General features: G+C 40.5%; 1 protein-coding gene across 1 annotated transcript; it reads left to right on the forward strand.

The window, feature by feature from the left end:
• Positions 1-32,226: 32,226 nt before the first annotated feature.
• On the forward strand, positions 32,227-37,811 carry LOC138365583 (uncharacterized). Its single transcript, XM_069326061.1, has 4 exons — positions 32,227-32,565; positions 34,965-35,133; positions 36,183-36,701; positions 36,817-37,811. Exons 1-4 carry the CDS (start codon positions 32,227-32,229, stop codon positions 37,809-37,811), a joined length of 2,022 nt encoding a protein of 673 aa, XP_069182162.1.
• The last annotated feature ends 34,278 nt before the right edge of the window (positions 37,812-72,089 follow it).

Genomic DNA, 72,089 nt, shown 5'->3' on the forward strand with positions numbered 1-72,089 from the left:
TTTAACACCAAAAAAATTCCTGGATTACATTATTTACCCCTGAGACATAATCTAATAAGATACTTATTTATAGCTTATAAGTTATACAAGTTAATAAATGATAATATTAATGATTCCCACATTAAATTTAATTATCCGCCCAATCTTAGCAGAAGACAGTTAATTTATTGGAAAATTTACGATATGTCAGGATTAACAGCTGATAATAAATTTATCTGGTATGAAATTTTTTTTACACAATTTCACAATCAGGATATTGTAATTGACGAAGATTTTGGGGTATATTCCCCATTTAAAATTGAAGAGGCAAAAATGATAATATATATTAACACTGTGGTAGATTTATGGTTTTTTCTTTTAGATGGGGTAAGAAATGTTGAACAAAGTTTAAGTGAGTATATTATTAGAAATTGTTTAACTTATGAACAAACATTAGAAGTAAACAAAAAATCAATTACAAATATTGATATGTACATTAAAATCGATGAAGTCGTGAGATATGATGAGAATATAATTGAGCATCTTATTAGTAATTATGAAAAAAATAATAATTGGTCAAAACTAAGAAATATATCACTATCTACAGCGTGGGACATGCATTGTGATTTATTAGAACAATTTACTAGTATTATTAATAAAATTAAAAATCCAATAGAAACAATACCAAGAGATGCCAAATTTTATTCTTATCTTTCCCCTGATTATGTAGTAACTAAAATGGTGGCTTACCTCTCACAAAAAAGGGAAAATATTACTATTTGGAAAAATCAGTACCAAAATTACTCCATTAAAAAGAATGGAATTATAAAAAAGATGAGAAATCGGGGGGTGTTGAAAGATCAAGTTGTAGAAAGGGAGGTAGAAGAAGAAGAAGAAGACAAAGATTACATTTGTACAACATAGCAATGATGAAATAATGATGAAAGATATTTGTAATGGTTATGTCAGTTTGTTCAATCTTCTCCAGATTTTTATTCCGTTACAACTTTCCAATCATAACATCTTGATGACAAAACTAAACATTTAATAATGAATGATGACAAAACTAAACATTTAATAATGAATAATTCATTCAAATAGATAATAACTTTTGAGCCTAGAATTAGAAAAACAAACTAAAAGTTGTAAAGAAGGATGAGCTTTAGTCAAAAACTAATCTGGTATTAGGGAGACAGGGGAAACCTGGCAAGGATAACCTTGGAAAGGACGTTATATAAAGAGACTCCGACAACTTGGCGGTCCACATTCTAGAACTAACTAAGTACAGTCGTCACAACCAAAAAGTGCAGTATAGGATTTGCCCATTAGAGTCATAAGTCAATTATGAACCAACAACTCCATCTTCATCCTGTAGACGATTGCTTGCTGGAATATTCCAGAACTATATCTGGTTGTAGCAACATAGATCCTATTCGCCTACTAAATATTTGGAACAGCCTCAGGGTCGATAACAACCTTCGCCCAATAAATATAACACCGGACACTCTGAACATAATTGACCCAAACCGGTTTCCTATCGACAACCCAACTTTACATGCTCCTGAGACATCCAATCCCCCCCTCCCATTATCTTGTCCACCAATCCAAAGTCCCCCAATTACTCCAGCTGAACTCTGTAACAATCACCTCATCAACTAATGATCTTAACCCACCCTCTAAGAGAACATAGAAAATCGATTAGATCAGCAGAAATAACAAGATCCAAGAGTGACAATGATTCATCTGAAAAATCGTCCAAAAGTGGAGTGGACTCATAGGATGAAAAATCTCCAGATCAAGTAAGTAATTATCAAAAGGTATCAAAGCCGAGGAAGAAAAAAATATTGTTTAAAATAGGTGGTAAAAGAACTGTAAATTATCTGAACATAGCAAAAATCAAAGTGTTGATTTTAAACATCACTGGACAATGTTGATGATTTAGTAGTTGGGGTGTTGATAACCAGTGGTGATGATGGTGATGGTGGCTAAAGTCGAGGGGTGCTTGGGATATATATAGCTGAGCGGAAAGGGTTTAAATATTTGGGAGAGAGAGAGAGAGAGAGAGAGAGAGAGAGGTGACATCATATTTTAAAGGATGTGGTAACGTCAGATGATAACAAAACTTGTCCAGAGTATATAAACAGATGACTGTTACAGCTTAACCAGCACTACACAACAAGCCTTTGACTGACTATAAAGCTTATCCATCTTTACAACTGAAGAGTTGCTCACTTGAAACATAAAGTATGTTTTTTTTTTTTTTTTTTTTTTTTATTTAATTTTGTCATTGTTTATTGTTTGAGTCTTTATTTGGTTCATTTTGAAACATAAGGTATATTTTAAAAACTTTTTGTTTAATTTTTTGTATCACTATTTAATTCTTTAGAAAGGATTGTTTTAATAATTCTAGGCTTTGGTTCTGTATCAGACGTTTTTGTTAATTAATTTTATAAATATTTAGGATAACGATTTAACTGATTTTGTTTTTTCGTAGATGAAAGAAGTCTCTCAACATCGCTGTCGTCGTTCACGTCGATCGAAGAATGATAAATATCTTTTACCCCAGAAAATAAAAAGAGAGGATGCCCAGAGGTATGGACAACTTGGTAACAAAAATTGTGGCCCACATATGAACCCCTATAGATGGATGGTTGGTTTTAATACTGAAGAAAAGAAAGGAAGGATCTTAAGGAGCAAACCATGTTCTTATATATGCACCTTATTTATCACATTCGATCCATTTAATCCACATGAAGATGGACTATTAGACTGGGATATTAACATTGAGATAGAACGTAATTTAAATACATCCTGCCTTGAAATTCAATTTGAAGGCAAGGATTCAGAATGTGATTTTGTGGATCTGAGAGGACATTTTGGACTAACTGATCTCAAGGAGATATTTAAAAGAATAATATATATTCTCCCAGAAGTCGAGCTATCCAAAATATTCAAAATAATCCCATCCTTTAGAGATGAAAAGGTTTTAAAGCATACTGAAAAGATTAAAAGTCTTTTCACAATTGAAAAGTATAGGTGTAGATTTTCAAATTTTTTTAGTGTTCTATTCAAACCTGTAATTGTTACTAAATTGGAATATTTGCTTGGTAAATAACAGTGTATGTAATTTGGTACTAAGTTGGATTTGTGCTGATTGATTGATGAGGTATGGGGGCAAGAGTTGTTTGTCTCCTAATTCATATATCTTATAGGATCTAAGTTGGATTTGTGATGACAGGAAAATATTTATTATTTGTTTGTCGAACTTAATTAAGCTTTGTTTATTAGACAAATCAGGTCTCGCATAGTAGGCAGAGTACTGTGTTCTAGCTAGAATGCAAGGCCCGATTTACCACATCATCAGTGGGATTTTCGTTATTAAACAAACAATTTGTACCCCAATCATTGATTTAACATAAACTATATGATTTACATTTTACATTGAAATATTTTTTTTTTACATACCACCACTACAAAAGCTCTAAAGTCCTCCATATTATTGTAAAAAAAAAGAGAGATAATGTTTACTGAAAAATGAGTAGTAGTATTAAGGGGTAAAGTAAAAGTTGTTCAATTTGTTTATAAATTTATTTATGAAATGGTTATAGAAAGAGCTGCAACTGGTCCAAGTTTCAGCATCACACCCTAAACAGAAAAGGAGAAAAAAAATACACAACGTATTATGCAACGGATTTTCAACATTTTCAAATAATTTCAGGGAACACATGTGTCAACAAAAATATTTCTATAACAATCAGATATTAAATTTAGCACATAATAAAGGATTCTATTGATCAGTTTTATCAAAAGAAGTGTTTAGTGCAATAATATAATTATTCAAAGTTACCCTTCCAAAAATATACAATATTTGATGTTTAATCAACAAATGGACTTTGTACTAAAATGTCTCAATAGGTTTGTAGAAGCACAAACTCTGTAAGGTGTAATTTGCATGTAAATTGATTAATAAATGAAAGCTGAGAAACACCTTGAAGTTGTAAATTACTTACCTGAGTAAAATAAGATCAAAGTTCGGCCACCTGTAGTCGAGTGTGTCATCGACCGATTTCGTTCATAATTGGCACCCTTGCAGATAGGCATCCATTGAGCAAGGTATGCAATATCCTGCACATACATATTACCAGACTTCGACTTGTAGACGGCACTGCCACACCAGCCACAGCAGTAGATGTAGATGGCACTGCCACACCAGATGTAGATGGCACTGTCGTGGCCGTTCCATACACATCGAGGGGTTGAGGATGTGTGAGGAGGGTCGAAGCGGGGTGTGGCTGCTGAGTCATGCCTATCACAGCTGAGGCGGGGAGGCCGACTGTATCTTCACTTGATAATAACCTCCCTTGTGCTACAGCGTCTCTCCTTTCCAGCCAACGACGGCGACCGCGTGTCAAATTGGCTACTCTTGCATTCAGACCTTTCCCGTTTATAGGTCATTGTGCGCTAGACGCTACAAAAGCGAGATTCCAGGAGCAAAAATGGAGCGCGCATCAACACCCTCCACTCTCAACAGGACACAACATGTGACTGGTAGCTGGCTGCCTCTCCCACCCCCGCTAGGAGACGGTTGCCATTGAGTGTATATTTGTTGTCATATATACAGAGTTATTTCCGACGTTATTACGGAAAAATTGACGTTTAGAACGTACGACGCAATACTCTTGGCGCGCCACAGCCGCGGGGCACCGGATTCTGCACAATTACGCATGGAAATGTACCATAAATACTTTAATTTATATCATAACATTCTCGGGTTTGCGCCAAAGTGTTGCCAGAACGTTGTAGTATTTTTATAAATTTTTCAAAAAGATTCGATTTTTCCGAATTTTTGCGATGATAAGCCCCCTTAAGAAGATGAAAATATTACATAATATATAATTAATGAATAATGAATAGTTCATTCCCTTTTTTGAAAGGAGAGGGAGTATTCCAAAGTGTAATTTATTTTATGTTTGCCGTACAAATTAATTAAATGTTTAAATGGTGGTGAAAGAATATTCATTTTTCTGAAACATATTCTTCATAGACCTCTCTCATTCAAACGAAGGAAAGGGAAACTAAAGTCACTGTTTAATTTTACACAACAAAACATTTATCTTCATCATCAGCATGTCCCCCAAAAATGACAAGAGCAAGGTAATAGTAGTATACAAGACAAAGAACGCAATGAGTTTGTGATTTAAATTTTTTACATTGAACGACAATTACATTATTACAATGTGTACTACAATATTGACCTACCTTATGTTAAATGTGGTTAAGAACTTATTACTGTGTATTTGAAGCTATACAAAAATAATAAAAACATCTCGAGCATAAACATTGATATAAAAATTAAATAATAATTTATATTTATAAGAAATAATGTCCGTCTACGATGACATAACCATGGCACAACTAGCTAGATTAAGAAGACCATGGAGAACTTTTATATCTTCGATTAAATACGACGATGAACTAACAAGAATGATATATCTATATTATGCCGATAGACTTGATATTACTCTGGAATTACATTGCAATGTACCACCACCAATGGTACATCGTGTGAATAAAACATACAGTGTATCAATAACGCCCGTAACTCTTTATTCGATAAAATTTTGGATGGGAACGAATAAAAAAGGGTATCCCGTGGCATCACAATTGCAATTTATAATGCGAGTTATGGTAACTGACAGGAAAACGGGAAAATATTATTATTTGTTTGTAGAACTTATCGCTAACCGCGACGAACGGCGTACAATGTTCTGTAAATTCAATTTAAATAAATCTTCTTTGTATGGCCAAAATGAAAGACTCAAATGCCAAACTCATGTAAATGGACATCGATCCTATGCTAAAGATCCGCTTGTATTTCTGACGATGATACAAGCGTCTAACGAAGAAAGAGAAGCTCTGAAAGAGATGATGAGAGCCGAGGGAATAAGAATCCCTTTATCATCATCATCATCATCTTATTCATATAATAAAGTTTGTCAAACTGCAAAAGAGAAGCTTTTGAGATTGAAACGATATTTCAATCGACATTATTACTTTAGGTATATGATGTTCGACAATATACAGTGGGAATTAACCAGAGATGCTATTGCTTTCGAAGCATGGTTATATGGCCAAGAATGGTCTGAATACGCTCATGAAAAGAGAATTCAACACGAAAAATATTGCTTGTTCAACGACAGAGAGTTTCAACTAACAAAGTTGCACATGAAACCCAGTTTTAAGTTTTTTTTTAGAAGGTTCGTGCATATGTATGACTGTGGGAAAATTGGTTACACCATACTTTGGAATAAGGACACTACTACCACATATCGGGTATTTAGCGATTGTGAGGAGGAATACTCTGAAATTTTTTGTGGTACTGATCATTTATTAAATCACGTCGACAGAGTGTATCATGTGAATCAATTTGGTAACTGGTGGCATGATGACGGTGATGGAAGAAACATGGAACCATGTGTGAATTCATATGGTGAACTAATTGCACGCATGCATGTGAAAAATTATGGAAAAATTTATTTCGAAATGATCATAGTAACTTATAGCACCCCATTCGACGTACTATCTGAATGTATTCTTTTTCTAACCCGAGATCTCAAACTCTTTGTGGATATTATTCAAACGGGGAACAAGGATGAAATTTATAGTTTTATCGTTCGGGACGAGGGTTTATCAACATCTCCGCACAAATATGACAATCGTTTACGAGCTATATGTACTCGGGCAGTTGCAAGTTATTTTTTGGATGTTAGAACAACAGAATGGGGTTGGACAGCGGCCACTCTGTGCGAAGAAATGGTTTCCACCCTCCAGATCCCGGATTCCTTTAAATATCAATTTATCGATGATGAACTTAAATGGAGTCTAATGGTTAGTTCCTGGAAGAGAGCCGTGGAAGATTTGACATTAGATGATAATATAGCTGAACGGAGCAAGGCTGCATTTATGGCTAAATCACAAAAACTGGATAAATTGATAGATGAAAAAATAGCCGTCACACTGGAGTACTTGAGTCAGCAGGGATGTCTTGATGAGTTGGATATATATACATTATTTTATGCTTCTTTAGTAAAAGATCCTATTATAAACTTGGATTATGCTTCTTTGGCCATAATATGGGGAACCATTAAAGAACAATAAATGAGGGCGCTGGGGCATCTTCCCGCTCTCACAGTAGGGAAGGAGGGGAGGGGGGGGCCATCTTCCCGCTCTCACAGTAGGGAAGGGGGGGGGGCATCTTCCCGCTCTCTCAGTAGGGAGGTGAAACATGTGTATGGGTGTACTCCTGTCCGTGGTGGTTCCCTATTTACTACTGGGTGAACAGGAGCACCAGGGTGAAAGAAAATGACCATTTGTTTCTGCTTTTTCTTCTGGGGATCAAATACGGGCCCTTAGGACTACCACCCTAGAGCGCTGTCCACTCAGCCGCCAGGCCCTGTGTACTCGCCTAATTTCGCTTGCCATGCGGGGGTTGAGCTCTGACTCTTTGGTCCCGCCTCTCAACTGTCAATCAACTGGTGTACAGATTCCTGAGCCTATTGGGCTCTATCATATCTACATTTGAAACTGTGTATGGAGTCAGCCTCCACCACACCACTACCTAGTGCATTCCATCCGTTAACTACTGACATTGAAAAGTTCTTTCTAACGTCCCTGTGGCTCATGTGGGTACTCAATACCCACCTGTGTTCCCTTGTGTATGTACCACCCATGTTAAATAATTCATCCTTTTCTACCTTATCAATTCCCCGTGTGCGTGTGCGGTAGACACGCTTTGCCCGCAGATAGTATCAGTTAAGCCTTTCCAGGAGTAAACTGGAAAGAGATTGAAAAGCTTGCAAGCCCTTTTACCGGGAGAAGCCAACGTGTTTTGCTTGAGTGTTCGTGTCTTGAGGAAACACGGTCGCATCGCCGCCTGGTTGATTATGCTTGAGGAAGGCAGGTATCAAGCAGGAGAGAAGGAAGGAGGTGGGTAGGTGGGGAGGTGTTAGGGGTGAGGTAATGTGCAGTATCTCCCTCCTAGCCTTCTACTCTCATCCCTCCCAGCCTATGTAGAAAAAAATCACTCAACCAACGTTACCAGGTTTTTGTAACATACACACATTGAGGAGCATTGGCCAACTCAATTCATACATTTTGTATGGTTTAGTGACGCTGACGACCACTGCTATTTAATGAAACTCGTTCACGTGTCTAAAAAAGTGGTGACATATTTATTGGGATTGTGTAAGAGACACAAAGCACTGATATTTTGTATGTGAAAATAATAACAGATTCAATGAAAATACTATTTTACTGAATTGATTATGTTATAAAATATTTGTTTATTATTCTTATAATAAATAAATCTTGAAGTTGGGAGCAAATAATAAAAAAAACATTGATGAATCTTAATAATGTAAAATAATGCCCAACCAATTAATTCACACATCTTTCTTTACATTAGAATGGGAACTTAAGTGACTGACTGGACTCTGGCCGATGGTAGATTTAACCAGTTCAGTTATCATTTTCTGTATTTCAGAGTTACGTACTTCTTCCGTTAGTCGCAAGGCAACATTTTGTAAATGATCCACACTATCTTGAAGCCTCGACAATTTAGTTAGCACCTCAATAACAGTTATATGGGTGGTTAATTCGTATTGGGGATATTTACTCAAATCTATTGAAGGTTTCGGTAATCTACCTTCGGTTTCCAGGTAATCAAGGCCTTTTAAAATACAAGTAACGTGTTCGTCTTTCGTTTTGTATAGATCCTTGTAATCCATCTTTCTTAGATAATTAAATTCTTCTACTTCCAATGGCCACCACTTACCATTATTACATGATATCAACATTTTTTTGGTAGCTAGGAGTTCATCATTTGAATAAAAGGTTACTAAAATATGTTTAAGTTTTGCAGCATCATATTCTTTTCTAAAGAATAAAATATAGTTGATCATTTCGTTTACTGACGACGTCACTTCTTCTCTTTGTGTAGTTTTTATGAGGCTGCCAAATTTTACATTTTGAAATAAACGTTCAGTAGTTGTTTCATCTGCTACTGCTCTTTCCCATGATCTAATCATTAGATTCCGTTGAACTTCATTGATTAATTGGCGTTTTAAAAAATGAGGAATATTAGGGTTGGTGTATATTGCTCTACGTAAGCAGGCCACGGTCCAATATCCTATTCTAGTAATATCCAGAAAGGAATTCACAAATTGATTGACGCACATTGCCTGCAAACTATTTGGGTTGTAGGTGCTTTTACATGGTGGTGGTGGTGGTGATGATGATAAACCTTCGTCTTCTATAATAAAACGACAGATTTCTTCCTTTTCTCCCGTTTGAATGAGATCCATAAAGAGATGGGGATTTCGGGTTATGAAAAGTACGCTGTTTACCTTTTCTACATAAAAGGATCCATAGTCTTTCGCCACTATTCGAGCAATTAATTCGCTCTTCGCAGAATTTAAATGATAAATTCTGTCAAGCTTTCCTATGTTAATACAACATATATCATCGCACCTTTTATCACTATCACTGAAAACCCGAAATGTATCATTTTCAGACCATTTATTACAATATTCGTCTACCCCATAAGGATAAAAACGTCTATAGTTTGGGTCCCTATAAATTATATCTTGACGAGGCTGGTGATGATAATATGCCTTCCCATTATGTAAACAATAGGGTTTATGTCGAATCATCCTGCGATTAACGTATTTAAGCCATTTTTTATTTTTCAACCATGCTTCGTAAGCTCTCACATCTCGGGTTAATTCCCAACTTATATTTTTAAACATCATGTACCTGAAATAATAATGCCGATTCAAATATTGTTTGAGGGACATAAGTTTTTTCAGCGCTGCCTGATCAACTTTGCTACATGACGATGGAATCGATATTCCGTCTGCTATCATCATCTCTCTCAGAGCTTCTCGTTCCTGCTTGGAAGCTTGTATCATCATTAGAAATATGGAAGGATCTTTGGCGTAGGATCTAAGTCCTTTGATAGGCACTATTAAGTAATCCGGATCACGGGGGTACTTGAAATTATGTTCACAGAACATGATGCTTCTTTGGTCAATGTTAGAGAAGAATTCTACAAACATATAAGAACAATAATTTTCAGCCTCCTTAACTACGACTCGCAGTATAAATTGCAATTGGGATGCTGCAGGATATCCTTCTTGAGTAGATCCCATCCATATTTTAATAGCATAAACATTTACAATTTGGGGGTTAAATGGTATTAATTTACTTATAGATGGTTCTAAAGTAATATTTAAACCAACTGAACAATATTTGTCTACATATTTTTTTATTTGGGAACTTGATGTAATCGAAGATGTAAAAGATTTAAAGGGAAACATGGATACCATGGTTTTAAAAGCTTTGTGCAAATGAATATTCCGAATGTTAGTAGGAGTAAATCCCTTTATGTACAATGAGTGTGAAAAAATATTTAAGTACAGATTCAACGAAAACAAAGTTTTCAGCAAATATTATCACAAATTAGGAAAAACAAATTGGCAATTTCACTAACTATCCATCCATTCATTTACCAAAAACGAGAACACTTAAATTTACGTAGGGGGATGGGTCAGCTGGACTTCTCTTTGTGCAGTTTCTTTTAAGCTGCTGCCAATTTATGTAAAAAATTTTAATTAATTAGTCAAATTTAAAAAAAAAAAAAAATCTTTATCTACCATCTTTTTTTGTTTTGTATTGAGGTGGAGGGGTCAATTTTATTTTATCGGTTTGTCTATTTGAGTTTTTTTTTTTTTTTTTTTTTAATAAATCAAGTCTGGGCCAAATTTTGGTTGGGGTAAGATAATACAATACATTGATTTGTGCAAATAATATAATAAAATATATTCAGTATCTCATTCTTTTCCCTTTTTTTTACCCTAATTATTTAATTTAGAGGAAATATCACCACCACCATCACCATCATCATTGAACAGTTTTCGTTAATGAAATATACATTATTAATCGGTTCGAAATCACTAATTAGAAATAAAATTTTTGCAAGAAGTGTATATAAGTAATAAAAATTTAGAATTTCATTTAACTATTCCATTTATTTACCCAAAACGAATACATAATGACGTCGTCAGTAAATGAAATGATCAACTATATTTTATTCTTTAGAAAAGAATATGATGCTGCAAAACTTAAACATATTTTAGTAACCTTTTATTCAAATGATGAACTCCTAGCTACCAAAAAAATGTTGATATCATGTAATAATGGTAAGTGGTGGCCATTGGTAGAATTAGAAGAAAATCGTCCACATAAGATGGATTACAAGGATCTATACAAAACGAAAGACGAACACGTTACTTGTATTTTAAAAGGCCTTGATTACCTGGAAACCGAAGGTAGATTACCGAAACCTTCAATAGATTTGAGTAAATATCCCCAATACGAATTAACCACCCATATAACTGTTATTGAGGTGCTAACTAAATTGTCGAGGCTTCAAGATAGTGTGGATCATTTACAAAATGTTGCCTTGCGACTAACGGAAGAAGTACGTAACTCTGAAATACAGAAAATGATAACTGAACTGGTTAAATCTACCATCGGCCAGAGTCCAGTCAGTCACTTAAGTTCCCATTCTAATGTAAAGAAAGATATGTGAATTAATTGGTTGGGCATTATTTTACATTATTAAGATTCATCAATGTTTTTTTTATTATTTGCTCCCAACTTCAAGATTTATTTATTATAAGAATAATAAACAAATATTTTATAACATAATCAATTCAGTAAAATAGCTTAAAAAACTACAGAATGCTTTCTACTACTGCTCTTTCCCACGATCTAATTATTAGATTCCGTTGAACTTCCTTGATTAATTGGCGTTTAAATAAATGAGGAATATTAGGGTTGGTGTATATTGCTCTACGTAAGCATGCCATGGTCCAATATCCCATTCTATTAATATCCAAAAAGGAATTCACAAATTGATTGACGCATATTGCCTGCAAACTATTTGGCTTGTAGGTGTTTTTACATGGTGGTGGTGGTGATGATGATAAACCTTCGTCTTCTATAATAAAACGACAGATTTCTTCCTTTTCTCCCGTTTGAATGATGTCCATAAAGAGATGGGGATTTCGGGTTATGAAAAATTCAAAATATTTCTTTTCTACATAAAATGATCCATATTCTTTCACCACTATTCGAGCAATTAATTCGCTCTTTGCATAATTTAAATGATAAATTCGGTCAATGTTTCCTAGGTTAATACAACATATATCATTACATTTTTTATCACCATCACTGAAAATCCGAAATTGATTGTTTTTAAACAATTTATCACATTCCCGTACCCAAAAAAATTCAAGTTCATAGTTTGGGTCCCTATAAATTATATCTTGATGAGGGTCGACCAAAAAATAGCTTTTATGTAAACAATAGGGTTTATGTCGAATCATCCTGCGATTAACGTAGTTAAGCCATTTTTTATTTTTAAACCATGCTTCGTAATCTCTCACATCTCGGGTTAATTTCCAACGTATATTTTTAAACATCATGTACCTAAAATAATAATGCCGATTAAAATATTGTTTTATGGACATAAGTTTTTTCACCGCTGCCTGATCAACTTTGCTACATGGCGATGGAATCGATATTCCGTCTGCTATCATCATCTCTCTCAGAGCTTCTCGTTCCTGATTGGTAGCTTCTATCATCATCAGAAATATGGAAGGATCTTTGGCGTAGGACCTATATCCCTTGATAGGCACTGGATCATGGGGGTACTTGAAATTATGTTCACAGAACATGATGTCTCTTTGGTCAATGTTAGAGAATATTTCCACAAACATATAGGAACAATAATTTTCTTCCTCCTCAAGAACGACTCTTAGTATAAATTGAAATTGGGATGCTGCAGGATATCCATCTTGAGTAGAACCCATCCATATTTTAATAGCATAAACATTTACAATTTTGAGGTCATAGCCTATTCTTAATTTAATTATAAATGGTTCTAAAGTATAAGGTATGCCAATTGAACAATATTTATCTACATATTTTTCTATTTGGGATCTTGATGTAATCGAAGATGTAAAAGATTTAAAGGGAAATATGGATACCATGGTTTTAAAAGCTTTGTGCACCTGAATATTCCAAATGTTAGTAGGAATGTGGCTACTAAATTTCTATTGGATGGAAGAGCAGTGAAGCGTGTGTTGGTTGGCCGTCAGTGGATGTAAAATGTGAGAGTAGCCTGCGACTACTTGATATTTATATAATTCAACTGACACTGCTACCATCTACTCCGGGCAACCAGCTGTCTCCTCCAGGCATGATGGGACAGGGGGTTGCGTTGAACCTAGAGAACCTAACCTAACCTATCCTAGGGGAGGGAGCTTATCGCTTCGCGATTAGCTACCATATACAGACTATATAAAAAGTTCGGTTAGGTAAATACTATTAGGTTCAAATGAGAGTGTAGTGGTATACAGGATGTAACTTCTGGTGGTCGAGTCACCAAGGATCCTTATCAGAAAGGATGCTGGCCTGGGATAAGACATTATTTGTTCAATGTGATTTTGAGGCAGGACAAAATGTTCAGACATGAGCATGTTTCAGTTATATATGTTTTAAGGAGTTGAGAACTATTAATCTATATCTCTCTTTCTCTCTATAAACACAAAATTGTTTTAAATAATAGTGTATGCCGGCTAAGTGTTCAAGCACCATATCTCTCCACTTGCTACTGATTTCTAGTACAAACAATTCCTAAGGCCATTATTAATCTGTACATCGTCCCTATTTGACATTTTTATCTAAATATCTTCCTACATTCAATGGACAACATCTTACTTTACAGTGACCATGTGATACACAAACAAACAATCGCCAGTTTGCATTCTTGGCCAAAAAACCAGTATAATTTTTTGCATAATAAGCCAAAATGTTTACACTTAGCCAGAAACAACATAGTCCTTGCTAACTTAGTTAAGTAAGACGAGAGCCCTGTATAGTAGGCCAAGAAGTGAGTTCTGGCTATTAGGTACGACATATATATATATATATATATATATATATATATATATATATATATATATATATATATATATATATATATATATAGTGACGAGAAATGTAGGTGTTAAGGCAGTCTTCTCTATGGCTAGTGGAAATGCCAATCACATTAGAAAAAAAAAGGAGAGAAAAAAAATGTTGACTGCTTGGCGGTTGTCTCCTGTGGTAAAGTGAGAGGGAAAAACACGCAAAACAAATCTTATAAATAATGAATTTTAATTTACTTTAAACAAATAGAAACAAAATAAAGATAATCCCTTGGCTATGTACAGTGCAGATCAAAAACTAGAGACAAAGACAAAACACAATATAAAATAAAAAAATTATTACATTACTCTACAATAAGCAGGACAAAAATTAGTTAACGGTGCTGAGAATAGGGAGCTGGCTGAGACCTCTACTAATATACATGACATATGCTTAGATAGAAATGTCAGCTCTAGAGCACAAGAATATTCTGAGGCCAACTGCTCATGCGAGACAATATATAGGCGATGCAAAGGGCGCTGGCGTCGCTGATTCACTAATGGGGAGAGTGTTGGTTTGAAGTGGTCGTTTGGTGATCGACGAGGTGGTGCACCCACAGTAAAGGAGGGGGGTGAGGAGTGAGAGTAAGGTAGTGTTCTCCCTGTAGAGACGTCTGTTATTCCACTATTATATATTCTTGAATGTGGTAACTTGATGTTGCAGACGTATAGAAGTAACGTGATATAGGAAAGAGCAGGCTAAATCTCTCTTGAAAGAGATTACTATATATATTATATATATATATATATATATATATATATATATATATATATATATATATATATATATATATATATATATTTATATATATATATATATATATATATATATATATATATATATATATTTATATATATATATATATATATATATATATATATATATATATATATATATATATATATATATATATATATATATATATATATATATATATATATATATTGTGACGATAATCTCCTTCAAGAGATTGAGCCTGCTCTTCCCTCCACAATTACGTCGTTAAAACTATATAATACTACTATGGAAGAAATGTCCAACAACGACAACAACACCAGCAAGGTTTGCCAGAGAGCAAAACGCATGCAGCCAGGGACACCTGCTCAGACTCAAACCGCCAAACTACCTGTCTTACTACCGGCTCCGCTGATTGGTCGCCGGCCGGGCTGCAACTGCACTCCACCCCCCCATACTACTTGATGTCTGGGGTCGCCACGACCTCAGACCTCAGAATATTCAGTGCTTTCGCAGTTACCACTTCTCCCGGCTAGACGTAAGCGTGTACTGAGAGAGGTGATAGCTTAAAGCCAATATTCCAGCACCTTACATTTATTTTTGTATTGCACTTCTTGTTATTTTGTCTTAACGTAACTTTTCATTGTGTCATTTAATTATTCTTATTATTTTGATTGATTGATTTTATTATACGAATTTGTTTGTCCATTTTATTCATGTTTTGATTTATTTAACGTAATTAAAATTTCATTGTTAAAGTTTACTTGTGTTTTGTGTGTCTTCTCCTTACCTTACCACACACGAAGTTCCAGTTTTTTCTATTTTTTTTTATAACTATGTGACGAGGCCATACCCCTAGCCTTAAACAGCCGAACACCAACGCGTTACCGTCACAAGTTATATGGGGGCCTGTCCTAGGAGTTTCACTCAGGTACTGGTGCCAAGTGGTAATTTATGGTAAGCGTATTTAACTTTGTTAACGTAGCTTTACTATTTTTCATATTCAATTTCATTTTTTATAAGGTGCGGTGTATTGTGCATTACGAGAATAACATATGGTGAAGGTGAGACAACTTTGGATTACGTGGTGACTGTAGGCCGCAGTCATACTCTTAATTGGTCATCTCTCCCTCCGTGTTATTACTCGTGTTTACCATCTATGTCCCTTGAATATTTCTCATTTTTGACAGATCATCATATTGGTACCCTGGTACTGTGGTCTGCCCCGGATCAAGAGTACCCAATCTTCTGCAATCTGACTGTAGGAGGACAAAGAGGGCCATAATTCCTCTAGCTCGAACTTTAGTTGCTGAATTGGGACCTCAGCACCAGTTGACACCTCGCACCCCTACACGTCAGTCAGAGATGATGATATATACAACCGTAGGGAAATAGCTTACTTTTCAGAGCACAAAAGTTCGCTAATTCTGTAAGTATCATATTAAATTCAGTAGGAAAAACTTGCTCTATGTCCTATAGAGACTTGGCAAGGTATGCCTACATCCTTGGACTACCAATTTTACTTTTGAGGCAATTTACTGTTTCATTTGTTTTCGAAACTCTGTTTCATTTGTTAGTAGGATTTTCTTGCCCTTATTCTCTTACATGAGTACCGGGTACAAGATTTCCTGCGCCCTTGATTTAATTTAATCATTTAACATCTTTTACTTAACTTTAATTGTTAAAGATCCCACAGGATAGGTATCAGTTGCCACGTTGTCCTGTTTCTGACATTCATTATAATTGAATATTCGTGTACCTTTATTTGCTAATTTCACCATGTTTCGTCTCCAAGCTTTCCGTGCAAATCCAGCAGGTGAAATAGGGACTTTAAGTCGTGCCAAGAGGACTGAATTACAAACTCTTGCACATGAGTATCAACTAGAAGTTCCCTACCAAGCCAACAAAAATGACCTATACAACCTGTTGCTGGATTACTATTTAGAGCAAGGTAAGATAGACTCTGAAACTCATGAAACTTACTATATTGCAGATAAAACTGACTTGGCAACGATGAAACTCAAACTAGAGCTGGCCAAGATTGAGCGTGAGCAGCAAAGGGAAGCAGCTGCCATAAGAAGGGAAGAACAAGAACGCGAAGCTGCCTTGAAGAGAGACGAACAAGAACGCGAAGCTGCCTTGAGGAGAGAAGAACAAGAACGAGAAATCACCCTCAGAGAACGCGAGGCCGCCTTGAGGAGAGAAGAACACGAACGTGGACTCGCCCTCCACGAACGTGAGGTCGCCTTGCTCCATGAGCGGGAACGCGTACAGCTTGAAACCAAACAACGCGAGTTGGAGATGCAACGCGAACATGACAAACAACAAGCGACTCTGGCTCTAGAGTGTCGTCAACGTGAAATCGCCTTGGAAACTTCACACTTCACTCAACGCCAGCAAGCTACTGCCAATCTTCCCGTCAGTTTTAATATATCACATGCAAGTAAGTTAATGCTATCCTTTGTAGAAGCAGAAGTTGATGTGTTCTTTACCACCTTTGAAACCCTTGCTAATCAACTCAGTTGGCCTGTCGACCAATGGGCCACACTTCTCAGAGTCCATCTTACAGGTAGAGCTGCAGTCACACTCAGTACTCTGGCGTCTGAGAATGACTACCCGACTCTGAAACAAGCAGTGTTGGACGCCTACCTACTTTCCACCGAAAGTTATAGAAGGAAATTCCGTGACCACCTGAAGGCAAGTACCACTACCTTCCTTGAGTTTGCTAACACGAAACGGAGGTATTTCATGAAATGGCTGGAAGCAGCACATGTCTCTACTTTTACAGAACTCGTCAACCTGATGCTTGTTGAAGAATTCTTGAGGCGTGTGCCGCCTCCTGTCCGCCTCTACTTAGCAGATAAAGAAGAAACCGACTACCTGAAGTGTGCTAAGTCGGCTGACACTTACAGCCTCATCCACCAGCTGACACCCGAACCATCCTCCAGTAAGAAGTCGTGGTACAGTTACGAGAAGGTGAGCCCCGATCAAGCTGGTTCACAACTGTACTGCAAGTATTGTAGACTCTATGGACATACCATAGACAAGTGTGGTAAGTCTCAATACAAGGGAATCACTGACCAACAAAAACCCAAACCAACTCCTCCTAAGTCCGGTAAGCCTGTGATGAATGTTGGTGTTGATGTTAATGATCTTTCTCTTTTCAGTAACCACCTGTATACTGGAACTGTCTCTGCCAACGGTTCAAATCCGGAGGGACGTTTCAAATTGAAGATCTTGAGGGACACAGCGGCTCTACAATCGATCATCTTGAAGTCGGCTGTGCCCAACATCACCTACACCGGAGAAACTGTCTTCATCACTGACCTCACTGCTACCACTCCATACCCTCTCGCCAGAGTCCACCTGGATTGTCCCTACGTGAACGGGGAAGTCCAAGTCGCCGTCAGGGAAAAGCCTTTTCCCATGCCTGGAGTGCAACTTCTCCTAGGCAACGACTTGGCAGAAGACCTGCAACCGACCAACCTGATCGTCATGGACAAACCCCAGGTGTGTAACTCTGTGCCAATAAACCCTATTCTAGAGTATGTTCCAGCAGAGGTTCAAGAGAGTGATGAAGTTTCTCCTCCGGTTCTCGTGACCACCCGTGCACAAGCCGCACGTCCACAGCCAGCTGACTCTACTGCTACCGCTGTCCCTCAAGACCCTCAGAAACTCCTCCCGCATCTGACCAAGCTGGAGTTCCGTAAGTTGCAGAGGGAAGATCTTACTTTAACACCATTGTTTTTCCAGGCTGAGACTCAACCCGACAGTATTCCTGGGTTCTTCCTAGAGAACGACTTGCTCTACCGCAGATATAGACCCAGTAAACTGAAGGAGGAGGACGATTGGGCCAACATCGAACAACTTGTGATTCCCACCAGCCTGCGGCCCACTATTCTACACCTGGCCCACGGAGCACTCTCCCACTACGGCTTCAACAAGACTTACCATGGGATTCGTCAAGACTACTACTGGCCAGGTATGGTAAATAACGTCAAACAGTACGTAAAACAGTGTCATACATGTCAGATGGCAGGCAAACCGAACATCTCCATTCCCAGAGCGCCACTGATCCCCATACAGGTGCCTGCGGAACCTTTCCACAGACTCATAATAGACTGTGTTGGTCCTTTACCTCGGACCAGTTCAGGTAACGCCTACATCCTAACCATCCTGTGTCCTACCACCAGATTTCCCATAGCAGTTCCAGTGAAGAACATCATGGCTGCTACGGTTATAAAACATCTATTGAAGATCTTCACTCAATACGGATTTCCCAGGGAGATTCAGAGCGACTGTGGTACCAACTTCACCAGTGATCTCTTCAAAAGGACACTGGAGGAGTTCAACATCAAACAGGTATTGTCCAGCCCCTATCATCCTGCTTCACAGGGTTCTCTTGAACGTAGTCATCAGACAATCAAAGCACTCTTGAAAAAGTTTTGTAGTGAAACATTGAAGGATTGGGATAAGCAGATTGACCTTATAATGTGTATTTACAGAAGTCTCCCCAATGAGTCCCTAGGAGTATCTCCTTATGAGATGCTCTACGGCCGTAAGTGCCGTACTCCCCTTAAGGCTTTCAAAGACTCTCTCCGAGATGCCACCTTCAGTGAGCATCAGAATGTGCCCCAGTTTCTTCAAAACCTTCAACACATTCTAGAGAGAGTCCACCATTTTGCCCATGATAATCTATTGAAAGCCCAGGAGAGAATGAAGACTCATTATGACCAGACCAGCAAAGTAAGAAAATTCAAGCCGGGAGACTTCGTCCTTGCATATTTCCCTATCCCAGGTTCACCTTTACAAAACAGGTTTTCAGGACCCTACTGCGTCAAAGAGTGCAGGAATAATAACAACTACGTAATAGAGACTCCCGATAGGCGGCGGAAGACCCAGCTGTGCCACGTCAACCTCCTGAAGCAATATAATGGTACTCCTCCCACTGTCCTGACTAACTGTTCTACCTTCACAGAACCCTACATCCACAGTGAGACCATCCCAGCTTCTCCTCCCGAAAGCACTGACAAGGAGTCAGCGCTTTCTAATTCCGAAATCCTTAATGATCTTCCCAAATGCTTTCAGGATAATAATCGTGCTCCTTTGCCCTATTCTAATTCCACTCTCACCTCGTCAGATAAGCCCTTCATCCTCCATGTCGACGCCAGTGGTACCGACGTTGGTGGTGTCGCGATGCAGCAACGAGGCAAGGAGAATACACCTGTCAGCGACTACTGCTACAAGGAACTACGGAACAATTGGCAAGGAGCTACTCTTCCTCATCCTGAAGCTCCAGCACTTCACTCCACACCTGAAAAGTGCTCGGTCCACCATCAACACGGACCACACCACCCTACACCTCCTGCAGCACGCCCACTTCTCATCTCAACGTCTTCTACTATGGGCTTGCTAACTGCAGAAATTCAACCTGGAGACACGCTATACCAAGATTCCGACAACATCTTAGCCAATGATCTCTCCAGAGTTTATGAAGTAGAAGCAACTCCATCCATTACTCCACCACATAACGACGTACTTCTTCCAGAACCGCAGGCTTCGGGGGAGAGTTGTGACGATAATCTCCTTCAAGAGATTGAGCCTGCTCTTCCCTCCACAATTACGTCGTTATATATATATAAAACTACTATGGAAGAAATGTCCAACAACGACAACAACACCAGCAAGGTTTGCCAGAGCGCAAAACGTATGCAGCCAGGGACACCTGCTCAGACTCAAACCGCCAACCTACCTGTCTTACTGCCGGCTCCTCGCCTGATTGGTCGCCGGTCTGGCTGCAACTGCACTCACCCCCCCATGCTACTTGATGTCTGGGGCCGCCACGACCTCAGTCCTCAGAATATTCCGTGCTTTCACAGTTAACACTTCTCCCTGCTAGACGTAAGCTTTAGCGTACGTATACTGAGAGAGGTGATAGCTTAAAGCCAATATTCCAGCACCTTTCATATACTTGAATATTGCACTTCTTGTTATTTTGTCTTAACGTAACTTTTCATTGTGTCATTTAATTATTCTTATTATTTTGATTGATTGATTTTATTATACGAATTTGTTTAACCATTTTATTCATGTTTTATTTCTTTAACGTAATTAAAATTCCATTGTTAAAATTTACTTGTGTTTTGTGTGTCTTCTCCTTACCTTACCACAGACGAAGTTCCAGATTTTCTATTTTTTTTTAATACTATGTGACGAGGCCATACCCCTAGCTTTGAACAGCCGAACACCAACGCGTTTCCGTCACAATATATATATATATATATATATATATATATATATATATATATATATATATATATATATATATATATATATATATATATATATATATATATATATGTCGTACCTAGTAGCCAGAACGTACTTCTCAGCCTACTATGCAAGGCCCGATTTGCCTAATAAGCCAAGTTTTCCTGAATTAATATATTTTCTCTAATTTTTGTCTTATGAAATGATAAAGCTACCCATTTCATTATGTATGAGGTAATTTTTTTTTATTGGAGTTAAAATTAACATAGATATATGACCAAACCTAACCAACCCTACCTAACCTAACCTAACCTATCTTTATAGGTTAGGTTGGGTTAGGTAGCCAAAAAAGTTAGGTTAGGTTAGGTTAGGGAAGTTAGGTAGTCGAAAAACAATTAATTCATGAAAACTTGGCTTATTAGGCAAATCGGGCCTTGCATAGTAGGCTCAGAAGTGCGTTCTGGCTACTAGGTACGATATATATATATATATATATATATATATATATATATATATATATATATATATATATATATATATATATATATATATATATATATATATATATATATATATATATATATATATATATATATATATATATATATATATATATAAACCCGGATTTCCCCGCACTTCGCCCTGATGGCATCACCATATACTCATGGAAGGAGGGTAGACAGTTGGTGTGGGACTACACATGTGTATCCACCCTGGCTGACACCTATGTACACTTCGGAGCTGATCAAGCATGTGGGGCGGCCAACCACAGGGAAACAGCTAAATCACTCAAGTACAGGCGACTGGAAGGTCAATACCTCTTTGTTCCCATAGCGTCTGAGACGCATGGCCCCTGGGGCAAGAGTGCCTTGGGATTTCTCAAGGAATTGGGTTCCAAGCTCATTGACGTCACCAGAGACCCAAGGGCTTCCAGTTTTTTGTTTCAGCGTCTCAGTGTGGCAATCCAGAGGGGATATGCTTGCTGCGTCCTCGGTTCCTGTCCAGAAGCGGAGGTGCTTCAAGAGATCCATAACCTTTAGGCATGTGTCTTGTATGTTTTGTAACCTTTAAATACACAATAAAGGAAAAAAAAAATAGGGAAGGGGGTGGTAGGAAAAAAGCACACAGAAACTGTATTGGAGGGGACCTACATTCCCTCCAATGCGTTATGTATGGTTTCCTCCGAGGCTATGGGTCCCCCTTCTTCCAGCCAGAAGTATATATATATTATATCTATATAAATAAAAATGGAAATGCTTGTTTGTTCAAAATTGCAAATCTCCAAAAGTTCTTCACCGACTGCTTTGAAATTTTCACACAATGATACATTCGCATCCGGCCAGGATTTATATATATACTATGTTGATGTCACGTCTGTGACAGTAAAAAAATATACTTTTTCTGAAAAACTGTGTTTTTCGTGTGAGGGAAATCATTAAAACCTTTTTTCCGATTGCTTTGAAATTTTGACACAACGTTGTATTCGAATTGGCGCGTCTTTTTATATATCTACTATATACATGCCTCAACTGTGACAGGAAAAAACCTGCTTTTTTGGAAAAACTGCACCATCTGTTGGACGTAAGAGCAACACACACTGTAATCTCCGAAAGTTCTTCACCAATTGTTTTAAAATTTTGACACAACGTTGCATTCGAATAGGTTCTTCTTTTTATATACCTACTACATAGATGCCACCCCTGTGACAGGCAAAAACATGCGTTTTATTTTTTTAAAACAGTGCCATCTGTTGCATATAATAGCAACATTCATCTTATACTAAATATGTTACGAATTCCATTTCAATGTTTCAGATTGCATTGATAAATTTTGTTTTCATAGATTTCGATTTATTGAATTTTTTATTGAATTGTTTTGTGTGACATTGTGTTTGAATTGAACTGTGTTGTTTACCATACCGTTCATTTCGTAAGTACTAGTATAGATGCCACACCTGTGACTGGTAAAACTATGCTTTTCTTGACAAACAACACCATCTGTTGCATGTAAGAGCAACACACATGCTATACCAAATATGTTACATTTCCATTTCAATGTTTCTGATTGATTGATAAATTGAATTTTCATAGATTTTAGTTTATTTTCATTTAGATTTAATTATTTTGTGTGAATTGCTTTGGATTTTTAGCTGTGTTGTTTACCATACCGTTCATTTCGTGAGTATAGTTTACTTTTTTTATTTTTTCATATTTTCATTTAATTTTTGAATTGTTTTTCTTATACCTCAGTGATGGGAACATCAGGTCACTTGATGTTCCCAATTTTTTTATGGGAAGATCAGACCACTTGGGAAGGAATCGGACGAAGGAGTGAGGAACGGTGCGGATGACGAGGGGACGGAAGTGAGAGATGGTGGGGAGGATGAGGGGACAAGGGAGGGGGTAATAGTGGGAAAGGACGACGGGACCTTACCTTGAGGTTACCTTGAGGTGCTTCCGGGGCTTAGCGTCCCCGCGGCCCGGTCGTCGACCAGGCCTCCTGGTTGCCGGACTGATCAACCAGGACGTCACAAGGGACGGGGAAGTTTGGATGGTGGGGCCGAGAGGATAGGGAAATGGAGAATGGTGGGGAGGAAATAGGGACCGGGGAGTGGGGCATAGTAGGAAGGAAGATGGAATGGTGTAGTGGGGAAGAAGGGGGGACGGTGGAGTGGGGAATGGTTGGGAGGCCTAGGGGACAGGTGAGGAGAGAATGGTCCGGGGGGACAAGGGGACAGGGAAGGTTGCTGTGGCTCAGCAACGCACATACATTGCTGAGCCACAGCAACGCGTGGCCGGGTACTGCTAGTATATAAATATATAACTGAAAACACTACACTAGACAAACCGTGACCGTTCAAAATATGTTGGTAGCTGAGGTTATTTCCCCAACGTCCCGACGGCACTTGGTAGTAGGCTTGGGTATAGTTATTTCATAGAATCACCTCACTTTGTTGGGCCACGTGAGCAACACAAATGCGAACAAGCTTTGAATGGTCCCAAAGCATATATGCAACCGAAAACTCCACACCCCAGAAGTGACTCGAACCCAGACAGCCAGGAGCACTATGTCTGTTCGCACATCTGTTACCTTAGCTACTAGACCAAACTGAATGAACAAAAATAGTTGGAAGTCTTGAGAATATTTATTCAACATCCAACAGTGCTCGGAGGTCTTCTTAGGCACAGATATTTCTTCGAATCACCTCATTTTGGGGGAAACGTGAGCAAAAAGCTTGAATGGTCAACAAGCAACTATACAACTGAAAACTCCACACCCCAGAAGGATTCGAACCCAGACAGCCAGGAGCACTATGCATATTCGCATATCTGTTACAAAGGCCACTAGACCAAACTAATTGTACAAAAATTTTGGAAGTTGTGAGACTATTTACCCAACATCTGACAGCACACAGAGTTCAACTTGGGCAGATATTTCATCAAATCAAGTCACATTTTATGGGCCATGTGAGGAACACAAATGCAAACAAACATGCATGGTCCCTAAGCTAATGTGCAAACGAAAACTAAAAACCCCATAAGGATACAAACCCAATCAGCTAGGAGTACTATGCACCTTTACATATTTGGTACCTTAGACACTAGACCAAACTAGTGGTATGTTTCCAATACGCAACAAAAAATCCACACCCCGGGTGGATTCGAACCCAGACAGCCAGCAGCACTACGCTTTTTCGCATATCTAGTACCTTTTCCACTAGACCAAACTGACTGTACAAAAATGTTGGAAGTCGTGAGAGTATTTACCCAACATCCGACAGACCTCTGTGGTAAACTTGGGCACAGATATTTCATCGAATTTCCTCACTTTTTGGGGTTACTTGAGCAACACAAATGTGAACAAGTTTGAATGGTCCCTAAGCCAATATGCCACCAAAAACTCAACACGCCAGAAGGATTCGAACCCAGACAGCCAGGAGCACTTTGCACCGCTACATATCTGGTGCCTTAGTAACTTCACCAAACTGATTGTACAAAAATGTTGAAACTCATGAGACTGTTTACCCATCATCCGACAGCACTCGGAGATCAACTTGGGCAAAGATAGTTCATCGAATCACCTCACTTTTTTGGGGCAATGAGAGCAACACAAATGCAAATAACCATGAATGGTCCCCAAGCCAATATGCAACCGAAAAGTCAACACACCAGAAGGATCCGAACCAACACAGCCACTTGCATTATGCACGTTCGCGTAGCTGATACCTTAGCCACTAGACCAAACTGACTGATCAAAATTGTTTGAAGTCGTGAGACTATTTACCAAAAATCTGACAGCGCTCGAAGATCAACTTGGGTACAGATATTTCATCAAATCACCTCACTTTTTGGTATAACGTAGCTATAATGTATCACCACCGTAGTTAATACTAATTATGACTTACATTTATTGTTACTTAAGCGACCTAATGCCGCCACCACCCTCGACTTTGATCAACATAAGTACTTTACAGTGACCGGCTTCGAAGGGTACCGGTAATGGGAGGGTGTGAGAACCCTGTCACGTTCCACTATTCACTGGCAACTCTCTATGAATGACTAACAGGAACGAATCGATACACCAGAGGGACAATTTAGTAATATATATTTATTTAATTAAGTTCAATATAAAAATCCTAATCCATCTTCCCTATCAAGGCAATATAATATTCAACACTGGTGATGTTAGAACATATAGGACCAGTACTCACTCAAGATACAGCAGTGATGAAACTTCCGTGTAGACATCAGATCGTCAGTCTCCCCTCCCTCTGTGATGTCCCACACTACACCCCAGACTCATCGATTGATTGATGAAGATTGTCACCTAAGAGGTGGCACGGGCATGAATAGCCCGTAGTCATTCCCTCAGTTCATAAAGATTAAGCCACCTAAGAGGTGGCATGGGCATGAATTGCTCGTAAACACCACCCCTCACTCGTGATGAGCTTTTATACCCGTCTATCCCCAATTTTCCATTGAGTTCACGGATTTGGATCTGGTAACAAGGGATAGCCTTTCCACCTTAGAAACTACCCGAGGTGAGGTTTGTTTGACCTTATTTCACCTCCCTGTGAATGTCTCGTAAAGTTGAGTCACCTCAACAACTGTAACATCCCTCTTTCCCCGGAGTTAAGAACAAACCATGTGTACATTAGTTGATTTTGCATGATTTTTGTCTTATCCTAGACTGGTCCTCCAGAATGAAAAATTAATTGCCCAAAAAATTATAATCTGTCTAAGTACAGTTATTCAAAATCATCCAGGCTTTATTCATAATGTCCTGCATTAAATAGCAATAATAAATAATCCCGACTGTCCACTTAGCAGTGGCAGTCCAGCAACAGTCCCTAGAACTGAAAAATCTTCAAAGTTTACACCTTCTTCCAGTTACATATTCTATCTTGATTTTTTCTTGACGGAAGTGTTGGGACGTTGCAACTCATGAGGTCTTGCTATAAAAGTGAGCAATTATAGGGGTTGAGGTGGTGTTGGCGTGGCGACAGATGAGGTCCTCACTACAGCTCTAAGTTCCCATCCTCTCACAGGTGTCATCATAACAACATACTAGGCCTAAACAACTTCGTTTTCCCATCAAACACTTAACCTTAGGCCGAAAGACGCACAATGTGTCCCTCTACAACCCGTTCTCGCACTTGCTTTAAGTCAATATTGGCTTATTTAATAAGTGCATATGTTATATACTAATTGATTGTGAATATTTTAGTTTACCTTGAAAAGCTTCATAGAAAACACCGACCTCACCTAACCTTCTTAGTATGTTAAGATAAGCATCTTATTGCTTCTTAATTACAGTTATTACTTAACCTATACCGTTGATAGGTATAGGACATTCCACCTTCTTAGTATGTTAAGATAAGCATCTTATTGCTTCTTAATTACAATTATTACTTAACCTATACCGTTGATAGGTTTAGTAATAATTGTAAATACGAAGCAATAAGATGCTTGTTGACCAGACCACGCACTAGAAGTTGAAGGGACGATGACGTTTCGGTCCGTCCTGGACCATTCTCAAGTCGATTGTGATGAGGAGGTAGAGACAGGCAATAAATAGGCAAGAGAGAGTTGAGGAAAGTAAGGTGTAGGGGATAGTAGTAATAATGAGAACTGCAGAAGGCCTATTGGCCCATACGAGGCAGCTCCTATTATAACCGCCGAAGGAGATAGTAATAGGAATAAGAAGAGGATAGCAAGGGAGTGTAGGAGAAGACAATGAACAGAAAAAGGGGAGAAGAGAGAAAGAAAAGGAAAGAGAAAGAAAGATAAATGGAAGGGGGTAAGCTTATGTTAAGTCACGTTTGTTAGAAAGATTGGAGCATTTGAGTATTTGAAAGGAAAGCCAAAATGAAAGGAAATGCCTGTGTTTGACACTGCTATGCAAGTTGGTGATTGCGAGGTAAGAAAAAGTGGTGCAATGCTTTAAGTGCGGTGGAAAGACAGACGTGAAGTGAACATGTTGACCACCATTCACCCTGGAACAATGGTGGACAGTGCAAGGTGAACAGAACAACAAAGCAAATAATATATAAGCCAGATTGTGTGATGGACTACAACATCAACATGCGTTTAGTTGATAAATGTGACATGATGGTGGGTGCTGTAGTGTGTGTACCGAAAACAGTGAAGTGGACAAAGAAAATGATTTTCCACCTTATTGACGTAACAATGCTGAACAGTTACAACATGTTTCTTGTGAAGACAGGTAGAAAACCATATTTCCGTTCGTTTAGTTTTCAAGTTGTGAAACAGTTACTAGGTAAATTTGGCAAGGACACACCTGGCATACAAAGACACATTTGAGACCCAATATTGAACCATGCTCCTGCACCCAGGCTTGCTTACAGGGAGGCCTTTCTGATACACCAAATCAAGAAATTACCACCAACTGGAGTTCGTGCAGCAGGCCAGCGTCGGTGTGTTGTGTGTTCCAGTACCAAATTGAGGCCACAGAAACTAAATTGGTGTTGACATGGTGCGAAGCGTGTGCCGTCCCTCTGTGGCACACGCTCTGTGGCATATCGACTGTTTCGCACAGTATCACAGTCTCCTGGAGTACTAAATGTGTAATTCTTTGGTAAATAAATGTACATATCAAGTTAATTTTTGTGTTTATATTGAAAAAAAAAACAAATGCATTGAATATTTCCTGTAAATTATACCATTTCGGTGGGCATACTTGTGACACTAATATGTGAGCGCCTAGTGAGTTTATACCATTTTTATTATAATACAACGTCTATTGCTAATAATTGGAACAATACTAACGAAAAAAAATTGTGTAAAATGACCCAAAAATACTGTAAATAATTCCGCGAAAATAAATTCACGGCAACTCGGGGCGCGTGAGCGGCCGTGAGTGACGGCTGGCTGACGCAGCACCCTTGAGCGCTCACGTTCTGTGACGTCATCGGCCAACTTCTCGGCTCAATTGTGTCATTGGTATGTATAATAGAATTTTTTAATTATTTTTCCCGTGCTCAGGGGACTCAAATTAACATGTTTAGAAGACGAAAAAAAAAATTTGAATTATTTTTTTTCTTGCGCACAGGGGTGTAAATGTCCCCAGGACCCCTGAGCAGTGTAAAGGTTAAAGGAGCCTTTTTTCGGGTGATCAAGGAGAGTCCATTGATCGTCCCCCCCGCCCCCCCCCGACTGCGGTCGGGTCTTCGGTTGCCCATCTGCGACTATACGGATGATACCGTCCTGTTCGGGGCTTTGGAGGGGTTGGTTGGGGCTGTCCAGGTCGTGGTTGAGAGGTTTGAGTTAGCCACTGGGGTCCGGGTTAACTGTGAGAAGTCCGGTCTTCTGGGTCTTGGTGGGTGGTCCTCTCGCCGTGTGTGGGTGGGGTCATGGTTTCCAGTTCTCGCTTCTATGTGGGTTTTGGGGTTTACCTGGTTCGCTTCCTATTTGCTGTCTGGTTCGTGGCTTGGTGCTTTCCCCTGGATCACAAGCTGGCTTTCGGGTTGTAACGCCAGGTTTATCATTATGTGTGGTGCGGTCGTTACCACCCGGTTCGTCGGTCGATGTTGGTGTTGGCTGTGCGGGAGGGTGGGGTGGGCATTCCTTATGTGTTTACTAGGGCTCGGGCGCTGTTCTGGGTCTCGTTGTGTCAGGGGTTCGAGTTGGGTGGGGGGCTCAATGCTTTAGGTATTTATTATTGCTCTGTTCAGTTTAGCTTTTTGGTGAATTTTGGTGTTTGTCAGGAGGCGGCCTTCTGCACCCCTCCTTATTACTCTTGGGCAGTGGCCATTTTTCGGGAGGTCTGCCGTTGTCCGGGTTTCATGTCCTTGTCGTTTAAGGCGGTGTATGGGGTTTTATTTCGTCGTGTTCCGCCGCGGGTGGAGGGTTTGTTCCCATGTTGTGATTAGGGGGTGGTGTGGGTGGCGTTGGGGGCTCGGTTTCTGGCACCGCAACAGCGGGAATTGTTGTTTCGGTTCTTGCATATGTCGTTGGCGACGAATGCGCGGTTGTGCATGCTGGGTTTGCGTGCCTCTGACGCGTGTGTGCACTGTGGCCTCCCTGAGACTCAGTTGCATGTCTTTTCTTTTTGTGAGCGGTTGAGGGGCTTGCTTGATTGGTTTCGGGACGTGTTGGTTGGGGTTTGTGGGCCGGGGTGTCGGGGTGGCCTTTTGAGGTTTTTGTTTTTGTCCTTTCTGCGGCGGTTGTGCCGGGTGCGCAATACGTTATGTCTTCCCGTTGCTGACTATGTGTATTATGTGTGGGTGGGTCGGAGGGAGGGTTATGGGGTTGTTAGGCTTTCAGGATTTTTGAGAGGCCGTTTGTGTTTCACGTGGTGGTGGGTGCAGCGCGCGTTTCCGAGCAAGTTTTGTGGTTGGTTCACGGGTGGGTGTTTGCGTGGGATTGTTTTTGGGTGAGTGGTCGTGGGTCGGGCTTTTGGTTGTGGGTTGGGGGGTGGGGCTTTTTCGTTTTTGTCTTCGGTCCCCGGCCCTCCGGTTGGCCTCCTTGGAGGGGGTTGGGCTGGGTGTGTGAGTGGTTGCTCTTGTGGTTGTGTGTTCGGTTTGTTGTGTGGATGTGTGTGGGGGTGTGGGTATGCTTCTTTGCTGGCTCCTGCGTGGGCCGGTGTTTGTGCCCTGTGTGGGTTGGTGCAGCTGTTTTGTTGCTAAATTGATGTTCTTCCTAGTGTGAGTGTTTTTGTGGTGCGTGTGTCTCAGTGTTTTGCTGTTCGCCCCTGGTTCTTTCTTGGGGTTGTCAAGTTGTTGTACCTGGGCCTTGGCCGTAATTTGTTTTATGTTACTTATATGTTTTGTGTGCAGTGTGACTCTGCTTTGTGTTATTTATGTGATTGTGTGCGTCTTGTGTGAGTGCGTGTATGTTGGTTTATTATGTGAACGTTATTTTGTGTCTTTCTATGTACATGTGTTTGTTGTGTGTCCATTTTTTTTGTTTAACTTTGTATTCAGCCTAATGTACCAGGAGTTTCTAGGTTCTCGTGATGTTTTGTTTTCTTCTGTACCTGTGATTATTGTTCTTATTATTATGTTTTTGTTATTATGTTCTTGTCTTGTGTCTTGTGCTATACTTTGTATATTTCTTTTATAAAAATAAAAAAAATAAAAACTACCAGCAGAATACTCCTCGGTGCTCAAATTGCTAGACCTGCTCCCACACTATCCTGTGTGCTAGTAGATTTACGCAGCCAGTACTCAGTATTTTCAGCACTATTTAATTTATGTACTTTAACGTAAGGTTAACTTGCCTGATTGATTGTTTTTTGTTTTGATTCTTGATCGATGGCTTATTTTGATTAATTTTGTCAGTTTGTTAAGATGATTTTTTTCATAATTAAAGAATTAAAATTTTTCCAGTTTCCTGTATTTTATTCTACATTTATCATACAATGAAGAAGTCACCATAGCTGTTTTTTGTTAATTTGTTTTTACTTTTTGTTTGTTTATATGTTCGTGGCATTCCATCTGCCCAAATCCACTGCACTTAGTCATTTTACCGTAACATATATTTGGGGACCTGTCCTAGGAGCCTCACTCAGGTATGCTCCTAGACGCTTCATATAAAGTTGTGTAAGTGTACTTGGCTTTATTATAAGTTTGCCTGTGTCTTTTCAGAACTACTATTTTGAGTGATTTTGATGGTGCTTAATACTGTTTACATTCCAGATGTAGCATTATATGACTGTTGGATGACTTTGGATTACGTGGTGTCTTATGGCACGAGTCATACTCGTAATTGGTTGTTTAATAATCTTTGCTATACCCTGTGATTTCCACCATATTCTTCTCCCTACAGGAGAACTTCTCATTACGGCAGATCACCCACTTTGGTACCCCTGGTACTTTGGTCTGTCTCCGGACTAATACGCCCATGTCTTTACAACCCGAACATAGGAGGACACAGGGGGCCATAGTTCCTCTAGCATTACGGACTACGTTATACGGTTAGGACCCATACAGCAGTTCTCGTCATAAATTAATACTTTCCGCACCCCTACGCATTGGTCAAATATATGGTATTTACACAGGTAGGGAGTTAGCATTTTTTTCCAGAGCACAGTGAGTGATAACTCTGTAAGTACTATTTAGTTTTAGTAGGAAGCCTCTTACCTTTGTTCTCGTCAATTAGAGACCAGGTAAGAAATCCCTAAATTTTTTGGACTACATTCGAGACAATTATGTTTCACAATTCCAGTAGGATCCCTCTTGCCCCTGTCCTCATCATATAGAGTACCGGGTACAAGATTCCCTACGTATTCGTTTCACTTTCGATTTAAGTAATCAATTCAATTACTAAAGTTAACTGTTGTAAACTTGACTATAAAGTTTAAATAGGATAGTTTACAGTTGCCATGTCATCCTGTCAGTCTGACATCTCATATTTTGGTACATCAACTGAGGTATTTTCTTTGCACATTATTTTCTATCATTCTATTCACCATGTTTCGTCTAACAGCGTTCAGGCAGAATCCAAACGATGAAGTGGGGCACACTAATTCGTGCCACCAAGGCGGAGATGCTAACTCTTGTAAATGAGTACCACATTACTGCCCCCCATGGAGCCACTAAAACTTATCTCCATAACCTTATACTTGACCACTTATTAGACAATGATAATATTACATCCGAATCTCATGAAGAGCGCCTTAGCAGCCATGAAATTGAAGTTAGAGCTTTCCACTCTAGAACGCGAACGTCAGAAGAAAACTCTCAAGATACAGAAGGAACAACTTGCTCTACAAAAAAAACAAGCTGAACTGCAACGTGAACGTGAGAAGGAACAACTAGAGTTCCAACGTGAACGTGAGAGGGAACAGCTTGAACTCCAACGTGAGCGTGAACAGGAAGCCCTTAAAATAAGAGAAAGAGAACGTAAACTCCAACGTGAACATGCTGAAAAACAAGCCGCCATTGCTCTACAAAACCGTAGAAAAGAGCTTGACTTGGAAACTACACACCACACTCAGCGCAAGGAAGCGGAAGCTAACCTCCAGGTACGTTTCGATCTTTCTTATGCAATTAAGTTGATGCCATCTTTTGTCGAGACAGAAAATTATATATTATTTACTTCAGTTGAGGCTCTAGCTAACCAACTCAGCTGGCCTCAGGATCAGTGGTCTGTACTTCTCAGGTGTCATTTGACATGTAGGGGCTGCCGTGACTCTCAGTACTATGGCGTCTGAAACCGACTACAAGGTATTGAAACAGGCAGTGCTAGATGCCTACCTCCTATTTATCGAGAACTACAGACGTAAGTTTAGGAATTACCTTAAAGCGAGTGCTACTACTTACCTAGAGTTTGCAAATAACAAAAAGAGATATTTCATGAAGTGGCTGGAAGCAGCACAAGTCTCCACCTTTACAGATCTCATCAACCTCATCCTGATGGAAGAATTCCTTAGGCGTGTACCTAATTCCATACGTCCTACCTAGCAGACAAGGAAGAAACCGACCCTACTAGATGTGCACAGTTGGCTGACTCCTACAGTCTCATTCATAGAGTACCATCCGACACACCTTCTAGTAAGACGTCTTGGTTTACTCCAGCCAAAGTGAGTACCAGTAATGAAAACTCTGCGTTGTATTGTCATTATTGCAGAACCTATAGACATACAATAGAAGAGTGTACCAGTTCTCACTGTAAAGTCAGCAGTAAGACAAAGCCCAAATCACCTCCTCCTAAAATTCCAACCCGTTCTCGCAAATTCATATAGTCAATATTGACATATTAACTACGTGCATAGGTGATATACTAAACATAATAGATACCCTTAAAAAGCTTCATAGAAAACACCGACCTTACCAAACCTTGTTAGTATCTTAAGATAAGCATCTTATTGCTTCGTAATTACAATTATTACTTAACCTATACCTATAATAGGTTAAGTAACAATTGTAATTACGAAGCTATAAGATGCTTATCTTAAGATACTAACAAGGTTAGGTAAGGTCGGTGTTTTCTATGAAGCTTTTTAAGGGTATCTATTATGTTTAGTATGTCACCTATGCACTTATTTAATAAGTCAATATTGACTTTACGAATTTGCGAGAACGGGTTGCAAATTCATAGAAGTCCTAAGTCTTTGGTGAATATTTTTGTTTCATCCACTGATCTTTCTCTCTTCAACAGACACCTTGTTGCGAATCTGTGTTTCATTCTAACATTCATCATGATAAATATGTATGTCCATTATTTCTTTTCCCCGTTAAGTAAATATAACATGATATCCAGTTTTGTTCCAGTATAATTATGTTTGATGTAATTGTAGCATGCTGTAGTGTGCCTGTATTGAATATTTTGTTAGGCTATTTGCATGTTTATTCCTGTGGGGGGAGTCGGTGGCGTCTCATTGGGGGGATGACCATATTTGGGATGTTCCAGTGTGCGGGCCGTGTATCAAGCCAGCGTCAATGTTTCACCTTTGGAATTATTCCTGTTTATTGATTGTACTTAATTTCTTTTTACACCTTAGCAGTGTTATATACACATAAGTTTACTTATAATTATGTTCTAAATTTGTTAGCTTTGTTCTTAATTTGTTAGCTTAATTTCTCGTTGTTAGCTGAGTATCATGAGGTTTCATGTGGGTTTTAGTTTGGTCTTTTTTGGTAGACACAATGCCGAGAATGCTGGAGGAACGCTAGTCCCGTTGGTAGAGCTGGCGGGTGGAGACATGTGTTGAGCTAAGTCTGTGGTATTTGCTTATTGCTTAGTAACATAGCTAATTTCCTGGTTAGACCATTATGTGCAAACCCATCTATTCATTTATGTTGTAAAGAAATGGCCGGTGCTTATATAAGGATATTATAATATTAATTACTAGTGTATTAATATTTCTGGCTACCTGCATTTTCCATTTATGTTATTTGTATGTTCTTTGTTACTTTTACTTTAAGTATATTGCTTTGTTACGTAAGCAGTTTGTTTTTACCCCTAGACACTTATTGAGGCAAGGCCGTATTATTACATATGTTTAACAACAGCAACAGAGGAACCATACCCAGAGGTCTAGGGTCGTAACACACCTGTACTCCGGAACTCTCTGCCAGCGGTGGAGATTCGGAGGGAAGGTTGAAAGTGAATATATTGAGGAACACAGTTGCTTTACAATCTATTCTTCTGAAGTCAACTGAACCCAACGTCACCTACACCCGAGAGACTGTCCTCATTACGGATCGCACTGCAACTACCCCTTATCCACTTGCCAGAGTCCGCCTGGATTGTCCGTTAATATAAGGTGAAGTCCAAATCGCCATCCGGGAAAAGCCTTTTCCCATGTCAGTTCAACTCCTCTTGGGCAACGACTTGGCAGAAGACCAATAACTTACAAATCTAATCATCAAAGAAAACCCCCAGGTATGTGACTCATCAATGGAAAATCCTATCTCGCAGTTTGTTAAAGAAGAGATACAAGCAACAGATGATTCTGATGACGTCTCCCATCCTGTCCTGGTGACGACACGTGCACAATCCGTACTCCCGCAACCAGCTGCTCTATCTGCTTCAGCTGTACCTCAAGATTCACGGAGCCTCCCACCGAGTCTCACCATGCTGGAGTTCCGTAAGTTGCAGAGAGAGGATTTCTCGCTAACATCTTTATTCTTACACGCTGAGACACAACCTAACTGTATCCCTGGGTTCTTTGTGGTGAATAAAGTGCTCTACCGCTATTATATACCCGGCAAAGTGAAGGAGGACAACAATCGGGATAATGTCAAACAACTAGCAGTTCCCACTAGCCTACGGTCAGATATCTTGCATCTGGTCCATAGATCTCTCTCACACTGCAGTTTCTACAAGACCTACAAGACCCTGAAACAAGATTACTACTGGCCAGGAATGATTCGTGATATGAAAAACTTAGTGAAAAATTGCAAAAAGTCTCAGATGACAGGTAAGCCGAACGCTCCTCTATTCAAGGCACCACTAATGCAGGTATCAGAGTCTTCTGAGCCGTTCAGCCATTCCATCAACAACCATGACGAGCTTCTGTCTCAGACAAGCTCAGGTAACGTACATATAAGTAATATCCCGTGTTCTACCACCTGGTTTTCCACAGCTGTTTCCGTCCAGGAACTGTGAAGCACCTCAGGAAGCAGTGCGGACATGCCCAGGAAAGTAAGAGCAAATGTGATCATATCTTCTCTAACGACATGTGTAAGACAATCAATGTCTCTAAGGTATTGTCTGGTCCTTCTTGTTGTGCTTTGCCTGACTGCAATGGTTCTAAATTCTCGATCTGTTCCACCACCAGGAAAGATCCTGCTCTATACGAACCTAATCCAAATAAACGTGCTCCTCCAGACAACTTTACCAGCCCTCAGCTAAAATATTGTTAGACAAATTTACCTTTTATTGCATTTGAAAGGCGTAAATCCTTGTTTTGTACTAACTCCATTCTCGCCCTGCCAGGTATTAGAGAACCTTCAGTCTTCCACCCTAGCGATAGGAACACCATCATACCACAGCGAGATGGGATCATGCACTCCAGCTACAATCATCATTGAGGAGCCACATAACATCCTGCCAGGCCTGCAGCACAACGAACTATCAAATCTATTAGGTTACAACTTCATCTCCCTGGACTTCAACATTCTTCGGTCCATGCAGACGCCCCAGTTCAACAACAATCTAGTACTTCGCTGGGTCCTGCAGCACAACCTCAACATCCTCTAGGACCTCCATATTCGTCGGTCCCTACATTAGGATCAGTTCTCGAAACTACGCTGACTCCTGTAGCACCATGTGAACATCCTCTATCACAACCTCATTCGGTTCCTACTGCTGACCCAGTTCTCCAATCAGCACTTGCTACGCTGGACCTTGCATCTGATGAACCATCTCACAATCTCCTCGGATCACCACTCTCGCTGATCCATTCAGTAGGCTCGTCTGTACAACAAACTTGTACCTCACTGAGTCCTGGAGTGCTACCTCAACATCTTCCACAAGCACCATTCTCTTCAGTTCCTGCAGCATACAGAGTTCACCAACCAGCACCTACATTTGCTTCGCTGGGCCATGTATATGCAGAATATCAACATCTTCTTTATCCAGGGCTCCGACAACGTCGTCGCCAACGCGCTCTCCAGAGTCCACTAGGTGGACTCTTCCACTTCAACTCAACAGGTCAGTTGTCGTTTGCCGTTGCTGAGTGGTGGTTTGCTGTGGGAGGTGTGGAGCGCCCACTAGTCGGGGCTCTGCCCCGGCTAGCGGGCGCTCCGACTATGGGTCTTTTATCAAGGTCAAACCCGCACGTGTTTCCGGTGTGGTGCTAAGGGCCACGTAGCGGCCGGTTGCGACGCTCCTCGTGCTGAGGCCCCTTCAGTTTTCCTGGAGGATGACTTTCTCCGCTTGTCTGTGCATGGGGATTACCCGACGGATCCTCGTTCTGTGCAGGTGCCTGGTGTGGTTCCTGCGGCGGTTCCAGCTGTCACTCCGTCTGGACCTGATCTGTCTGCCCCACCAGTGAGCTCAGGGGACCTATGGGCGCCTGCTTTGGACCTTCGCCGTTCGGTGGATGTGAAGGTGCATCCTCATCCGGTTGCTTCCGTGGTGGCCTTGGATGGTGCTGTACGAGTGGCGGCTGCATCTCCTGCAGAAGAACATGTGCTTGTCGGGGCGGTGGTGAGTATGACTCCGCCCATGCCCTCTGCATCGTCGCCTCTGGTAGTTTCCTCGTTGACGCGTGCCTCTTCTCCTCTGCCGGTTCCGTCGCCCTCGCTGGATACCTCACGTGTGCTGGAGTCTAACCTTCCGCCTGCTGTGTCTCTTCCTTCTCCGAATCCGGTCTCCTTGGATGGTAGTGGCTTTTTGCCCTGCGTCGTTGAGGCTGCTGTATTGCGTGGTCGTGCTGCCCCGGCTTTGGGGCCGCCTGCCGATGGTTCTTTTGGGGCACCGCTTGTAGGGGGTGACAGTTCCGACGATCAACGACCTATTTCTATGCGCCGTCGTTCGGCTCGGGATGCGTCACCTCACCGGACGTGGGCAGAAGAGCGTGATGCCATGGACGATGATGCTGTAGGCGGCGATGTGCTGCCTTCTGTGTTGGACACTGTGCCCCCTGCTGGTGGCTCTCCTCAGTGGGCGGTTGTCCCTTGTGACCGCGACCTCGTCGTGGTGTTGTCGAAGGTTGTGCGACAGGGGTACTCTGCTCCTGTTCCGGTTGGCAGAGGCCCTGAGGCGCCTGCGGTGCCACCCTCCGCTGGGCTCGGTGCGATGACTGGTATAGAACTGTAATGGTATATGCACACCATAGCCCCTTCCCCCCATTTCCCTTCCCCCTTTCTCTTCTCCTTCCTCTTCCCCTTCCCTTCTCTCGCTTGCCTACTCTCCCTTGGGTCATTTGTCTTTTGTTACGGGGGGTCATAAACAGCTTGAAGCCACTTGCTCCCCTCTCTCTCCTGTCCTCCGGGCCAGTGACGAATTTGGGTATATTACCCCAGGGCTAATAAACTTGTGATCTCAAGTTACACGTGGGTGTCCAGCCAGGAAAGTCGTTGGTGTCTTCCCAGTTTTTGGAGTTTTCTGTCAAGAGGAATTGACCCTTATGGTCAAGCCTGATCCGGATTGGTTAAAGACATGTAGGCCTGGGGAGGCGGGGCCTCACAGGGTAGTGCCTGCCCATGCCATTGACCCGGTTTCTAGAGCACCTAGTCATGGTAAAATCCATTGGTCATAGGCTTGGGATAGGCGGAGTTAATGTGGGCCTAGGAACTAAGGGGTGGAGCCTGTCCCACTGGTGAGCGTTTTTAAGAAAGAAGTGTTAGTGTGTCTGGGGACCTCGACTGAGGTACATACAGGTCAACTGACCTGTGGGCAGCCAATCAACATCCTTTGGCAAGCTGCAGTATTTAAGGTATAGTGCACTTGAGTTGTAACACTGGTATTACAGGCTGTGCCTCATAGGAGACTTTAATTTTTTATTAGAGTAGGCTATGTTTCAATTTTGATTTAAATATACTGGTTCCAATAAATAAAAAAAATATTAACGTAATTTTTGTTTAGTTATCTGTTCCCTTTGATTAATGACTGTGTTATTCATTCTTGTGATTCTCATTTGCTGTGCTAGAAATTCCCCTGTGTTCTCCATCTTATGAATAGTAAAGTCGCTCTAGAATCTCCCGTTCAGTTCCGTAAGACTACAGGTTTAATCCATTAAGAGTCATTTACTTTGAGTTCCCTGATTATTGAGTCCCTTCCTTCCTAGGGTCTCAATAATTTTAGACACATTCATTTATGTTTGGAAGGTGGTGGCAGTGTTTAATGTTTTTATTTTATAATTAGTAATAAATTAATAACCCCTATCCTTGTTATGCCCTCCTCATTTAATATTCAGTTTATATTTGTGGCCGTCCAATGAGGGGTCATACTGGACTGTAACAGAGTTAAGCTGGGGTATTGAGCGAAGAGAGAGCCGTTCACAGAGTACAGAGAAGGGTTACCATTGAAAGGTTCAGGGTGATAACAAAAGGGACATTGAGGGTTTATTACAGAACGAAGTGTGCGCCCTCGTGTGGGGCCCGATGGGCGGCCTCCGCTCGCTGTTCCGGTATCTCCTGCTTTCTCGGCGGCGATGTCCCGGCCTTCCGTGTTGGGTCGGTGGCGCCCGCTTCCGCCGGATGTGGTAATCCCCGAACATATGGAGTACCCGCGAGTTCGTGAGGGCCGTGCCCCTACGGAACTGGAGTATTTGGTATGGGAGGCTTATAAGCGGCGGTATCCGCTGTATACATACCCTGAGAAATATCCTCCTGTTTGATTTTTGTGTGTTCTGTGTGATTGGCTTTGTGGTTGGGTGTGGGTCTATACTTGCAGCTTTGTGTGTCTTATGTGTGGCTGGTTGTGTTATTGTGCTGCTGTAGTGGTGTGTAACGTGTGGTGATCGTTTATTTTATGTACTTGTATCCTTACGGCCTTTTGGTCGTTTGCATGTATTTGGGCTTTGTTTTTCTGTATTTTCAGTTTCCTGTGTGGTTCTGTTTTTTGTTATTAATGCCTTGTGTTTCTTGCCTTGGGTATGTGTCATGTATTGCTTTTAGCTTTGTCTATAGTTTCTATTATGTACTTGTGTCCGTACAGCCTTTTGGTCGTTGGCATGGTTTTTGTGCATTTAGTTTTTCTGTCTTTTCAGTTCCCTGTGTGGTTCTTTTTTTGTTATTATTGCCTTGTGTTTCTTGCCTTAAGTGTGTGTGTGTAATTATTTGTTTGTCCTTGAAATTGCTTTATTCTTTGTACGTAATTTATGCTCTTTATGTTCTTATGTGTAGTTTTTGGATTTCCTGGTCATTTGTTGTAACTTTTGTGTATTTTTTCTTGTACATTTTTGTTATTGTACTTATGTCATTTATTTGTTGTGTATTGTATGCATTTTATGTCCCATGCTGTTTGTGGGTTTCTTTGCTTGTGTCCTCTGTGCTTTCCTGTGACCTCTTGTTTGTATTTTAATGTCTGTTTTTCTGGTGTTTGCTTTATTTCATGTATTAGCACGATTGTTTGTATCTATCTGTTATTTCGTACTTGTTCCCTGTTTTTGTACTTTGTTTTTTTATCTATGAATAAAAAAAAACTTCAACTCAACATCCTACTGCAGTCGAACAAGCAATAGGACCAGGCTTTGGGTGGAGGTGGAGTTGTCACAAGGTTCTCCCTAGAGAAGAAGATTGAGCCTGTTCCATCATCACTTGTTCTACCACCACGTCTGCATATTCAAGAATTTATAGCAAGAGCAAGAACTAGTGCTCAGACGTCTACTCTACCCTACTCTCCAATACCCGTGACCCCCAACACACCTGGTTGTGGCCAGCTCACACCACCGGCGTGGAACAAGCACTCTGCTAGTTTGTCTGAGCCGGCTCCCAGTTATCGTCACACCAGCGCCACCTACATTTTTTTTTTTTTTTTTTTTTTTTTTTTTTTTTTTTTTTTTACATGCAGAGCATGCAAATTAAATACAATAAAAATACAGAATACACAAAGGAAAACAATAGACCACCGGCCAGAAGGGCCGACAGCCGAGCACCACAAAACAGCATAGCACAACAAAACACATACACAAGAAAAACATGAAAAATACAGCATACGTCAAAACATAAAACAGAATACAATGGCAATCCAGCAATCACAGTACAAAACAACACCTCCAAAAAACAAAACATACAACAAGAGGCAACAGGTAAAGCAACAGAAAATCAATACATTAACGCCCCGTAACAAAAGGCGAGGCCAATTACAATAAAGAAGCAGGCAAAAACACAAGTCACTAAACACCGGCCTGAAGGGCCAACATCAAAAACACAAGAAAACAAAAGAAAAATAAAACACACAGCAAGCACACAGACTACGAAAAGATCTCATACTTGTCCGGCCACTCTTCCGCCGGGAAGCGAATACAGTACGCTTCCCAAAGTAACATAATGTCCTCCGAAACATGGTCATGATTGAGCGTACGAGGATCGGGCATTAACTCTGGCACACCCACAATAAAACACTTAGCCCGACGAATCCAGATGGTAGAAGGGCACCACGGAGCAGGACGCACACGGTCAACAATTTCAAAATGCAACGGATGGTCAGCATCCATCGCCACTCCGGAGGCCAAGATGAGAGGGAGAGGCTCCTTCCCAAGAGGCCGGGCAATGGGCAGCACACTGGGAGCCTCCTCAGCTGCCTCACAGGGCTCCTCGGCAACCACTGAACGTTGCACCTGCCGGGACCCCCCACGCTTGGCATCCTTTTTCAGCACCAGCTTGATGCCTCGGCTCGCACCAGGATCCACACCATCCACGCCCGTAGGAGCAACCACCTCCCACTGCGGAGAACCTTCTGCAGGAGAAAGAACAGGAGGTAAATTAGACGCACAATCATCGTCAACAGCCGACACATGGACATCAGCCACCACCAGCGTCGTAGAGCACGAGGCACCTGGAACCGCCACACCATCTCCCGAAGCTCCACCCGCGTCGTAGTCCTCCATATCAGCCCAAGCAGTAGAAGAGCGCCGAGAACGCTTGGGCACTGGCCGCACATCCTCACAGCCGGAGGCGGACCCAGAACCACGGCCCTCACGAACCGGGCGAACCAACGCCCGTCGCAGGACTTCAGCAGCCTCAACCACATGGGGAACCGGGCCGCACACAACAGGATGCTCCGCAGCACCCCCAACACCCAACACAGCCGGAACACCTGGCGAGGGCGCAGAACCAGGCACAGCAGCAGGAGGCGAGGAAGACGCAGACGCACTCGGCTGAGGGGCAACAAGCACCGGGGGCATGTCGGGTGACGCAGGAGGGGCCGCATCAGCAGCGACTGGGACCTGCTCCACTTCATCTCCGGAATCCACGCCCTGAGGGAGCGGCGGGAAATCCTCCTCCTCCCGGAATAAGTTAACGGGCGCAGCAGGTGACTCAGAGCACCCGGCAGCCTGATGCCCCAACTGGCCACACTGGAAACAAGTACGGGGCTGCCGGGCATAGTACACCCGAACGTAGTAGCCCAGCAGCCGGACAGAAGATGGGATATCCGACCGCAGGCGCATACCTAATGTACGGACGTTCGTCTGCTTCCCTGCATACTTCCCCGAGGACAGCTTGTTCACCCGCACACTGATGACTGCACCATACCTCCCGAAGAAGCGCCGGAGAAGGTTTTCAGGGAACTCCAGGGGCGCACCGTGCACACTGACATATGTCAGGGCACCACTCCGGTCCGAGACCGTAACGGAGCCGGCGCCATCCAGCAACTGCAATGAACGCGCCTCGTTCCGCCGGAGGAAGTCCCGATACTCCTCCTCCCCCACGAACTTGACAACCACCCGGTGGGCCGTAACAAGCTCAACGCCATACACAGCGTCCACCGGGACACGAAGCATGTCGCACATAACTAACTCAACGGCCGGATAACCAGCCTTACACGTGAATTCCAGTCCCACGGAATTTACCCTCAACACAGGAGGAATAGCCAGGCCCCCCATGGCAAAAAGGCCACGTCAGCACGCAGCCAGGCAGGCAACAACACTGGACAGGGAGGGTAAGAGACCCCCACACCCCCTGCCGGCGAAAAGACTGCAACCTCCCCAAACTGCCGGAGTGTTCAGACGATACGTCTTCACCCTACAGCTGCGCAGGTGGAACTCACCACCTACATTGGTCCAGTCCCATATAAATAGACGCCGACCACCACCCCCAGCAGAATACTCCTCAGAGCTCAAATTGCTAGACTTGCTCCCACACTTTCCTGAGTGCTGGTAGATTTACGCAGCCAGTACTCAGTATTTTCAGCACCATTTATTTTAAGTACTTTATTGTAAGGTTAACTTGCCTGATTGATTGTTTTCTATTTTGATTTTTGATTGATGGCTTATTTTGATTAATTTTGTCAGTTTGTTAAGATGAATTTTTTCGTAATTAAAGTAATTAAATTTTTCCAGTTTCCTGTATTTTATCCTACATTTACCACACCGTGAAGAAGTCACCATAGCAGTTTTATTTTAATTTGTTTCCTTTTATTTGTTTTTATGTTCGTGGCATTCCATCTGCCCTAATCCACTGCACTTAGTCATTTTACCGTATCACTGTGTAGAGATTTTCTTAAGTATTTCTTCACAGTGCCTTCCATGCGCTCGTAAAATCCTCCTTGCCACGGTGCTCTAGGAGTTATAAATTTCCATTGGCACAGTCTGTTTGAGCACTGAACGTACCTTTGGATGGTTTGGGACAAGATGAACGGGCTGCATACCTACGAAAGTCTTGTAGGAACACTTCTGCACTTATGTCAGAAGTTACTTCAGAGTGTACGCCTCGTGTGTTTGCACACATGAAGGAACATATATTGGCTTTCACCGGAAATGTATCTGGAGTGCCTGTTAAAATAAGAGTTCCTGTGTAATCTACACCTGTGGTCTCAAAGGGACGAAGGTGGACAACTCTCTTTAAAAAGTGGTGGAGGCCCTGGGTAAGGACACACTCGAGCACTATACCTCCTGCAGATCACACAAGATTTAATAAGGGACTTGACAGTTTGGCGACCTTGGGGAAGCATAATATTTGTCGTAAATCAGTGAGTGTCTAGCACTCCACCATGTAATGTACCATGTTCATGTTGATGTAAAACTATAAGTTTAGTTATGATGTGGTGACGAGACAAAAGCATAGGATTCTTAGCTTCTAAGTCAATTTCTGCATGAAGCAGACGTCCTCCACGCCTTAAGATGTTGTTATTATCAGAATCAAACCAAATGCCCAGGGACTTGGTTAATTTGTCTGGAAGATGTTCATAATTTCTTCCATAAGTCTCTGTTTGAGCTTGTTTGACCCAGTATTTGAGGGGACTAGGAAATTGATATTTAATTCCTAGATTATTAAGGAAATCAAATACAACTTGAGTAACTCCTAGCAATTTACAAAAGCTAGACTAATGGTTAGGATTAATAGCTAATGTTCGAGGGGTCTCTGGATCCACAGTGGGGAGGGTTTTATTTTTCAGGGTTATTTCTGCGGGGGCCCTAAGCCACTAGCTGGACCACTAAGTGTTGCTTGTTTCTGTTTTACTGGGGCGGAGTATGAGTATTTGACTCTTATGGTTGCTTTAGTAAGATTTTGAGTGGGGACAGTAATATTGGTCACTATGACTTGTGGCTTCTGTTTAGGTCACTGACCACTAACCAACCATTGGGGTCCTGTAAACCACATCTCGGTTTTCACTATTTGTTTTAAAGTTAAACCTCCTAATAGTCAGCTGGATTGTCCTTGGTGGGGACATGTCTCAATTTATAGTCAACTGCTAGTTCTCGTATTTCCCTAACTGTTACTGACGTAGGGAGTTTTATTGTTGTTTTTTACCCATTGTAAGATTGCCTCGTTGTCTGACCACACTACTATCTCACCAAATTAAATATTATTGAGTGTCTTAATCAGGCAATGAGTCAGTCTTACACCCATTAATAAAGCTGTTAACTCCATTTGCGGTAGTGACCTTTTCTTAATTGGATCCACTCTACCCTTAAAAGTAAGTATAAATGATTGTTGAATGTTTACTAAATAGGCTACTGCGCCATATGCTTTGCCTGTAAATTGCCAGCTGTGAGTGTGTTCAGCTTCTATGGCAATTTAAACCAATATTGGTTATCTTGATAGATGGCTGAGTTGAGATACTGTTGGTAAGTCCATGTGTCATCTGGACTTGGTTGTTCAGGGACGATACCTAAGGTGTCTAAATCCCATAATTTATATACAGCTAGGGATCAGAATCATCCTCAGCTATATCTCTGAGTTGAAGTGGTGACTATTCTAAGCCTAGTCACGCCACTATGATTAAATTATTATGTTGGTTAATTGTGGGTGTAGATTTTTTGCTGAGGTAGCACCGGTCCTGTAAGTAATTTTTCTCCAACTGACAGCAACAAATTCATTCCACGTTGTTTGGTCCAGTAATAAACCTCACTATTTCACACACGTAGGGTAACGGTACAGTTATTAGGGTCATGAGAACCCATGCATTTTGTGCATCTGTGAAATCCTTGAAGACGTTTAATCCTAGAATTACGGTACTGCACTTGTAAGCGAGGTGTTCCTCATTGCAGAAAAAACACTCTATCTCTCCTTCAGGATTAGTCGACTTAACAGGTCTATTAACTACAGTTTCAGTGGGAGTCAAAGAATAATTACCTATGTTACTACTCTAACATCATGCTGCGGGAGTAGTAAATTTAGTTTTGCATTTATTAGACTTAACCGAAGTCAATTTCGTTTTCACTGAATTCTCAGTATTAGGCTGTTTGGGTTCAGATTTAATTTTTTCATGAGCCTTTAGCCTATTGACAGTGATTTTCAGTCCCTAAAATATATGATCAAGAGAGATAATCTCTGTCTTGTAATGGGAGCAGATTTCTGCTAAAATATTATGAGGAAGTTACCTCCGAAGGAGTAATTAAAGTGACCATTCGGAAGATTATACATTTACTTTAGTACCTAATGCTTTCACGAGAGACTCTACTTCTAATCTGAAGTTCTGAAGGGAGTCTGGTCTGTTACAGGGTGAACTTATATCTACTAATTGACAATATAAATTAGCTACATTGCTCTGTTGCAGTAATTAACTTCCAACAATTGTATAGCTTCATCACAATTACTATCTGTGAGGGATAAATTAGCTTCCCCCCCCCCCACCCCGCTCAGCTCGTTGATGCCGTGAGGGGGGGGGGGGGGGGTTTAGTGGGCTAGTCAAGGCTAGTCCTTTTCTAGCATTGTGCTCCTGCTACCGTCCTCTCCAATTGTGCTGAGCACCTTTTCCTTCTGTTTCGTTTTTCTTCCCCCTCTTCTCCTATCTGCTTGTCGTTTCCTGCCGACCTTTTGCTTGTTTTGGATCTTTCTTTGGACTTCTTCTATTTTGACGCCCGGGTGCTTGAGGAGGCATACTCTTGCACCCGTAGAACTGTAGTACCCGACGTCTCGAGCGAGGGGAACCTTTTATTGTCAATCCCCGCTTTCGTCGCTGAACCCGATCTCGACGGACTGACGGTTCTTAAGGTGGCGTTTGTGGGGCGTTTACTCACGACGCACCCCTAGGGGCCCCCGGCATGATCGGCGATAGCTTCCTGTTGGGTGTCCTGCCTCTAATTGTGGCTCCATGGTGGGTATGGGGCACATTCGTAAATGAATTTCTTTCTCTTCGTCTCTATGTCGATAAATGTTTCCGTTGTACCCTCTCAGGCTCGTGGGGTGGGCGACCAAGCCCCCAAGTCGGCCTGTATTGGAAGACCAGGCTCTGTAGCTCCTGCTGCGTTGGGCCCCGACCTTGCTCCTCCTTTGACCGTCCTGACTTCTTCCCCCAGCTCCCCTCCCTCCTTTGTGGTTGGGTCGAGCCTCCAGCCCCCAGTGGTGACCACTTCGTCCCCTGGTGCGGCTAAGTCTCTCGTTGTGACTACTGCGTCTTTTAACCCCTCTCTCTCTGGGGGTTCTCAATGCCGTTCGCGCCCCGGCCGCACTCGCTCGATTCCTTCCTGTACTGCCGCGTATCAGGCCTTGTTTGGTCCCGCTTCATGGGCCAAATACTTTGATCTCCTCCCTCTTGATTCTACGCCTCCTGACGATTTCTCCCTCCATCGGCATCTTGTTGATTCCGTGGATGCGTCTGTTACCTTCAACCCCACTCATCTCGGTACACGTGTCGTTGCTGCTCCTTCTCAGGATGCAGCTTCCCGCTTGGCCGCCTTGTCTTGCCTTGGCGAGATCCCTGTTCGGGTCTCCAAGAATGTTCAGATTAATGCCAGTGTTGGCACTATTCTCGTCCCGCCCCATGTTGCAACCGGTGTTCGGAATCTGCAGGATTGCCACGATGATATTCGGCATATCTTTGATGCCCAAGGCCATTCTGTCCTCCAGGTTGACTCGTTTACTCGTCCCCCTCGTGGTCGTCGCCGGCAGCCCCTTCGTGTTGTGAAGATCACCATTGATGGTAGATCACCATCCTCTGTCATTCTTACTGGTACTAGGTGCTCTGTCCAGGAGTATATTCCTTCTCCTCGGCTGTGTAACAAGTGCTGGAGGTTTGGGCATGGTGCCCTCCGCTGCTCTGGGACTGTCTCTCTCTGTCCTTTGTGTGGGGGTGAAGGTCACTCTAAGTCGGAGTGCACTTCTCCCCAAGCTCGCTGCCTCAACTGCGGTGAGGCCCATCCTACCTTCTCCCGTGCATGTATCCATTACAAGCTTAAGGCGGCCGTCCTCAACTTGAAGCACCGGGAGCATTTATCTTTTCCTGAGGCGAGTCGCCAGGTTCGCCGGCTCCCTCCTTATGCTAACGTCTCTTATGCTCACGTGTTGCGCTCTTCCTCTCCTCGTCCTTCCCTCCTTCCTCAGACTCACAACCGTTTCCGGGCCTTGGACCCTGATACGCCCACTACCCCCTCCTCTGTTCCTTTGAGTTCTTTCCCGAAGGGTCCTCTGTCTGGGGTTCCCCTTCTTTCTGCCCGGTCTGTCATGTCCCCTGTGTCTTCTTCCTCGTCTCTGTTGGAAATTTCCAACACTAATACAATACTATTGTATTACAATAAATCAGTATCATTATGTACTAACTACAGTAGTCACTAAAACTTACTAACAGTAATGTTCACATAAACTAACCATTATATCTACATATGGATGCTGGAATTCTTACGAAACCAAGCACCAGTATTGCGTCAGATTATATCTAGTTAAACACATTTATTGCCAGTGTGTTAGAGAATTGAATGTGGTTCTCTAAAATCATCAGTATTCCGTGTGATAATTATTTACGGATAACATAACTCCCAAATAATTCTAAATCGAGAGTTTTTAGTTACAATTGTTATCAAGTAATAGTTTTTCTGTCACGCTTGAATGCCATGGAGAAAGCTAAAATCTTCTCCATTTCTCGTTACCCCCATTAGACGGGAAAGCAATAATATTTAAATCCCTAGAATCACAACCCAGTCTTTATTAAAGTATTTCAACCACAATTGCGCGAAATAGTATTATTCGTGATAAATAATTTCTGTGGTGAATGCGGGACACGGGTTGGAGGAGGAGGAGACGCCATTGTGTGTGTGGCGGGCTCGAGTTGCGGAGTGAGCAGTGAACGCCCGTACTTGGACAGGAAAGTCGTGGCGTCAGAGTCTGAGATACGTGACGTTGGGATTATCAGCAAAAATTACACTGATACTCAGCTTAGAACGAATAATTATTCTTCCACGTGATCTCCAGTGCTCGGTCAAATAATAACGCGTCGATATTCAAGCGAAACTCTCAACCACATGTACAACATTGTGGAAGTTTGAGACTAAGACGCGATACCGGCAGACTTCAGCATACACTGCACTTATCGCTAAGTATATATTTCTTTGTTGATGCATCATTAGAGAATGTATATTTCGTGGGCAGTCTGTCGTTACATAGCAAGACGACTAAAAATCCAATGTTAGTACCGCATTAATCTTTATTTTCTATTTTCATAAATATTGAGATTTAAGTAGCCTAGTTCAATGCTACGTAATATCCTTTAAATTGCAGCTCGTATGTGAGGAGTCAACGAGCCGTTAACTACATTCGTGTTATTCACCTCTAAGGGCTTCTATGTGGAGATCCTGAGATCACGAGGACTACGCACGAACGATGTCATAGAAATCGTCTTAAAGCTAAGACTTTTTTGTACACATTTAATTGCTCCAATTTATTCTACATATCCATAATATTATCATATTGAGTATTTGCCATGTGAACTGGAGATGGATGTGTTTACTTAGATGATTGCTCTTTAATTCTAACAATCATTAATATTTTCTATTTGAATTTACCTATTGATTCTATAATAATTGATCATAATATTCTTTATTCAACAATGAACTGGTGCACGAACCACACTAGCTCCTAGACGTATATGAAGTTCTAGCAATACCCTCCCAATATAGGTGTTTGAGGCTCTGACTTTAGTTAATTAACCATACAGTCCATTATTTATTTAAGTGATTATTCTTTCTAATATTTATCCATAGACACTGGTTCTTCCTTGTGTTTCTAATGATCACTTTTTATTAGTTTCCCTCTTTTCTCAAAAGTGGGTGGTCCTTCGTTATTAAATTGATTAATTAAATAATTAAATAATTGAGTCAAGCCCCAGATATCCCACATTATGGTCCTTATCGAACCGGATAAATATAAATATATATATACTAATTAGTAATAACTACTCACCGTGTGAAGTAGTCTAGACTAACCACATTAATTAACTGTGTCTACCGGCAGCGTAACACATAGGTTAGCCTAATTCACACCAATTCATGGCTACTTATACCTCATATATAAGGTAGCACTCGTGGGACACAGTCAATTACCCACAACACTTAGACCTATACCTCATACTGAAGTAAGAATCTTTAGGTCACCAGGAGCAACAGCTCATAACTTTTATAACAATTCCACACTAACACCTGCGTTAGAGTGGCCTCACCATCTAACCATTATTTATTTAGGTGGTAATGACATCCATCCTACTCGACATCCAGCTGAGGTAATTAATCACCTTAAAACCATAATTTCTTCATTTAAACTCATCAGCAATTCGGTAGTATTCACATTGGTGGAACCTCGCCAACTGAGGTTCCACCACTGAGGTTGGGTTCAAATGAGGTTCCACCACTGCCAACTGAGGTTCTATCAATCGTGATGGATTATGCATAATCCATCACGATTCAAGTTGTTTCTGTAATATTTTGAAATAAGCTGTTCGAGATGTCCATTTCTTTTTACTTTTGTGAAGTGTACGGACTCCAAATATTATGCAAAAGTATTTTCCACCCTAAATTTAAGAGAGGAAGATCGTGTTAAAATTGTTAACAATAGATCACCATTAAAATGTCCGACATCCCACCTGTACTTATATGAGCACTTATTACTTGCCTCGAGATCGACAGTGATGCTATTGTCATGCCCGAAACTCTGTGAGTATTATTGGCTTGCAGCATAGAAATAAAAAGAAATAATAATAATAATAAGAAATAAAACATTCTTCTTGTTCTCACTTAAATTTATTCACCAAATTGTGCTTGCGAGGGTTGAGCTTTGGCTCTTAGGTCCCGCCTCTCAACCGCCAACCAACTGATGTACAGATTCCTGAGCCTACTGGGTTCTATCATATCTACATATGAAACTGTGTATGAAGTCAGCCTCCACCATCTCACTTCCTACTGCATTCCGTTTAACAACTTCTCTGACTCTGAAAAAGCTCTCTCTAACGTCTGTGTGGATCATTTGGGAACTCAGCTTCCACCTGTCCCCTTGTTCATGTACCACCTGTGTTAAATAATCCATCCTTGTCTACCATGTCAATTCCCCTGAGAATTTTGTATGTGGTGATCATGTCTCCACGAGCTCTTCTGTCTTCCAGCGACATGAGGTGCAGTTCCCGTAGCCTTTCCTTATAATTCATAACTTTTTCTCTTAGTTCCGGGACTAGCCTAGTGGCATACCTCTGAACTTTTTCCAGCTTCGTCTTGTAATTACCTAAGTGTAGTTACAGGATGAGAGCTATGCTCTTGGTGTCCCGTTTTCCCAGCACTCTTTGTCATATAACGCTTTGAAACTATTGACGGTCTTGGCCTCCACCACCTTCTCCCCTAACTTGTTCCAACCGTCTACCACTCTGTTTGCGAAAGTGAATTTTCTTATATTTCTTCGGCATCTGTGTTTAGCTAGTTTATATCTATGACCTCTTGTTCTTAACGTTCCAGGTCTCAAGAAATCTTCCCTATCGACTTTATCAATTCCTGTTACTATTTTGTATGTAGTGATCATATCACCTCTTTTTCTTCTGTCTTCTAGTTTTGGCATATTTAATGCCTCTAACCTCTCCTCGTAGCTCTTGCCCTTCAGTTCTGGGAGCCACTTAGTAGCATGTCTTTGTACCTTTTCCAGTTTGTTGATGTGCTTCTTAAGATATGGGCACCACACAACTGCAGCATATTCTAGCTTTGGCCTAACAAAAGTCGTGAACAATTTTTTTAGTATATCGCCATCCATGTATTTAAAAGCAATTCTGAAGTTAGAAAGCGTGGCATAGGCTCCTCGCACAATATTCTTTATGTGGTCCTCAGGTGATAGTTTTCTATCTAGAACCACCCCTAGATCTCTTTCTTTATCAGAATTCTTTAAAGATTTCTCACATAATACATAGGTTGTGTGGGGTCTATGTTCTCATATTCCACATTCCATAACATGGAATGAAATATGCATTCTGCCCAGCCCTCTCTCTAGTACCAAATTTTTGTTGTGCTTGACTAGGTACGGGCTCCATGCTGGGGCTGCATACTCCAGGATTAGCCTTACATATGTTGTATACAAGGTTCTGAAGGATTCCTTACACAGGTTTCTGAAAGAAGTTCTGATGTTATCCTGCCTCACAAAGGCCACTGATGTTATACTTTTTATGTGGGCTTCCGGAGGCATGTTTGGTGTGATGTCAACTCATAGACCTTTCTTTCTGCCCGTTTCGTGAACGACTTCATCTCCCATTCGGTATCCAATGTCTGGCTTCCTATTTCCTCCTCCTAGTTTCATAACCTTACATTTACTTGGGTTGAACTTTAGTAGCCATTTGTTGGACCATTCCTTCAGTTTTTTTAGCTCATCTTGTAGCCTCATACTATCTTCCTCTGTCTTGATTCTCCTCAGTTTTTGCATCGTCAGCAAACATTGAGAGGAACGAGTCAATTCCTTCTGGGAGATCATTTACGTATTTCAGAATCAGTACAGGTCCAAGGACTGATCCATGTGGAATTCCACTGGTGATTCCTCGCCACTCCCAGACCTCACCCCTCACAGTGACTCGCTGTGTCCTGTTGCTTAGGTACTCCTTTATCCAGTGGAGTACTTTCCCTTTCACTCCGGCCTGCATCTCCAGTTTTGTACTAGTCTTTTTTGTGGTACTGTGACAGAGGCTTTCTGGCAGTCAAGAAATATGCATTCTGCCCAGCCCTCTCTCTAGTACCAAATTTTTTTTGCCTGGTCATAGAACTCAATTAAACCTGTTAGGCATGATTTGGCATCTCTGAATCCTTGTTGACGTTGCATTACAAAGTTCTTTCTCTCAAGATGTTCTACTAGCTTTTTACGCACAATCTTCTCCATCATCTTGCATGGAATGCAAGTTAGTGACACTGGCCTGTAGTTCAGTGCCACCTGCCTGTCACCCTTCCTGTATATTGGAACTTCATTGGCCGTCTTCCAAATTTTGGGCAGTTCACCTGTTTCCAGTGATTTGTTGTACACCATGGAGAGTGGGATGCATAGAGCTTCTGATCCTCCCTTTAGAATCCATGGTGAAATTCCATCTGGACCAATAGCCTTTGTAACATCCAAATCAGGCAGATGCTTCCTCTCCTCCCCACTGGTAGTCACAAACTCCTCTAGTGGTGTCCTGTTTTGATATTCCCTCTCTTATCTCTAGGACTTCTCCTTACACAGAAGTGAAAACCTCCTGGAATATCGTACTGAGTTCCTCACACACTTCCTTGTTGTTTGTAATGAATCTTTCTGCCCATATCATCAGTTTCATTACTTGTTCCTTCACTATTGTTTTCCTCCTGATGTGGTTATGCAGCAGTTTGGGTTGAGTCTTTGCCTTGCTCGCTATGTCATTTTCATATTGCCTCTCTACCTCTTTTCTCACCCAGATGTATTCATTCCCGGCATTCTGGTATCTTTCTCAGCTCTCTAGTGTTCTGTTGTTTCTATAGTTTCTCCACAAGCCTTTACTTAGTGGATTTGCTAGCTTACATCCTTGATTAAACCACGGGTTTCTCATTTGCATTTCATTTCCGCTTGTATTGGGACGAACTTGTCTGCAGCCTCCTTGCACTTCTGTGTGATGTAGTCCATCATGTCTTGAGCCGTCTTTCCTCTAATATTCAAGATAACAGTATGACCAGATACTCAAACAACAGTACACTGTGTGTGAGGGGATGGTTCACCAGCTCACTTACAATGGTACTCTTATGCCTGTGGAGGCCAGTACACTTGTTAAGTGCACTTGTTAAGTGCGCGGACTTAAGTTTGGTAACCAACAACCGAAACATCTAGTGTTTGGGCTCATGTGAGTGCCCCCGTCATCAGCATTCCAGAAATGTTACCCTGGCCGGGGGAGCACGTCTGTGGACAGAGATATGTCGATAGCATCATTCTATTGTATGGCTTGAAGCGAGACTCAAGTTTGCGCGGAAACAGCTAGGCCACATTGTGGGTGAGCTGTGGGCCGCCCGCGCCAGCCACTTGATTCGTCGTCATGGAAGAGCCGTGTTGTGAGGGAGGTTGGGGGGTTCGAGTGCGCGCCAATTGCACGTAAGATACCATGTGAGGACTGCTCTAGCCATCTCCACCACTATGAGTCAGCCACCCATAGCAGGGTGCCTGATGTATGGGAATGGTGTGTGTGTAAGGCCGGCAGTATTAATAAGTACCTATGTGTGTATTTCTGGTGATTAGTCTCTAAAGCTTGAATTCGAAGTCAGGTGTTCCGTCGCATTGTCACTAAGCACCTGTAGAGGTGAAGTGAAGTGTGGATGAGGAGATAATAACCCTTGTTGTCATCTTGTCAGTCCAGAGGGACTTACGTCTTGTGTACACAGACGTACAGTGTGTGTGTGTGTGTGGGTATGTTGGAGCCGCCATGTTGGTCGGCCATCTTGGAGCTGCCCTAGGGGCTATGCTACACCATCGCTGATTGGATGAGAGGGGTAGGCCGTTGTATGCCTTCCTCTCATTGGTTATTTCGAGAAGGACGCGGGGATAGCCGGTGTAAGCATCATTCTGAACCCAGCTGCCACCTTGTCAAGACGCTTCCTGTACTCAATTCGGCCAAATTGAAGTATAGGGCGTCGTGGTGGCTGGACTACTCAACTGCTGATGCTTCCTGCTTCACCAACGACAGCGGTCGTCACAGAATCCGGCCGAAGTCGTCGCTTGAAGGGGTTTAAGACATTGTGTACAGTGGGTAGAGGTACAGTGATCTGGGATCGTGGGATAATGTGCATACGAGCAGTAACGGATTCATAGATCCCATACCAGTGTTGATTAGACTTGCTAGTGCTCTGTAGCAGTCGATGGGAACGGGGAAATTCGTGTCAGTGTTAAGGGCAGATTTCCAATGTTTGTGTGAGATGCTATTGTTGTGCGCGTCACCTGGGTACGAACACTTCACCGGTGGGTCGAGGGTGCGAACTCAGCCGTGTTGAGTGGGAGGGGATCGAGTGTGCTCCAATTGTACGAAAAAATACCACGTAAGGTACTACCGCCGCCTACGCTACCCTGAGCGAGCCAGCCACCTATAGCAGGGTGCCTGATGTATGGGAATGGTGTAAAGCCAGCAGTGTGAATGAGTAAGTACTTATGTGTGTATTTCTGGTGATCAGTTAGTCTCTAAAAGCTTGAATTCGAGGTCAAGTGTTCCGTCACATTGTCACGTAGCACATGTGAGGTGAAGTGGAGTGTGGGCGTGGAGATAATCACCCTTGTTGTCATTTTGTCAGTCCAGAGGGACTTACGTCTGGTGTACACAGAAGTACAGTGTGTGTGTGTGTGTGTGGGTACACACGGGAACAGAGTATACATAGATTAGCCAAGGACTGAGAGGATGTCCATGTAATAATTATATTATTATTGTGGTAATTTAATCATTTTTGATCGTCCGTGGGACGGAGTGATATCATTTCCATGTGTGGTCTTGCGGGTGTGGAATTCCAACACTGAGCGTTCAGGTATGTGTAACGCCAGTGATTCCTGGCAATGATTATAGTGGAGTGTACCACAGTGTGGTCTTAATTTCTTGTATTGTTCCCAGGGCCGTGACAAGTGTGATTTATATATATATATATATATATATATATATATATATATATATATATATATATATATATATATATATATATATATATATATATATATATATATATATATATATATATATATATATATATATATATATATATATATATATATATATATATATATATATATATATATATATGTATATATATATATATATATATATATATATATATATATATATATATATATATATATATATATATATATATATGTATTAACATAATTTTGGTAGAATTTGGTGAGTGACGAGGCTGTCTGGAGAGATCGCCACTGCTCTGTCGAGTAAGGTAACTCTCGAGAGTGTTTATCGGCATGCGTGATCGATAAATCACTCACCCATGTGATTTAAGGAGTGAGATATCTCTTTAGTGTTCCCAATAACGTTTGATAGCTGTAAGCTAGATGTGTCAGCACTAATTATATATATATATATATATATATATATATATATATATATATATATATATATATATATATATATATATATATATATATATATAAATATATATATATATATATATATATATATATATAATATATATATATATATATATATATATATATATATATATATATATATATATATATAATCGTAGTTTCACGGTGCCCAGTATTATTGTTATTTACTGTGTGGTGATTGAAATATATTGACCTATGTTCTAGGGGTTATTTGCAACAGTAAGTAAGTAAGTGTGTGCAGTATTCTAATATTTGGAAATTAGAGGACTTGCCGTGTGTGTTATTGCAAAGGGGTTGTTATTTGATGGTAATTGTTGCTAGTGTTGAGCATCACCGTATGTGATTGCAGTTCAGTAAAGTCATTGTGGGGCAGTGTTCTAGAGGGTTCATGTCCTGTATGTTATTTTACTAGGTTCTGCAGTACTGTCATTGCAACCGGATTGTAACGTAAATCACTGTGATCTGTCATTGTCGTGGGTGAACTCGGCTGTAGACGAGTACTTGGGCACACATATATTCTCCTGGTTATCTGGTAGGATATCGAAGTCCAGTATTCAGTGAGGTGATTGCGAGGCAATTAATATAACGTAACCAAGGGAACGCCCATTGCTTTAAGAGAATTTGTTCTTTGACAATTTGAGTAACGTAGAATACATTTGGGTTAATTTACTTTCCTGCAAGCAGCTACGGTAGTCTCGAGGAGCCTAGCCATCAGCCGGATAAGAATTAGAGTATTGTCTGTCGTAATTAACGGTCAGTGGGCCGGGTAATTGACGTGTTTCAGGAAGTCAAAGTAATTAACCTCGATCCTTGTTTGATCGACTCACACGGCTACATTGTTCCATTAACGTAACGCCGTTATCTGCCCGGAAGTACCAGCACTTGATTGACTCGTGGGAGGAGTAACGTCATTTTAGAATAACGTAAACGTGGTGCTAATTACTGTTATTAGCCGCCTGAATTGGTCTGAGTATGGAAGGCTTAGACGGAATTCATACCTTAATGTAAATTGCTGAGCCAGTGTGAAAGGTTGCGTATTTTAATTGTTTAATTATTGATCTTGAGAATAGTAATTAATTACTCTAAAGGTAATCATGAGTGATTACCGTTCTCTTAGCACTTTGGATATTGTAAATCAGAGTTTACCATCGCTGAGTGATTAGTAACCAATTAACGTAAATAAACGTAACTAGTAAAGAGATTAATCAGCTGTCTGGTAGTACAGGGATTAATGGGATTTTCTCACTGAATGCTCGACGGGTAGAGTGTTGTGTAATTTCCGCGTTACTAGTGTTAATGTTACCTTGTTATTAACGTAAATGCTATTTTGCTATTAACGTAAATCAATTGTTATTGATTGTTGATCGTCCGTGGGACGGAGTGTTAATGTAAGGATTAATTTGAAGAAGGGTGCTGGAGTTGCCGGTGAACCCATTAGTTATTGATGTCATTGAAAGACTACTGATTTGATTGCATTGCAACCGACATTGCAGGTGTTGACTGCACTGAGGTGTAGAACAGTTAGGAGGTTACTGGAGACATGTTTCAGAACCTACTGTGTCATTTGTTGTAATTGTGATTATAGATCTGTTAGTTCTTGTTTCTTGTTGATTCCTCTGTGGTCACGCTTATGTTCGAGTTAGTTCATTATGCAGTTCGAGGGGCTGGTGTCTAGCTGTCATTGATAGTGTCACAGGAAGGATTTCGAGTAACGTCATTGACATTTCTTTTTGTTTTGTTGTAGTAGTTAGTACTATATTGAATAAACTAAGTTGTTATGGTTAACACTGTCTTTTCGTTACACCTCTCACGTTATTATTGTTATGCAAATGTTCTTCACACTCGACTAATAAAATTGAGACTAATTCTGAGCTTTGGATCAAATATACGGCACCACACAACAACAAATTATTGTTGTGAGAGCCCGTGACTTACTCGTTAGATTCGCTTCAGCGAAGGTCGGCGGCCTAGTGGAGGGGATTTCAATTTTCATTGGGGTCTCGGCGTTTGCTCCCGCCTAGTCAATTGTTCATACATGGTCCCAAAGTGAGGAATGAGCTGCTTACTACACTGGTGTGTTAGCTAAGCAAGTCCTTCCTCAGGCGACCTAATTGAATATCAAGACAGGAATAAAGGTTAATGAATAAAGAAAATTCTTAGAAATTTTCCGAGCTAAAATTCCTTATACCAATTTCATTTTATTCCACAAGTAATTCTCATAAAAAACTCTCACAATATATATATATATATATATATATATATATATATATATATATATATATATATATATATATATATATATATATATATATATATATATATATATATATATATATATATATATATATATATATATATATATATATATATATATATATATATATATATATATAACTGAACTCACACCCCAGAAGTGACTCGAACCCATACTCCCAGGAGCAACGCAACTGGTATGCACGAGACGCCTTAATCCAATTGACCATCACGACCGGACATAATGAGGTGATAGCCGAAGCTATTTGAACCACCCCACCGCCGGCACTCGGATAGTAATCTTGGGCATAGCATTTTACCAAATCACCTCATTCTTTGGGGCACACGTGAGAACACAAATGCAAACAAGCCTGAATGGTCCCCAGGACAATATGCAACTGAAAACTCACACCCCAGAAGTGACTCGAACCCATACTCCCAGGAGCAACGCAACTGGTATGTACAAGACGCCTTAATCCACTTGACCATCACGACCGGACATAATGAGGTGATAGCCGAAGCTATTTGAACCACCCCACCGCCGGCACTCGGATAGTAATCTTGGGCATAGCATTTTACCAAATCACCTCATTCTTTGGGGCACACGTGAGGAACACAAATGCGAACAAGCCTGAATGGTCCCCAGGACAATATGCAACTGAAAACTCACACCCCAGAAGTGACTCGAACCCATACTCCCAGGAGCAACGCAACTGGTATGTACAAGACGCCTTAATCCACTTGACCATCACGACCGGACATAATGACCCCACGACTCAAAGAAGCAGCGAAACAACTAAAAAATCTGAAAGACATAACAATAATCAAACAACTTAACAAATAACTTAATCAAACTAGAAATGCTCTACAAATCAAGGGACCCAGAATGTGGAATGACCTTCCCAACCATGTTAAAGACTGTACCTCTCTCAACCGGTTTAAGATAAAAACTAAACACTACCTAATAAATTCCCTGTAACCCACCTCACTCCTTTATTGTCAACCCATATCTGTTATTTTATTTTATTATTATTATTTTTTTTTTAATCAACACTGTTTGTCAACCTATTGTATTTGTGCTGCTTTTTCAGTCATGTTCCCCCTTTTTTTATCTTTATTTGTATTTGTTTTCAACACTTTTTATTCTTTATGCTCAATTAGTATTAAGTTCTAGATATTAATGTTTTTCTTGCCCGAAACGCATTGCGTAATAGTGGCTTTAGGCATTGTATGTACTAGCTCTATCTATTTATCAATCCATTAATGTAACATCACTTGTATGTATGTACCTTACCTGAATAAACATATTTATATTTATATTTATTTTATTTAATAAGAAAAGCCGACAAGACAGCAGCATATGTATTGATTCCTACCCATGAATACATGAACAAAATTAGCGACATCCTTAGTGACGACTCCAAATTTCAACGTATCACGAGGAACCCTGTGGAAGACCTTAAGCGGAAAGTAAACAGAACAATTACAGCAATCAACGCAAAGAAAGGTAGTGTGCATTTCAATAAACTTCAAGGCGACTATGGCTTAGGATATGCCTACGGCAATGTTAAGATGCATAAACCAGGTAACCCACTACGCCCTATAATCAGCCAAATACCAACTCCAACTTATCACCTGGCAAAGAAACTCAATGAACTCCTAACTCCATTCACTCCAAGTAAGTTAAGTCTACAATCATCAGCAGATTTCCTAGAATTGATCAAATCTACCCAGCCCGATGGAATCATCGCTTCCCTGGACGTTGAATCCCTATTTACCAACGTCCCAGTCGACACAACCATAGGAATGATACTGGACAGAGTATACAGAGACGAGAGCACCCCCAAATTAGACATACCTGAGCCACACTTGAAGAGTTTTTCTCGAAGCATGTACAAAGGAAGCCCCTTTCATAAGTCCACAAGGAAACATGTATTTACAAATAGACGGAGTAGCAATGGGCTCCCCCTTAGGAGTTTTATTTGCTAATTTTTATATGGGAACCATCGAAGATAGGGTCTTCAGTAGAAGACAAAAACCAACTGTATACTGCCGTTATGTAGATGACATATTCGTAATAGTAAAAGACTCAGATGAACTAATTGACCTAAAAAGATACCTAGAGAGAGAGTCAGTACTCCGATTTACACATGAAAATAGTGAAAATAACAGTCTGCCATTCCTGGATGTACTAATAACAAAAACAGGAACCTCTTTAAGCACCAACGTATATACCAAGCCCACCAACATAGGATTATGCCTGAACGGTAGAAGTGAGTGCCCCCAAAGATACAAAGCAAGTGTTCTCAATGCTTATATTCGTCGAGCGCTTACCCACTGCTCTGAATGGAGCAACGTGAGTAGAGAGTTTGAAAGAGTAACTCAGGTATTGGTGAACAACGGATATAGCAACGCGGAAATAAATGCTGCTATAAGAAGACACTTGGACCGTTGGTATAATCCAGAACCTAAAACAGAAACCATAACACCTCCAATAAAATTATATTACAAATCAACCATGCACAGTGAACATATAAAAGAGGAAAGAATAATGAAAGAAATAATCCGTAAAGGAGTAAAAAGCACTACTCCTAACCAAAACATAAACCTGGTAATATTCTACAAAACCAAGAAGACTTCCGAACTCCTTATCAAAAACAGGCCGAAGCCGACGTAGAACCCCCTACAACAGTCAAGCGTTGTATACATGTACACTTGCCCCCACGAAGGATAAGAACATAAGAACAAAGGCAACTGCAGAAGGCCTATTGGCCCATACGAGGCAGCTCCTATTTATAACCACCCAATCCCACTCATATTGGGACGAGACCTCATCGTGGAAAGTAGTGAAAGACAGGGGTCTTAAGAAGACCTTGACAAGGCCGCCTACAGACGCCCTAAGGACGGCAAATTCATTTGCCTGTGTTAGAGGACGAGTGCTGTAGTGCGCCTGCAGCGAGGAAATCAGCGAGGAACGGCGGAGCGCAGGCCCCTCAGGCTGCTCAGAAAGTTAGGGCGGTACCGAAGCGAATTTTGGTTGTGGGAGATTCCCAGGTGAGGTATTTAGACAGAACATTTTGTGCCAGAGATAGGGGGAACAGATTAAGGGTTTGCTATCCGGGAGCTGAAATTGGTGATATTGTTGAAAACATGAATGATATTATGACGGGAAATGGGAACAAACCCATTATTTGTATTAGTGCAGGGGGTAATGATGTTGGGCGAGTTAGGAGTGAGGAACTAATACAGAGATTTAGGACAGCCAATGAATTAGTTAGGAGTAAGGGAGGAATCCCGATCATATGTGGCATTCTTCCAAGAAAGGGAGTGGGAAATGAATGGATGTCGAGGGCACTTGCTGTCATTTGCCGGCTGGAAAGATATTGCAAATCAAATGCAATATCTTTCATAGACTACTGGGAACGCTTCTATGGAAGAAATGAAATGTATGCTCGTGATGGGGTGCATCTATCGAGGGCTGGGGTTGTTGCTGTTGCGAACTCGTTGGAACCAGTGGTTAGAGGTGTTTGTTTGGGTTTAAACTGTTAGAAGATAGTGGTATGGGAATTGATTTGGAGGAAGGAGGTAATAAGAACATAAGAACAAAGGTAACTGCAGAAGGCCTATTGGCCCATACGAGGCAGCTCCTATTCTATAACCACCCAATCCCACTCATATACTTGTCCAACCCGTGCTTGAAACAATCGAGGGACCCCACCTCCACAATGTTACGCGGCAATTGGTTCCACAAATCAACAACCCTGTTACTGAACCAGTATTTACCCAAGTCTTTCCTAAATCTAAACTTATCCAATTTATATCCATTGTTTCGTGTTCTGTCCTGTGTTGATACTTTTAATACCCTATTAATATCCCCCCGGTTATGTCCATTCATCCACTTGTAAACCTCTATCATGTCACCCCTAACTCTTCGCCTTTCCAGTGAATGCAACTTAAGCTTTGTTAATCTTTCTTCATATGAAAGATTTCTAATTTGGGGAATTAACTTAGTCATCCTACGCTGGACACGTTCAAGTGAATTTATATCCATTCTATAATATGGCGACCAAAACTGAACTGCATAATCTAAATGGGGCCTAACTAGAGCAAGATATAGCTTGAGAACCACACCAGGTGTCTTGTTACTAACGCTGCGATTAATAAATCCAAGTGTCCGATTTGCCTTATTACGAACATTTATGCATTGATCCTTTTGTTTTAAATTCTTACTAATCATAACTCCCAGATCCCTTTCGCAATCCGACTTCGCAATCACAACACCATCTAGCTCGTATCTTGTAACTCTATCATCATTACCTAACCTCAGAACTTTACATTTATCAGCATTAAACTGCATCTGCCAATCCTTTGACCATTTCAAAACCCTATCTAGATCAACTTGAAGTGATAGTGAGTCCTCCTCCGAATTAATTTCCCTACCGATTTTCGTATCATCGGCAAATTTGCAAATGTTGCTACTCAAACCTGAATCTAAATCATTTATATATATTATAAACAACAGAGGTCCCAGGACAGAGCCTTGAGGCACTCCACTTACAACATTTTCCCACTCTGACTTGATTCCATTTATACTAACTCTCTGTTTCCTTTGGTATAGCCATGCCCTAATCCAGCTTAATATAGCACCCCCAATACCATGAGACTCTATTTTTTTAATCAGTCTTTCATGTGGCACTGTATCAAAAGCTTTGCTAAAGTCAAGGTATACAACATCGCAATCCTTACCACTATCAACTGCCTCAACAATCCTAGAATAAAAAGATAACAAATTTGTTAAACATGAACGGCCATTTATAAAACCATGTTGCGACTCAATTATTAATTTATGTTTTTCAAGATGAAGACGAATTTTATTTGCTATTATAGATTCAAGTAACTTTCCCACAATAGACGTTAGGCTAATTGGTCGATAGTTAGACGCAAGTGATCTATCTCCTTTCTTAAAAACTGGTAACACATTAGCAACTTTCCAAAACTCTGGCACTCTGCCTGACTCTATTGATTTATTAAATATGGTTGACAGTGGGTCACAAAGCTCCTCTTTGCATTCTTTAAGCACCCTAGCAAACACTTCATCCGGCCCTGGGGATTTGTTTGGTTTGAGTTTTACTATTTGTTTAAGAACATCCTCCCTGGTAACTGCTAAACTCGTCAACCTGTCCTCGTCCCCACCCACATAGACTTGTTCGGCTGAAGGCATATTGTTAAGTTCCTCTTTAGTAAATACAGATACAAAATATTTATTAAAAATACTACTCATCTCTTCATCACTATCTGTTATTTGACCTGTCTCAGTTTTTAATGGACCTATCCTTTCCCTAGTCTTAGTACGATATAACTGAAAAAACCCTTTAGGATTTGTCTTTGCTTGCCCTGCTATGCGAACTTCATAGTTTCTTTTTGCTTTCCTTATCTCTTTTTTAACATTTCTAACCAGTTGTACGAATTCCTGTTCTAAAGTGACCTCCCCATTTAAAATCCTTTTGTACCAAGCTCTCTTTTTACCTATAAGGTTCTTCAAATTCTTTGTTATCCACTTTGGGTCATTAGTATACGATCTATTCAATTTGTATGGTATACTACGTTCCTGTGCTTTGTTTAGAATATTCTTAAATAAGTTATATATTGAATCCACATCGAAATCCCCATTTAAGTCACCTATCGCTGGGTTCATGTCTCGCTCCAAGACCGGCCCACACCCCATACCCAAGCCTTTCCAATCAATTTGACCCAAAAAATTTCTTTGGCTATTAAAATCAGCTTTTCGAAAATCTGGCACTTTAACAGAATTTTCTCCTACTGGTCTATTCCATTCTATGCTAAATCTGATTTCTTTGTGATCACTGCTCCCTAGCTCACTCCCTATTTCGATGTCATTAATTTGCGTTTCCCTGTTAGTTAACACTAAATCTAAAATATTATTTTCCCGTGTTGGTTCCTTAATGTGTTGCGTAAGAAAGCAATCGTCAATTAATTCTAGAAAATCTTCTGCTTCACTATTCCCTGTTTTGTTCAACCAGTTTATTCCGCTAAAATTAAAGTCACCCATGACATAAATACTGTTAGATCTAGATGCTCTAGATATTTCATCCCATAGATGCTTTGCTTATATTCTGTCTAAATTTGGTGGCCTATATATTACTCCTATTATAATATTATTAGCTTTTTCGTTTAATTCAATCCAAATAGTTTCTGTGTGTGGCTCTGTTTTGATTCCCTCTTTGAGACTACATTTCAAATTGTCCCTAACATATATGGCTACTCCACCTCCTCGTCTAATATATCTATCTGTGTGAAATAGTTTAAATCCATATATTTGATATTCAGCTAATAGTTCTCTATTTTCTACATTCATCCACGTTTCGGTAAGTGCAATAATATCTATTTTTTCTGTGCAGACAAGAGCATTTAATTCGTTAATTTTATTTCTTAGACTTCTACTGTTAGTGTAATATACCCTAAGTGAATTGTTATTTTGCGGACCTTCTCTTTCCCTGATCGTTTTGCCAATTCCTTTCTCCCACAAACACATACTTTTATTACCTCCTACCTCTAAATCAATTCCCATACCTCTATCTACTAACAGTTTAAACCCAAACAAACACCTCTAACCACTTCTTCTAGCGAGTTCGCAACAGCAACAACCCCAGCTCTCGATAGATGCACCCCATCACGAGCATACATTTCATTTCTTCCATAGAAGTGTTCCCAGTTGTCTATGAAAGATATTGCATTTGATTTGCAATATCTTTCCAGCCGGCAATTGACACCAAGTGCCCTCGATATCCATTCATTTCCCACTCCCTTTCTTGGAAGAATGCCACATATGATCGGGATTCCTCCCTTGCTCCTAACTAACTCTATGGCTGTTTTATACCTCTGAATCAGTTCCTCACTCCTGACTCGACCAACATCATTTCCTCCCACGCTAATGCAAATAATGGGATTGTTCCCATTACCAGCCATAATATCATTCATGTTGTTTATAATATCACCAATGCCAGCTCCGGGATAGCAAACCCTTAACCTGTTCCCCCTATCTCTAGCACAAAACGTTCTATCCAAATACCTTATCTGGGAATCTCCCACAACTAATGTTTGCTTAGGTACTTCCTTTACTTTCTGAGGGGCCTGCGCTTCCTTTCTCTTCGTTGCTTTCCCTTTTGCGCGATCCACAGTCTCTCCACAGCACTCGTCCTCCAAAACGTCAAATGAATTTGAAGTTGCTATGGCGTTTGAAGGCGGCTTTATCAAAGTCTTCTTAAGGCCCCTGTCTTTCGCAACTCTCCAAGACGAGGTCCCTTTACTGCTGGTCTCCTCCTTCGTTACTTCTCGTTGTTTTTTAAGCTGACGCACCTCCTCCCGCAGAGAGTCCAACTCTGTCCTCAGGGCTCCCACTAGAGTCACCAGGTCCTTCACTACAACTTCCATATTGCTATGATAATGATATGTGTTCGTTAGTATTATTTTTTTAGTATTATTTCGTTAGTAGTATTATTTTCATACTTTTATTAGTATGAACACATACTAATAAAAGTATGTGTTCGTGGGAGAAAAGAATTGGCAAAATGATCAGGGAAAGAAAAGGGCCTCAAAATAACAATTCACTTAGGATATATTACACTAACAGTAGAAGTCTAAGAAATAAAATTAATGAATTAAATGCTCTTCTCTGCACAGAAAAAATAGATATTATTGCACTTACCGAAACGTGGATGAACGTAGAAAATAGAGAACTATTACCTGAATATCAGATAAATGGATTTAAACTATTTCACACAGATAGAATTATTAGACGAGGAGGGGGAGTAGCCATATATTTTAGGGACAATTTGAAATGTAGTCTCAAAGAGGGAATCAAAACTGAGCCACACACAGAAACTATTTGGATAGAATTAAACGAAAAAGCAAATAATATTATAATAGGAGTTATATATAGGCCACCAAATTTAGACAGAATGGAAGCAAAGCATCTATGGAATGAAATATCTAGAGCATCTAGATCTAACAGTATTTATGTCATGGGTGACTTTAATTTTTGTGGAATAAACTGGGTGAACAAAACAGGGAATAGTGAAGCAGAAGATTTTCTAGAATTAATTGACGATTGCTTTCTTACGCAACACATTAAGGAACCAACGCGGGAAAATAATATTTTAGATTTAGTGTTAACTAACAGGGAAACACAAATTAATGACATCGAAATAGGGAGTGAGCTAGGGAACAGTGATCACAAAGTAATCAGATTTAGCATAGAATGGAATAGACCTGTAGGAGAAAATTCTGTTAAAGTGCCAGATTTTCGAAAAGCTGATTTTAATAGCATAAGAACATAAGAACATAAGAACAAAGGTAACTGCAGAAGGCCTATTGGCCCATACGAGGCAGCTCCTATTCTATAACCACCCAATCCCACTCATATACTTGTCCAACCCGTGCTTGAAACAATCGAGGGACCCCACCTCCACAATGTTACGCGGCAATTGGTTCCACAAATAACAACCCTGTTACTGAACCAGTATTTACCCAAGTCTTTCCTAAATCTAAACTTATCCAATTTATATCCATTGTTTCGTGTTCTGTCCTGTGTTGATACTTTTAATACCCTATTAATATCCCCCCGGTTATGTCCATTCATCCACTTGTAAACCTCTATCATGTCACCCCTAACTCTTCGCCTTTCCAGTGAATGCAACTTAAGCTTTGTTAATCTTTCTTCATATGAAAGATTTCTAATTTGGGGAATTAACTTAGTCATCCTACGCTGGACACGTTCAAGTGAATTTATATCCATTCTATAATATGGCGACCAAAACTGAACTGCATAATCTAAATGGGGCCTAACTAGAGCAAGATATAGCTTGAGAACCACACCAGGTGTCTTGTTACTAACGCTGCAATTAATAAATCCAAGTGTCCGATTTGCCTTATTACGAACATTTATGCATTGATCCTTTTGTTTTAAATTCTTACTAATCATAACTCCCAGATCCCTTTCGCAATCCGACTTCGCAATCACAACGCCATCTAGCTCGTATCTTGTAACTCTATCATCATTACCTAACCTCAGAACTTTACATTTATCAGCATTAAACTGCATCTGCCAATCCTTTGACCATTTCAAAACCCTATTTAGATCAACTTGAAGTGATAGTGAGTCCTCCTCCGAATTAATTTCCCTACCGATTTTCGTATCATCGGCAAATTTGCAAATGTTGCTACTCAAACCTGAATGTAAATCATTTATATATATTATAAACAACAGAGGTCCCAGGACAGAGCCTTGAGGCACTCCACTTACAACATTTTCCCACTCTGACTTGATTCCATTTATACTAACTCTCTGTTTCCTTTGGTATAGCCATGCCCTAATCCAGCTTAATATAGCACCCCCAATACCATGAGACTCTATTTTTTTAATCAGTCTTTCATGTGGCACTGTATCAAAGGCTTTGCTAAAGTCAAGGTATACAACATCGCAATCCTTACCACTATCAACTGCCTCAACAATGCTAGAATAAAAAGATAACAAATTTGTTAAACATGAACGGCCATTTATAAAACCATGTTGCGACTCAATTATTAATTTATGTTTTTCAAGATGAAGACGAATTTTATTTGCTATTATAGATTCGAGTAACTTTCCCACAATAGACGTTAGGCTAATTGGTCGATAGTTAGACGCAAGTGATCTATCTCCTTTCTTAAAAACTGGTATCACATTAGCAACTTTCCAAAACTCTGGCACTCTGCCTGACTCTATTGATTTATTAAATATGGTTGACAGTGGGTCACAAAGCTCCTCTTTGCATTCTTTAAGCACCCTAGCAAACACTTCATCCGGCCCTGGGGATTTGTTTGGTTTGAGTTTTACTATTTGGTTTTATTTTTACTATTTATTACTTTGCCCGAAACGCATTGCGTAATAGTGGCTTTAGGCATTGTATGTACTAGCTCTATCTATATATCAATCCATTAATGTAACATCACTTGTATGTATGTACCTTACCTGAATAAACATATTTATTTATTTATTATTTATTTGTTTAAGAACATCCTCCCTGGTAACTGCTAAACTCGTCAACCTGTCCTCATCCCCACCCACATAGACTTGTTCGGCTGAAGGCATATTGTTAAGTTCCTCTTTAGTAAATACAGATACAAAATATTTCTTAAAAATACTACTCATCTCTTCATCACTATCTGTTATTTGACCTGTCTCAGTTTTTAATGGACCTATCCTTTCCCTAGTCTTAGTACGATATAACTGAAAAAACCCTTTAGGATTTGTCTTTGCTTGCCCTGCTATGCGAACTTCATAGTTTCTTTTTGCTTTCCTTATCTCTTTTTTAACATTTCTAACCAGTTGTACGAATTCCTGTTCTAAAGTGACCTCCCCATTTTTAATCCTTTTGTACCAAGCTCTCTTTTTACCTATAAGGTTCTTCAAATTCTTTGTTATCCACTTTGGGTCATTAGTATACGATCTATTCAATTTGTATGGTATACTGCGTTCCTGTGCTTTGTTTAGAATATTCTTAAATAAGTTATATATTGAATCCACATCGAAATCCCCATTTAAGTCACCAATCGCTGGGTTCATGTCTCGCTCCAAGACCGGCCCACACCCCATACCCAAGCCTTTCCAATCAATTTGACCCAAAAAATTTCTTAGGCTATTAAAATCAGCTTTTCGAAAATCTGGCACTTTAACAGAATTTTCTCCTACTGGTCTATTCCATTCTATGCTAAATCTGATTTCTTTGTGATCACTGCTCCCTAGCTCACTCCCTATTTCGATGTCATTAATTTGCGTTTCCCTGTTAGTTAACACTAAATCTAAAATATTATTTTCCCGTGTTGGTTCCTTAATGTGTTGCGTAAGAAAGCAATCGTCAATTAATTCTAGAAAATCTTCTGCTTCACTATTCCCTGTTTTGTTCAACCAGTTTATTCCGCTAAAATTAAAGTCACCCATGACATAAATACTGTTAGATCTAGATGCTCTAGATATTTCATCCCATAGATGCTTTGCTTCCATTCTGTCTAAATTTGGTGGCCTATATATTACTCCTATTATAATATTATTAGCTTTTTCGTTTAATTCAATCCAAATAGTTTCTGTGTGTGGCTCAGTTTTGATTCCCTCTTTGAGACTACATTTCAAATTGTCCCTAACATATATGGCTACTCCACCTCCTCGTCTAATATATCTATCTGTGTGAAATAGTTTAAATCCATATATTTGATATTCAGCTAATAGTTCTCTATTTTCTACATTCATCCACGTTTCGGTAAGTGCAATAATATCTATTTTTTCTGTGCAGACAAGAGCATTTAATTCGTTAATTTTATTTCTTAGACTTCTACTGTTAGTGTAATATACCCTAAGTGAATTGTTATTTTGCGGACCTTCTCTTTCCCTGATCGTTTTGCCAATTCCTTTCTCCCACAAACACATACTTTTATTACCTCCTTCCTCCAAATCAATTCCCATACCTCTATCTACTAACAGTTTAAACCCAAACAAACACCTCTAACCACTTCTTCTAGCGAGTTCGCAACAGCAACAACCCCAGCTCTCGATAGATGCACCCCATCACGAGCATACATTTCATTTCTTCCATAGAAGTGTTCCCAGTTGTCTATGAAAGATATTGCATTTGATTTGCAGTATCTTTCCAGCCGGCAATTGACACCAAGTGCCCTCGATATCCATTCATTTCCCACTCCCTTTCTTGGAAGAATGCCACATATGATCGGGATTCCTCCCTTGCTCCTAACTAACTCTATGGCTGTTTTATACCTCTGAATCAGTTCCTCACTCCTGACTCGACCAACATCATTTCCTCCCACGCTAATGCAAATAATGGGATTGTTCCCATTACCAGCCATAATATCATTCATGTTGTTTATAATATCACCAATGCCAGCTCCGGGATAGCAAACCCTTAACCTGTTCCCCCTATCTCTAGCACAAAACGTTCTATCCAAATACCTTATCTGGGAATCTCCCACAACTAATGTTTGCTTAGGTACTTCCTTTACTTTCTGCAAATACCTCCCTAGTATAAGCATAAGAAATTTTTTTGGTCAAATAGATTAAAAACTCTTGGGTATGGGGTGTGGGCCGGTCTTAGAGCGAGACATGAACCCAGCAATAGGTGACGTAAAAGGGGATTTCGATGTGGATTAAATATATAACTTATTTAAGAATGTTCTAAACAAAGCACAGGAACGTAGTATACCATACAAATTGAATAGGTCGAACACTAATGACCCAAAGTGGATAACAAATAATTTAAAGAACCTTATAGGTAAAAAGAGAGCTTGGTACAAAAGGATTAAGAATGGGGAAGTCAGGTTAGAACAGGAATTCATACAACTGGTTAGAAATGTTAAAAAAGAGATTAGGAAAGCAAAAAGAAACTATGAAGTTCGCATAGCAGAGCAAGCAAAGTCAAATCCTAAAGGTTTTTTTCAGTTATATCGAACTATGACTAGGGAAAGGATAGGTCCATTAAAATCTGAGACAGGTCAAATAACGGATAATGACAAGGAGATGAGTAGTATTTTTAACAAATATTTTATATCTGTTTATATCTACTAAAGAAGTAACTACATTTTATATCTACTAAAGAAGAACTTAACAATATGCCTTCAGCCGAACAAGTCTATGTGGGTGGGGATGAGGACAGGTTGACTAGTTTAGCAGTTACCAGGGAGGATGTAATTAAACAATTAGAAAAACTAAAACCAAACAAATCCCCAGGGCCGGATGAAGTGTTTGCCAGGGTGCTTAAAGAATGCAAAGAGGAGCTTTCCGAGCCACTGTCTACCATATTTAATAAATCAATAGAGTCAGGAAGAGTGCCAGAGTCATGGAAGGTAGCTAATGTGGTACCAATTTTTAAACATAAGAACATAAGAACAAAGGTAACTGCAGAAGGCCTATTGGCCCATACGAGGCAGCTCCTATTCTATAACCACCCAATCCCACTCATATACTTGTCCAACCCGTGCTTGAAACAATCGAGGGACCCCACCTCCACAATGTTACGCGGCAATTGGTTCCACAAATCAACAACCCTGTTACTGAACCAGTATTTACCCAAGTCTTTCCTAAATCTAAACTTATCCAATTTATATCCATTGTTTCGTGTTCTGTCCTGTGTTGATACTTTTAATACCCTATTAATATCCCCCCGGTTATGTCCATTCATCCACTTGTAAACCTCTATCATGTCACCCCTAACTCTTCGCCTTTCCAGTGAATGCAACTTAAGCTTTGTTAATCTTTCTTCATATGAAAGATTTCTAATTTGGGGAATTAACTTAGTCATCCTACGCTGGACACGTTCAAGTGAATTTATATCCATTCTATAATATGGCGACCAAAACTGAACTGCATAATCTAAATGGGGCCTAACTAGAGCAAGATATAGCTTGAGAACCACACCAGGTGTCTTGTTACTAACGCTGCGATTAATAAATCCAAGTGTCCGATTTGCCTTATTACGAACATTTATGCATTGATCCTTTTGTTTTAAATTCTTACTAATCATAACTCCCAGATAAGAACATAAGAACATAAGAACAAAGGTAACTGCAGAAGGCCTATTGGCCCATACGAGGCAGCTCCTATTCTATAACCACCCAATCCCACTCATATACTTGTCCAACCCGTGCTTGAAACAATCGAGGGACCCCACCTCCACAATGTTACGCGGCAATTGGTTCCACAAATCAACAACCCTGTTACTGAACCAGTATTTACCCAAGTCTTTCCTAAATCTAAACTTATCCAATTTATATCCATTGTTTCGTGTTCTGTCCTGTGTTGATACTTTTAATACCCTATTAATATCCCCCCGGTTATGTCCATTCATCCACTTGTAAACCTCTATCATGTCACCCCTAACTCTTCGCCTTTCCAGTGAATGCAACTTAAGCTTTGTTAATCTTTCTTCATATGAAAGATTTCTAATTTGGGGAATTAACTTAGTCATCCTACGCTGGACACGTTCAAGTGAATTTATATCCATTCTATAATATGGCGACCAAAACTGAACTGCATAATCTAAATGGGGCCTAACTAGAGCAAGATATAGCTTGAGAACCACACCAGGTGTCTTGTTACTAACGCTGCGATTAATAAATCCAAGTGTCCGATTTGCCTTATTACGAACATTTATGCATTGATCCTTTTGTTTTAAATTCTTACTAATCATAACTCCCAGATCCCTTTCGCAATCCGACTTCGCAATCACAACACCATCTAGCTCGTATCTTGTAACTCTATCATCATTACCTAACCTCAGAACTTTACATTTATCAGCATTAAACTGCATCTGCCAATCCTTTGACCATTTCAAAACCCTATCTAGATCAACTT

This window comes from Procambarus clarkii, chromosome 17, assembly GCF_040958095.1.
Source record: "Procambarus clarkii isolate CNS0578487 chromosome 17, FALCON_Pclarkii_2.0, whole genome shotgun sequence".
Lineage (NCBI taxonomy): Eukaryota > Metazoa > Arthropoda > Malacostraca > Decapoda > Cambaridae > Procambarus > Procambarus clarkii.

Coding starts and splice junctions, on each gene's coding strand:
- LOC138365583 (XM_069326061.1), top strand. CDS start 32,227: ATGAAATTGAAGTTAGAGCTTTCCACTCTAGAACGCGAACGTCAGAAG. Junction 32,566..34,964: donor AAGCGGAAGCTAACCTCCAG/GTACGTTTCGAT, acceptor CCTATCTCGCAG/TTTGTTAAAGAAGAGATACA. Junction 36,702..36,816: donor CTTCCACTTCAACTCAACAG/GTCAGTTGTCGT, acceptor TCTTTTATCAAG/GTCAAACCCGCACGTGTTTC.